The following is a 72,089-nucleotide window of genomic DNA, read 5'->3' as shown; positions in this document are numbered from 1 at the left end:
TTGAACGCTTGGGACATTCCTCTTTTGATGAAATAGAAAGAATCACTCTCTCAAATATTGCAACTTTATTTATCGCTTTTGTCACAACCCAAACCGATGGGCCGCGACGGGCACCCGGTACCTTACTCAACCGAGTACCAACATAACGTATCTTTCGTATCATTCCATCATAGGTAAATGAAGCGGAGTAAAGCATGAGTTAATAAACTTATACATATGACATACTGGCCTATAAGACCAAAACGATCACTCGTACACTCAACATAGGCCGACAAAGCCATACAATCTTTCATATACATGACATCTATCTACAAGCCTCTAAGAATACATAATCTTCATAAGGGTCGAGATAGAGTCCCGCCATACCAAACAACACACGTCTAAATTATACTAACCAAATAAGCAACTTCAGAGCAAATGGAGTGCACCAACATCTTCTGCTGAGGTGATCGCCTACTTGGAGGACTCTCCACCTGTCTATCGAGACCTGCGGGCATGAAATGCAGCGTCCCCAAGAAAAAGGGACGTCAGTACAAATAATGTACCGAATATGTAAGGAATAAAAGTCATTAAATAATAGACATGAGAGAAACATGGAGTAAAAGACTCGACATGTACATTTGCAACGATCTGTGAATCATTTTATTTTTATAATGTCATGCATATGCGTATAAATGTCATACCATGCATAGGTATATGCGTTCATAACATCATCAAGCCTCTGAGGGCATCCCATCATATTATTTTGGCCACTGTGGGCAAATCATCAACGTATACCAGCTGATCAGGTGGTGGTGCGTATATAACGCCATAACCTTTTCCCATATCCCATATGCATATCATATACGTGTATATAACGCCATCTGGTCATGGGTCAATGTACATGTATAAATGCATGAAATGCATAAGAAATACATTAATAAAATTTTCTCGAAATGTCATAAAATACATTAATCTTGGCCGAAACTTTTCCTTAAAGCACTTATCAATACGCTGCTATGTAAAGAGATTTTGGAAAATGATCTTTGTTGAACTCTTTCCTTAAGAGAACAGAAATAACATTTTGAAAGAATAAGGAATCTTGGCTGAACTCTTTAACGTTACTATGTCCCTTTTCTTAAGAGATTAGAAGAGAATTAGGAATGTTATTCTTGATTATTAGGTGGGCCCCACATCTCTAGCTTAGTGGCACCTAATTCCTTCAAGTGTGGCACATTTATATCTCTTGCAAGAGTCATCAAATGACAAAGGAGGGGTGCTGCCACGTTAGGTTCAAGAGTTTATCCAAACTCTTAATTAATCACTAATTCATTATTTAACTAATTAATCTCTCATTAATCAATAATTAACCAATTATCCACATAAATAAAAATTATCTCTAATTACTTAAAATACTACTCACTTTTAACACACCTTATGCACCTTACTATCATGGCCATGTGGTACCTTGTATGGCATTAGTCCATAAACTCCGGGTATTATAGCTCAGACCATATTTTATCCCAAATTGTCAAATTTTGACGAAACTCTTTTTCTTTGATTCGTTTACCCTTTCACTTTCACGAATTTACTTATCATTTGTTTGAAATTGCATAATACTTATAATCTCCAAATAATCTTGTCCTTGAACTGATGTCAATTATCTTACGACAAATTCAACGTACAATACTACATGGTGTAACATCGTCGTAATAAATTACTGCGGAGCGTAACATTATCGAAATAAATTACTGCGGAGCGTAACATCGACGTAATAATGCGAGGCTTAATATCTTTATTTATACTTAACTTTCTTTTCAGTAATCAAACTGCTAAAAACTCGCGTTCTGTGATTATGACATGTAACAAAACAGTTGAACGTAACGACCCGGATTATGAGGAGTATGACGAGAGCATGATGCCTGATAATCTCCCACGGAAAATTGAGCAGTTGGAGAGTTAGAAAAAGCCCAACCTCGAAGAAACGGAAGTGGTCAATCTTGGAAGTGAAGAATATGTAAAAGAAACCAGAATCAACATTCATCTAGAAGCCGAGCAGAAGGAAAAACTGATTGAGTTCCTCCAACACTACATCGATGTGTTCGCATGGTCCTATGATGACATGCCAAGATTAAGTACTGACATTGTCTCGCATCCACTACCCACCGATCCTACCAGATCGCCGGTCAAGTAGAAACCCAAAAAATTCAAACCTGATTTAAGTCTAAGGATAAAGGAAGAAGTAACCAAATAGATAGAAGCGAATGTAGTAAGGGTCACCAACTATCCAAGCTGGTTGGCAAACATCGTCAGAGTATGCAAGAAAGATGGAAAGATCAGAATATGTGTGAACTACCGAGATCTCAACAAAGCTAGTCCAAAGGATGATTTCCCACTGCCAAATATCCACATCCTCATCGACAATTATGTGAAGCATGCATTGCAGCCATTTGTGGATTGTTTCATTGGGTATCACCAAATCTTGATACACGAGGAAGATGCAGAGAAGACGGCCTTTACTACAACTTGGGGAGTTTATTGCTATAGAGTCATGCCGTTCGGTCTCAGGAACACCGACGCCACCTACACGAGGGCCATGACGACCCTATTTCACTACACCTTGAAGTGTATGTGGATGACATCATCATAAAGTCTCAGAAGAGTTTGGAGCACTTGGACGATTTGAGAAAAATTTCGAACGCTTGCGAAGGTACAATTTGAAATTGAACCCAGCAAAGTGCGCATTCGGAGTCCCCGCTGGAAAACTGTTGGGCTTCATTATAAGAAGGAATGGGATAGAATTGGACCCATCAAAAATCAAGGCCATTCAGGAATTACCGCCACTAAAGAGCAAGAAAAATGTCATGAGTTTCTTGGGTAGATTGAATTACATTAGTCGCTTCATAGCCCAGTCCATGGTAATCCGTGAACCCATTTTCAAGTTGCAGAAAAGGATGCTGCCACAAAATGGACGGAAGAGTGCCAGAAAGCCTTAGACAGAATCAAAGAGTTCTTGTCAAATCCGCCAGTACTAGTTCCCTCCAAACCCAGGAAGCCATTATTGCTCTACTTGTCAGTCCTAGATAACGCCTTCGACTGTGTATTAGGACAGCATGACGAAACTGGGAGAAAGAAGCAAGCCATATACTACTGAAGCAAGAAGTTCACGACATGCGATGCCAAGTAAACTCTAATAGAATGCATTTGTTGTGCTCTCACTTGGATTACCCAGAAACTAAGCCATTACATGTCAGCATACAATACACATCCGATATCTCGGCTTGACTGCTCAAGTACATCTTCTAAAAGTCGATGCTACCGAAAATCTAGCAAAACGGCAAATTCTCCTCAGCGAATTTGACATTGTGTATATAACTCAAAAGGCTATCAAGGGGCAAGCCTTGGCCGACCACCTCTCAGAGAATCCGGTGGATGGGGATTACGATCCACTTACCACGAAGTTTCCCAATGAAGAAGTGTTATTTGCTGGAGAAGATATTGCAGAATCGTACCCTGGGTGGAGAATGTTTTTTGATGAAGCAACAAACTTCAAAGGAGTCGGAATTGTTTCAGAATCTGGACAACATTATCCATCATCGGCAAAGATAAGATTCCCTTGTACCAATAATATGGCCAAATACGAAGCATGCATCATTGGGATTAGAATTACAGTCGATAATAACGTCAAAGAACTTTTGGTCATAGGAGTTTTGATCTTTTGATACACCAAGTCCAAGGGGAATATTACCAAGAATGTCAAGATACTTCCATACCTGCACTGCATAAAGGAGCTGTGCAAGAAGTTCACAAAGATTGAGTTCAAGCACATCCCTAGGATTCAAAACAAGTTCGCTGATGCACTTTCTACCCTATCATCTATGATTCAGCATCCAGACAAGAACTACATCCACCCTATCGAGGTGGAGATCAGGGATCAAGATGCCTATAGTTTCTATGTAGATGAAGAACCAGATGGTAAACCATGGTATCACGACATCAAGAAATTCCTTGCAACTAGAGAATACCCAGAGAATGTTACTAATGGTCAAAAGCCAGCAGTCAGGAGGCTGGTTAACCACCTTTTTCCTCAATGGGGAAGTCCTGTACAGGAGGACCCCAAACTTAGGTTTGTTGAGATGTGTAGACACTGCTGAGGCAACCAGATTATTGGAGGAAATACATGCATGAACATGCAAACCCTACATGAATGGGTTCACATTAGCCAAGAAAATCTTAAGAGCTGGATACTTTTGGATGACTATGAAATGTGACAATATCTGCTACGTGCAAAAGTGTCACCAGTGCTAGATTCATGGGGATTTCATCCGGGTTCCAAAAAATGAGTTAAATGTAATAGGTTCACCCTGGTCGTTTGCCGCTTGGGGCATGTACGTGATTGGACCCATAGATCCCGCAACATCAAATGGACATCATTTCATCTTGGTAGAGATCAAATAATTCACCAAATGGGTCGAGGCATTTACTTACAAGGCCGTCAGGAAGAAGGTAGTGGCAGATTTTGTCCGAAACAACATCATCTGCAGATTTAGGATACCGGAGTCTATCATCACTGATAATGCCGCTAACCACAACAGTGACCTTATGAGAGAAATCTGCGAGGAGTTTAGAATCATCCATCACAATTCCATACCCTACAAACCACAAATTAATGAGGCAGCCAATAGGAATCTCAAGAGAATTCTATGGAAGATAGTGGACAATCACAAACAATGGCACGAGAAACTACCTTTCATTTTACTGGGTTATCAAACTACCATGAGAATATCCACTGGGCAACGCCGTACAGGTTGGTATATGACACTGAAGCTGTGATATCCACATAGGTGAAAATATCTTCTTTAAGAGTCATTCAAGAGGCAAAATTTGAAGACGCAGAGTGGATACGGGTTAGACAGGAGCAACTCATGCTCATTGATGAGAAAAGAATGCAGTATGTCATGGTCAGCTATATCAGAACATGATGGCCAGTGCATTTAACAAGAGAGTGAAGCCTTGCCAATTCACACCAGGGTAGTTGGTTTTGAAGAAAATCTTTCCCCATCAAGAAGAAGCCAAAGAAAAGTTCGCACCAAATTGGCAAGGTTCTTAGGTGGTTCACTAAGCACTATCAAGTGGAGCTTTAATCTTGGCAGAAATGGATGGAAGAGTAAACACAAAACCCATAACCTCAGACGCAATCAAGAGATACTATGTTTGAAGACAAATAGAGTTAGGTTTTTTATATAATAGAACTACGTTCAATCTAACTTTTAACGGAGGGATACGTAGGCAAACCACGTAGGGTTCGGTTTCTCTCCCTCATTTCTCTTGTAATAGAAAAACCAAATATCACTTTTTGTATGTTGCTCAGGAACTACGCCGACTTGATTTCCTCATAAAGGAATACATAGGCAATCCTCATCGAATTCAATTGTCTTTTGTAATTAAACTACGTTTTGTCCTGATTCCATTTGGATACGTAGGCTGTCTAAGTCAGACTGGGCCATTTTTACTCTTAATCTCATCACTTTGCATATGTTGTAATCAAACTACGCTTTGACCTGATTCCATTTGGATACGGAGGCTCCCTGAGTCATGCTCGGTCATCTTCATCCCATTTTATCATAATCCACGACCGTTCTGACCTGATTCTTTTTTGGATACGTAGGCAACCTGAAAGAGTTCAGTCATAACCTTAGGAAAAGCCTTGTAATGCATTAGTTCAAATTTGGACGCAGTCGTGACAGAAAGAAGACGCGTTGTTAGAAGCATCACGGAAGATCGACATCAAAGGGACAAAGTTTTCAAGAGGATATGCTCACGTGTGGAGAATCCTTCGTAACATGTCATAATACGGAACAATGACATTTGCCTTAAAAACAAATTATTTTCAAAATGTTTTCTAAAAAATGTATATACAGTAATTTGTTCCATCTACCGAATTTCGCGGCGCAATCATGTCAAAGGTCAGGGCAAACCAACATTGTGGTCAACACAAACTAAATTCCTACCCCCACTAAGAATTTTTCTTTGAGTGCAGGGTCAACAAGGAGTAAGGAAGCACTAGGACCACACTGGGGCAAATGACGGACCCGCCACATTCCTAAGATTATTTCTCTTCCTTCTTCTCTTAGATTTTTCTAGTACAACTAAAGCTAACCTTTGAATCCTTTGCAGGTACCTCGGAATCAGACAGCTGATACAGAAAAACCTGTACATAGCAAATCTCCTGCTCAACCAATCGGAGCACCCTGTACAAAATAAGCCATTGACTTCACCAATTGAAGTCCTGTATATAGCAAAAAGTCAGCTCAATCAATCGGAGCGCCCTGTACAAATTGAACGTAAGCTTCGCCAACCGAAGCCTTGTACATATCAAACTGCAAACTTCGCCAACAAAGTAACTCACATCGCTACTCCATCGCAATGTATGGCAGAATAGATAGTCGCAAACCTCGTCACCGATGTTCTGCCAATCGATGGCTGCAACTTAGCTTCACAGTCAAAAGTATCTATTGGGCATGCTTTTACTTCATTTTCTATTACTTTGAATGTTTTAACATTTTCCTCATGCAGCTTCAGGTATGATTACGAGTCAATCGATCCCAAGCAGAGATTATTTTACATTTCAGTGCAAAGCTCTCCCAACAAGTGGATATGCATTTTACAAATCAAGCTCTCCCAACAAGCATAGACATTTCTCAGTGCAAAAGTCCCCCAACAAGCGGAGACGCACTCTACCAATCAAGCTCTCCCAACAAGCGGAGTCAATTTTCAAATGCTACGACAACTATGGAATGGTACACATTCTAACTAACAAATCGAGTCAACATAAGGTATCCAATCATCTCGATCACAAATAATGGCTCACCAGCATCCAGGCATCATCATTCTTACATCATGTATATTGGATCTTAATATATTCTTCATTACAATATATTGGTATGCATGTATTTCATTTGTTTTGCAGGAACAAACACCCAAGCATGGAACTTTTCTTAGCCGCAAACCAATCAAGATGACCATTGAGACTCAAAATTTTCAAATCCTTTAATTCAAGCCACAAACTCAAGCTATCATTAGTGCCCAATCCTTCGTCTATGTAACGACTCGACAAGTTATTTTGCTTTTTAGAACCCCGTTCCCCTAAATAAGAATCTCCGTACATGATTTTACTCTTTTATGACTTGCGGGATGGTTAATTCGCGATTTGGAAGGGTTCGAGCTGAAATCGGAAAACTTGATTCCTTAAGTTGGCCTTAAAAGGCTAAGTTTGACTTCGATCAATGATTTGAGTAAACGATCTCAGAATCATGATTTTATAGTTCCAATAGGTTCATATGATGATTTTATACTTGGGCGTATGCTTGGGTTGGGTTTTGGATGACCCGGGAGCGTTTCGGCGCCTAATAGTGAAAGTTGGTTCTTTGAAGATTGTTGAAGTTTTTTAAATTTGGTTTGGAGTAGGTTTGGCTGTTATCGAGGTTCAAATGGAATTATGAGACCGGTAATAGTTCTGTAATGTCATTTAAGAGTTGCACACAAAATTTGGCGTCATTCCAAGTTGATTTGATAGGAATCGGACGCACGGAAGTATTTTTAGAAATGTTTGAGTTCACGAGTTAATCCAAGTATTTTAGCATCCGATTCATGTTTTTTGATGTTATTTCAGTGTTTCGATCACTCAAGCGAGTATGTATGATATTTTTAGACTTGTGTGGGTGTTTGGTGTGGAGCCCCGAGGGCTCGGGTGAGTTTCAAACGTTCGGGAGGATGAGAAAATCTTCAGTTTTCTAGTGTTTCTTGGCAGCTATTGTAGGTCTCGCAAATGCGAGAATTTGTTCGCATTTGCGAGGAAGGCTTCGCAATTACGAAGAAGCCTGAGCTGGGTAGTATTCGCAATTGCGACACTTTGGTCGCATTTGCGACCTTAGCAATGGGAGCCCAGGTTCGCATTAGCAATGAGTTTTTCGTATTTGCGACCTTCGCATTTGCGAACCAGGTGTCGCAAATGCGACATCTACGACCTGTACACAACCTTATTAAATGCGGGAGTTAGGCCATTTAGCTCATTTTCATTCATCTCTTAGGCGATTTTTGGAGCTCTTGGAAGGGGGTTTTGACCTAGCACTTTGAGGTAAGTAATTTCTACACAACATGAGTTAAATACATAGCTTATGGGTAGATTATAACATGTAAATTAGTGGAAATCATGGGTTTAGGTGAAAATCTAGGTTTTTGATAAAAATTAGATTTGACCACGAAATTTGTTATGGAATTTAGTAAAAATTATATATTTGAGTTCGTGAGGTTATGGGTAACAATTTTCTTTGAAAATTTCCGGAATCCGGGCACGTGGGCCCGGGGGAGAATTTTAGGAATCTTGTATTCAGGGTTGGGTAATCCCTTTAATAATTGGAATATGAACTTTTGAATAGGTATTGATTTATTTTTAAACCATTTGATTAGTATTGGATTGTTCGTCACCGAATTGAGGGTTTGAGCACAATCTTGGACCGGAAAGTAGGCTTTGAGACGAGGTAAGTCTCTTTTCTAATCTTGTAAGAGGGAATTAACCCCATAGGCGAATTTAATTAATATGTGCTTATAATTGTGGGGGCTACGTACGTACGAGGTGACGAGAGTCCGTATGTAGCTACTAATTCTGCTTATGTCCGGGTAAGTTTTAGGGTTACACCATGCTTTGTTGACATAGTTATTTGATTATGCTTACTGATCGCCTTGGATAGAGTTGAGATTAAGGAACTCAACGGCTTTTAAAGTTTCTAGCTGAATTTTCTTATTTTGGAAAGAATTGAGGGATAACTTGAGAAATCTATGTTCAACCGCATCACAATTATATTCCGCGAGCGGGGTAAATTTTCACTACTCTCATGGGAGCGGGTCATTTGCCTTGACAGGTTAATAAATGCATCTATAGTTCATGCCGTTCGATCCTCGGCAATGCATATAATATATTTATATACATTTTGGATCAGGTCGTACGTCCTCGACATAATTCATGCGAAATGATACTGGAAATTTCAATATGATTGATATTGCTTCATTGGTTTGAAAGGTTAAAAAGATAAAAAGGGAGAAATTGATTTGGTAAATGCTATTGGTGAAAGGATTATCTATTTAAATTTTTGCTTCTGAGTTATATTGTCATTTATATATCCCATGTTTAATTATCAATTATATACATATATTCTCTATTGTTGGCCCATAGTAAGTGTCAAAGTCGACCCCTCGTCACTACTTCTTCGAGGTTAGACTAGATACTTACTGGGTACATGTTGTTTATGTACTTACGCTACACTTCTGCACTTAATGTGAAGGTTATGAGGTAGGTGCTTCTGGATATCAGTATGGCGCGCACACTTGATTACTATTGCGAGACTTTGCAGTGAGCTAGCTTCCGAGCCCGTTCTGAAGCAGTCGAAGTCTTCCTTTTGCTTTATTTTCTATCTATTTTGTTTCTGACAGCAGTGTTGTACTCTTTGTATATTCTACTTGTAGCCCATACACTTGTGACACCAGGTCTTGAAAATTTATGTTAGTAGGCACTTGATGGTTTTGGGTTATTTATCTTATCTCACTCCTTTTAAAAATTTCGATCTCTCATTATTATAAAATTTCATTTCTTATTTTTTTGCATAAATTGAAAATCAACTATTTTAAATCGTTAAAAGAAAGATTACGGAGTTAGCTTATGGTTGGCTTGACTAGCGGTAAATGTTGGTCGCCATCATGGCCTATAGGAGAAATTGGATCGTGATAACATGTAATCATAGCACTAACTTCACGTAGGTCTCACAAGTTATGAGAAGGCCTAATAGAGTCTTGCGGATCGGTGCGGAGACGTCTGTACTTATCTTCAAGGGGCTATAGGGTGTTAGGAAACTACTCTTTCTTCTTCTCCTATCGTGCAATTGATGTTATACTAAGTGTCTTTCTCTTATTCTCTCACAGATGGTGAGAATGCGCAAGGCGAATGTTTCAGACCTGGGAGGGGCTGCTCCTCCTATTGCTAGAGGCCGAGGTAGACGCCGGGGGAGAGCACCAGCCCGAGGTAGGGGACGAGGACGTCCTAGAGTAGCCCCAGCTATACCACTAGCGGATCCGGTGGAGGATCCCCTTATTGAGGAACATGGCAAGGTGCCTTCAGCGGAGCCAGCCCCTATAGATTTCATGTCAGCATCGGGCTTTTAGAAGGTCATGGGCCACAAGCTACGGTTCGTGGGTACTATGACCCAGGTTGGTTTATTTCCAGCAGACCCAGCCAGATCTCAGGCGGGAAAGGGGAGAACAGACCCCTACTGCCCAGGCTCTGGTACATACAACTGTCGTATATCAGACCCCGGGTGCACTACCCGTAGGCGGAGCCCAGCCAGTTGCAGCAGCTGCAACTAAGCCAAGACTAGTTGCGGTTGGCGAGCCACAAAGGCTATTGGAGGTTCGTTGCAGGGTTTCACTCTGGTATTCGATCCACTATGGACCAAGAGGTTGAGATGGGAACCTCTTACCAGCTAGTTGTGGAGATATCTCGGAGGATTGAGGGTTATCGCCAGCGGGATGGAGAGCAGAGGCCAGGGACAAGCGGTTTCGTCATTCGAGAGGATTCAGTGGTGCTCCATCTAGGGGAAGAGGTCAGTTTGGGAGAGGCCAGCCGAGCAGACCCACATATCCAGCACCACTGCCTCCTCGGAGTGCTCCAGTTTGACCTTATTTCAGCGCTATACCAGAGAGTTCTTACCGCCCACCAGGTATTCAGGGTCCTTCTAGTGGGTATTTAGGCCATCAGGGTCAGACCTCAGGGCAGCAGTCCACCACTCCGAGGGGTTGTTATTAGTGTGGAGATCCTGGTCACATAAAGAGATTTTGTCCCAGACTTTGGGGCAAGGCAGTGTAGCAAAGGCAGCCGCCCATGATTACAACACCAGTAGCCGCACCAGCCATTCGGCTGCCTAGAGGCGGAGGGCAGGTAGGTAGGGGTCATCCTAGAGGTAAAGGCTAGGCAGGTGGCACTCCAGCCAGATTCTATGCTTTACCGGCTAGACAAGATGTAAAGGCCTCGGATGCCGTGATTACAAGTATTATTTCTATCTGCAGTAAGGATACTTCGGTATTATTTGATATAGGGTCCACCTATTCATACGTGTCATCCCTTTTTGCTCATTTTCTGGATATTCCTTGTGAGCCTTTGGCCACTCCTGTTTATGTGTCCACTCCTGTGGGCGATTCTGTTGTTGTGGATCGGATCTATCGGTCTTGTGTGGTCACATTCTGTGGTTTTGAGACTAGAGCGGACCTCCTATTACTCAATATGACCTACTTTGAGGTTATCCTGGGCATGGACCGGTTATCTCCATATCACGCTATCCTTGATTGCCATGCCAAGACTGTTACCTTGGCGATGCCCGATTTGCCTAGATTGGAGTGGAAGGGTTCGTCTGTCAGCACACCTAGCCGAATCATTTCTTTTATAAAGGCTCGACACATGGTCATGAAGGGTTATTTGGCTTATCTAGCTTATGTTCGGGATACTACTGTAGAGTCTCCGGTGATTGATTCAGTGCTAGTAGTCCGGGGGTTCTCGGATATGTATCATTATGATCTTTCTGGCATGCCACCAGATCCTGATATCGACTTCTGTATTGACTTGGCTCCAGGTACCCAGCCTATATCTATCCCACCGTACCGTATGTCTCCGAAAGAGTTGAAGTAGTTGAAGGAGCAGCTTGAGGAGTTGCTAGCAAAGGGGTTCGTCAGAACAAGTGTATCACCTTGGGTGCACCAATATTATTTGTGAAGAAGAAAGATGGGACTATGCGGATGTGCATTGATTACCGCCATTTGAACAGAGTTACCATTAAGAACAAGTACCCGTTGTCGCGTATTGATGATTTATTTGACCAGTTGCAGGGTGCTAGGGTGTTCTCTAAGATCGACTTGAGATTGGGGTACCATCAGTTGAAGATTCGGGACTCGGATGTTTCGAAGACTGCATTTCGTACTAGATATGGCCATTATGAGTTTCTAGTGATGTCCTTCGACTTGACTAACACCCCAGCGGCGTTTATGGATTTGATGAACAGGGTGTCAAGCCCCAAATTCCATTAGAGGTCGTGATGGCGCATAACACCGCTGTCAGGCCAGCCAACAATAATTGATTAACTTAATTACTCATTTCAGTATTTTTGAAATCATAATTTCCTTCAATTAAATAGTAAGAGATAGACTTTACAAAGTAAATGATAGTATTTTCACAACATACAATACGGAACAACTCATAAGAATCCCCCAAAACCCGGTGTCACAAATGCATGAGCATCAACTAGGAAGTAAAATAAAATACAGCATTTGTCTGTAATACAAATTAGATAGGAAAAATATATAAGTAACTCCGAATGAGACTCTCCTGGTTGCGGATCATAACAGGGGATGCATCTCACCTAATTCCCCGCAATAACCACGTCTCTGCGCTCACAAGGCCACTAGACATATATGTACCTGCAAAGAAATGTGCAGCAAGTGTAGTATGAGTACGTAAATCAACGCGTACCCTTTAAGTATCTTGTCTAACCTAGAAGAAGTAGTGACGAGGGGTCGACACTGACACTTACTATGGGCTAACAATAAAATACCGATATTATACTTAAGCATGGATTGTATGAAACAACTGTAAACGCATTAACAAGAAGTGAGTGGACAATTCTTTTATTAATAGAAAATTTTCCAAATTTATTCTCGACATTTAACATTTTGTATCTCAGTCCAATGAAGCAATATCAATTATTATTAATTCCAAAGATTTATCATGCGCAAATCATGCCAAGGTTGTACGACCCGATCCAACATAAATATTTAAACTGTGCACTGCCGAGGGTCGAACGGCGCGAACCACAGATGCATCTATCTACTACCGAGGCGTTCATCCCGCTCCACAAAAGAGTAAATACATTTACAACAACCAATTCAAGATTTATTAAGGGGCAATTATTCAAGGGAATACCAAATTCTCATTAACGGTCAAGAAAATGAAGTTTAACCTTTTACAATCAAGTTTTAATATGATTTAAGCAATTAAATTAACAAGTAGGGCGCAAACATTGCAAGTATAACATGATTTGCGTCCTAGACTACCCGAACATAAGCATAATTGTACTACGTACGGACTCTCGTCACGTCGTGCGTACGTAGCCCTCACAAATAGAAGCACATATTAAATCAATTTACCTATGGGGTTAATTCCCTCTCACATGGTTAGAAAAGAGACTTACCTCGCTCTGATATTCCATAACCGGCTCCAAAGCCTTTCCACCAACTCAAACCGATGACTATCGCTCCAAAACCAGTCAATAAATGTGCAAATCCATAAATATATACTCTAATACTCCTTATAATTCAATTTACAACAATTTTCAACTCTGCTCGAAAAGTCGATAAAAATCACCCTCATGCCCACGTGCCCGGATTCTGAAACTTTTCGGAGATAGTCGCTACCCATAATAGTACGAACTCAAATATATAATTTATTCTCAATTTCATGTCCAATTTCGTGGTCAAATTCCAAATATACCAAATTCTAGGTTTTCTACCAAAAATCCCATTTCTACAAATTTCCATGCTTAAATCTGTATAAAAACCATGTATTTAACTTACAATAGGTGGGAATAACTTACCTTGACATAGATGATGAAAACCCCCACTTGAAGCTCTCCAAATATCGCCCAACCAAGAGAGAATGGAAGAAAATGGGCCAAATCCCCGTTTTAAAGAAACCTCACTGCCTAGCACGAATTCCTCTTTTGCGGTGCGAAGGTCGCTTTTGCGACAGTCGCTTCTGCAGCTCCATGTCTCGCACCTGCGAGAAACCAAGCCAAGGTCACTAGCCGCTTCTGCCTCCCTCATGCGCATCTGCGGCTCGTCGTGCATAGGTGTGGTCTCGCTTTTGCGGAACTTGACCGCATCTGCGGTCCCATACTTCCCCAGCCAATTTTTCTTCTGCACCCCCTCTTGGCCGCTTCTGCTGCTATGCACCTGCGGCCAAAACCTCGCAGGTGCGGTTACACCAGATACCATCTGCTTCATCATTCCTTTAGTCCAAAAGTTGATCCGTTAACAATCCGGAATCCACCCGAGATCCTCGGGACCTCAACCAAATATACCAACACGTCCCAAAACATGACACGAACTTGCTCGAGGCCTCAAATCACATCAAACAACGCCAAAACCATGAATCACATCCCAATTCAAGCTTAATGAACTTTAGTACTTCAAACTTCTACATTCGATGCTGAAACCTATCAAATTATGTTCGATTGTCCTCAAATTTTGCACACAAGTCATAATTGACATTATGGACCTACTCCAACTTCCGAAATCGATATCTGACCCAGATATCAAAAAGTCCATTCCCGGTCAAACTTTCCCAAAAACCTTTAAATTCCTAACTTTCGCCAAATGACCCCAAAATGGCCTACGTACCTCCAAATCAACTACCGGACGAGCTCCTAAGTCCAGAATCATCATACAGAGCTATTTCCAGACACAGAATCCCAAACAGACATCGATAAAATTGAAATACACTTTGACCCAAATTTATGAAATTCTTCCAAATGCCAACTTTCCACAATAGGTGCCGAACCGCTCCCCGGTCATCCAAAACTCGATCCGGACATACACCCATATCAAAAATCATCATACAAACCTGTTGGAACCTTCAAATACTGATTCCGAGGTCGTTTACTCAAAAATCAACCCTTAGCCAACTCCTCCAACTTAAAGTTTCTGAAATTAGAATTTTCTCTCCAAATCAACTCCAAATTTCCCGAATTTCAATTCCGACCACACGTACAAGTCATAATACCTGAAGTGAAGCTACTCATGGCCTCAAACCACTGAATGACGCTCTAGATCTCGAAATGACTGGTCGGGTCGTTACATTCTCTCCCACTTAAACATACGTTCGTCCTCGAACGTGCTAAGAACTGCTCTAGAGTTGTCTGAAATCACAGTTTAACACCTCATGCTCCTAACCGTGCTACCACAACCCAGTTGGGCACATTAGCTCGAGCCAGTACAAAATTCCTCCCTTTTATTTAGTCAAATAAGCCTTAGAGCCAAATTCCAACATCCAAAATTCTCCACTAGGTATGTTTCCAACATACGAACACCACATCAATCACTACACGATGCACCAATACATGATTGCATACCTTTGCTGAATTCACACCATGCACCGTATAATTCACATGACTATATAACATCCTCCGATATTAATAGCCGAAATTCCACGAATCTGATGCCCACAACACACCTCATGACACATATAACTCCTGTTCCAACTCTTGCAATGTTGCCACGAAGGAAAAGAGGTGTAGAAATTCATAACCAACTGTCGAGTCAACAAATCATTGAGTTTCTCCTCTTGACAAGAACCATTACCTCATTCTAAACCAAATAACGATATTTGCTCTTTAATATGCTTCATATAAATCTGATCACACTGATCCTAGGTCCAATAATCTTGTCTTACCCAATATAAGCTGCTCAGGTAATAAGCCACCTCAGACACTGCCAAAAGTCTCATATGATGCCACAATGTGCTAACAAGCTACAAACTCGAATGTGATACATAAGAAAAAATGATCTCTGGAAATAACTACTCAACCCACGTAACTATTTAAACAATTGAAAAGATGTCATGAACCTTCCTCAGAAAATGAGGGACAAAACACACTAGAATAGATATAGGGAACTGTACTCCACATCCCACTGTTGCGGCGTGCAACCCAATCCGCACATGACATAGTTGCGGCGTGCAACGCGATCCAACCATGATATCCATGGTGGCGTGCCACCCGATCCAACCATGATACCCGTGGCGGCGTGCCACCCGATCCAAACAACATACCCGTGGAGGCGTGCCACCCGATCCACACATAATAATCTAAAGAAACCACATATCGATCCGTAATGCTTATACTCATGAAATGCCCGAATATAACCCTTAAGCACGCCAAGTGCATAATACAAATCCTGGGGAGAGGGTAGCGTCATACGCTAAAAACGCAAGCACAACTAAGGTGTGATATATGATCTGTATCTCGAGAGCCATCCGGCTCACATAACACCATCGCTACGCGGGACCTCAACACATTGTACAAACAACCAAGTCGTCTCACAACCCACATGGCACAACAAAGTATTACATGAAATAGTTGGCGACGAAATTAACACCCCACGCCCGAATACTCTTCCATAAGGAATGTTATGCTGGATGAACATACCCAGGCTGGTGTAGAGTACACATCCACATTTGGACCCATCAACGAACCTCAAACCGATTCTGATCATACCATGCTTGGGCAAATAACCTCTCAAGGATCCATAATGACCCTTTTCCCCATGACATGCAAGAACAACCGTCGAATCCGGAACAAACTTCCACAATTCACAACCAACTAAATAGAGCGCCTTTTCAGGACTAAACTCTCACATTAGCGATAGTACCAAAATCTAAATACTTGATTTCAATCTTTAATCAATCAAGTGACTACATGTCACACTTACACAATCTCCCCGTGGGATACGCTTCCACGACCTTCCACACCAGGTAACAAATCTGCACATCCATACCGCCGGCCACACTAATGCTGTAAAGAAAATCAAGAATTCACAAATCAGTACACAAAGCCTCTTACATAGGACACCGATCTCAGGTGACACTAAAGACAATACCTACTGATTCTAACCATCTGAATACTTTCCTGCTCGTCCGAGCTCATGACATTCTTGTCAACACCGAACCGCAACCTTGATCCTCAACTTCCGATTGCCATGCCGCTCACTGCACCTAACATGCCAATACGTGGGAGTACAGGAATTCCATAATAACCCCTGACCCACTAATAGAGTAAACACTCCATCATATAGCAACCTTTCACTTAATTTATTTCAGGAGAACCATTGCAACACACAACCAAATTTTCATAACCGCAGAAAATACAACCCCAAGTAGTGGTCTAAACCACCATGACTCTTCTGGGATCCATCTACACATAACTGGCCATAATAACTCGAATGCCTCCAAGTAAAATCAATTATGGTGGCCGTCAAGCCTCACATATACCGCCACAACCACCTGTAAAACTTAACATGTTGAAGGAACTGATCATTGCCACCATCATGCCGATTCAACCATTGCTAACCGATCCGACTTCTTCTAATTTACTACGGACTTGCCTTAGGAATAATAATAGCTCCATTCAAAACATGACGAACCCAATTCGCACTTATCCAGAAGGACCCTATTTCACGAGACCACATTGTCTCAAAACCCACAAACCATCTCATACCATCCTTGTGCACACATTGGCATCTTCAACTGGTACACCCATTATGATATTTCCTTTATGAATTTGAAGTTATTTTCTCCCATTCCTCTAAGGCTACACCGTAGATCGATGATAGCATAGAACACTCTAAGTCTCTTTCATAATCCACTACATATGCTCGATACTTGACCATACCACGGACTCGAAGTCCTTAGCCACCGCACTTTAAATTTTTGAATCCACTAGGATCGTTGTTGAGAGTTACCCACTCTGACTTGTTCCCAAATACATCACATCTACACGAAGCATAAATCCTGAGTCCTCCCAAATCCTGAACATGAATCGATTAGGCCAATTATAGCACACATTCCTCAAATCCTTTGCTCAAATCACCACGGATGTTCTCTTTCCTTAGTCGTAATAACCCACCAATATGCAGATAACCAGAAACCTCACATGTAGACGACCATGCAATCCAATCGTAGGAGGTGGGGCTCTCCCACTTAGCTTGAAGCTACAATTACATAACCCTGGAACCTACAAAGATTCCTTCTTCCTCACTAACATGACCTCGCGCAATCGACCCGCTAAATTCCTTAAAATCTTCCTGTTAACCATTTCATGAATGCTCCGAATCACTAGCCACTTTCACATGTTCGACCTCTTATCGGGTAGCCATTAGAATTCTTCACAGAAGCTTCATCAACACCATGCAATCGTTAACCTACTCACTTGAGATAACCCACCTGTGGAAATTCCATGCCGACATCTTCCACCAATGTTGCACCGAGTACAATTACCACAAAACCAATAAATTGTCCTGAGCCCGTGCTCATTCACCAGCTGTACAAGTCCGTTCACTCCTCATGGACATCAGCTAAAGGTGCAACGATACATTCCAATCAAAAGTCATGTTGCCTCCCTCTTTATATTAAGCAACTCTCTCCTATCGTATCTAATCTTCCTCAGTGTAGTAGCCAATATTCCAAATTAGTCCGTAAACCTAGTCACTGTCCACCATGAGTCTCAAATCACTCTAAACTTTCCTCAAGGCGGGTAGCTCTCCTACCACAAAACCCATATGATACTCTGCCACTCTCCCACTTTGGTCAAACCCTCTCCTTTAAGCAACTACTTGACTTTTCTTTCCTTACACTTGGCCTTCTAGGAGTTTAACCACCGCAAGACACCTCTCACCTGCCCTTCCTCATCCTTCGCTGCCCAGTTGTTGCCTTAAATCAAAATTTATCTCTGTAGCACCTGAACCCAACTGATCGCCGCCAACTCTAAACCTCCCCGAAGTTCATCTTCCTTGATCCATCAATATTTGGATCACCGATTCGAATCTGAACCACAGCACACTGCGACCTCTGACAGCCACTTCCCCGGTGAGCTTAACACATTCAATTAAGGACGACGACACCACATCACAGATAAAGATTCCACCACGCTCGAAAATACCAAGTCTCATTACTCCATCAACCCAAACATGAACATTCTTAATCCGATTGCCTTTCCTCCGCTGGAAATAAAACACTGAACCTCTGAATCATGCATTGAGAAAAACCTCCTTTCGAATCATTCACTGCCCTTACACGTAGACAAGTATCCTACCATTATATCAATAATGTGCTACAACAACTCATAGATATCGTAGTAACCCGTGCACAGTCTCGAAACCATAGAAAATACAAATACTAAGCTGGAACAAAAAAACATCCTTCCGCAAGGCGACGACATTAGCCAGTCAAATATGCAGGGAGAAATATCATGCACTACATTTGTAGTGCCATTAAAATTCCTCCATTCCCAATTTATAAAAAGCGCTTCACATCGTATAAGATTGAATATGAAAGAAACGCCTCAAACAAATGAAATCGCACGATGAGGAATCAAGAAAGGGAAGTGCTCCTAACAACCCTATAGCCTCTCGAAGATAAGTACAGACGTCTCCGTACCGATCCGCAAGACTCTACTAGAGTTGTTCATGACTCGTGAGACCTATATGAACCTAACGCTCTGATACCAAGTTATCACGACCTAAATTCTATTAGAGATCGTGATGGCGCTTAACACCGCTGTCAGGCCAACCAACAATAATTGATTAACTTAATTACTCATTTTAGTATTTTTGAAATCATAATTACCTTCAATTAAATAGTAAGAAATAGACTTTACAAAGTAAATGATAGTATTTTCACAACTTATAATACTGAACAACCCATAAGTACACCCCCAAAACCCGATGTCACAAGTGCATGAGCATCAACTAGGAAGTAAAATAAAATATAGCATCTATCCGGAATACAAATTAGACATGAAAAATATATAAGTAACTCTGAAGGAGACTCTGCTGGTTGCGGATCGTAATAGGCGATGCAGCTCACCTAAGTCCCCCCAATAACCGCGCCTCTGCCCTCACAAGGCCACTAGATATATATGTACCTGCACAAAAATGTGCAGCAAGTGTAGTATGAGTATGTAAATTAACGCGTACCTAGTAATTATCCTGTCTAACCTCGAAGAAGTAGTGACGAGGGGTTGACTCCGACACTTACTATAGGCTAACAATAAAATACAGATATTATACTTAAGCACGGATTGCAAGAAATAGTTGTAAACACAATAACAAGAAGTGAGTGAACAATTCTTTTATTAATAGAAAATTTTCCAAATTTATTCTCGTCATCTAACATTTTGTATCTCAGGCCAATGAAGCAATATCAATTATTATTAATTCCAAAGATTTATCATGCGCAAATCATGCCGAGTTCATACGACTCGATCTAACATAAATATTTAAAATGTGCACTGCCGAGGGTCGAACGACGCAAACCATAGATGCATCTATTTGCTACCGAGGTGTTCGGCCCGCTCCACAAAAGAGTAAATATATTTACAACAACCAATTCCAGATTTATTAAGGGGCAATTAGTTAAGGGAATACCAAATTCTCATTAACGGTCAAGAAAATGAAGTTTAGCCTTTTACAATTCCTTTATCAAGTTTCAATATGATTTAAGCAATTAAATTAACAAGTAGGGCGCAAATATCATAAGTATAACATGATTTGGATCCTAAACTACCCGAACATAAGCATAATAGTAGCTACGCACGGACTCTCGTCACCCCGTGCGTACGTAGCCTCCACAAATAGAACCACATATTAAATAAACTTACCTATGGGGTTAATTCCCTCTTACAAGTTTCGAAAAGAGACTTACCTCGCTCCGAAATTCCATAACCGGCTCCAAAGCCTTTCCAACAACTCAAACCGATGCACATCGCTCCAAAACTAGTCAATAAATGTGCAAATCCATAAATATATACTCTAATACTCCTTAAAATCTATTTTACAACAATTTCTAACTCCGCTCGAAAAGTCGATAAAAATCACCCTCGGGCCCATGTGCCCGGATTCCGAATTTTTTTAGCGATAGTCGTTACCCATAACAATACGAACTCAAATATATACTGTATTCTCAATTTCATGTTCAATTTCGTGGTCAAATTCCAAAATTACCAAATTCTAGGTTTTCTATCAAAAATCCCACTTCTACAAATTTTCATGCTTAAATCCGTATAAAAACCATGTATTTAACTTAAAATAGGTAGGAATAACTTAACTTGACATAGATGATGAAACCCCCCAATTGAAGCTCTCCAAAAATTGCCTAACCAAGAGAGAATTGAAGAAAATGGGCCAAATCCCCGTTTTAAAGAAACCTCACTGCCCAGCACAAATTCCATTTTTGCGATGCGAAAGTCGCTTCTGCGACAGCCGCTTGTGCGGCTCCAAGTCTCGCACCTGCAAGAAACCAAGCCAAGATTGTTGGTCGCTTCTACGGCCCTCATGCGCATCTGCGCCCACGCTTCTGCGGCTCTTCGTGCGCAGGTGCGGTCCTGCTTCTGCGAAACTTGACCGCATCTGCGGTCCCAACCTTCCCCGGTCAATTTCGCTTCTGCGCCCCTTCTTGCCCTCTTCTGCGGCTCCGCACCTGCGGCCAAAACCTCACAGGTGCAGTTACACCAAATACCAGCTGCCTCATCATTCCTTTAGTCCAAAAGTTGATCCATTAACCATCCGAAATCCACCGGAGGCCCTCGGGACCTCAACCAAATATACCAACACATCCCAAAACATGACACAAACTTGCTCGAGGCCTCAAATCACATCAAACAATGCCAAAACCATGAATCTCATCTCAATTCAAGCTTAATGAACTTTAGAACTTCAAAATTCTACATTCGATGCCGATACCTATCAAATCATGTTCGATTGTCCTGAAATTTAGCATACAAGTCATAATTGACATTATAGAGCTACTCCAACTTCCAGAATTAGAATTCCACCCTGATATAAAAAATTCCACTCCTGGTCAAACTTTCCCAAAAACCTTTAAATTCACAACTTTCACCAAATGACTCCAAAATGACCTACGGACCTCCAAATCCACTTCCGAACGTGCTCCTAAGGCCAGAATCATCATACGGAGCTATTCCCAGACTCTTAATCCAAAACGGACATCGATAACATTGAAATGCACTTCGACCCAAATTTTTGAAATTCTTCCAAATGTCAACTTTCCACAATAGGCGCCGAAATGCTATCGGGTCATCCAAAACCTGATCCGGATATATGCCCCAATACAAAATCATCATACAAACTTGTTGGGACCTTGAAATCCCGATTTTGAGATCATTTACTCCAAAATATACCCTTAGCCAACTCTTCCAACTTAAAGCTTCTGAAATTAGAATTTTCTCTCCAAATCAACTCCGAATTTCCCGAATTTTAATTTTGACCATACGCACAAGTCATAATACCTAAAGTGAAGCTACGCATGGCCTCAAACTGCTAAATGATGTGCTAGAGCTCAAAACGACCGATTGGGTTGTTACATATGGTGTTCAGGCCAAATATTGACTCGTTTGTCATTATCTTCATTTATGACATTTTGATCTACTCACGTAGCACGAAGGAGTATGAGCAACATTTGTGAGTGGTGCTTCAGACCTTGCGGGAACATAAGCTATATGCTAAGTTCTCCAAGTGTGAGTTTTGGCTCGATTCTGTAGCATTCTTGGGGCATGTTGTATCAGGCGAGGGTATTAAGGTGGATCCCAAGAAGATTGAGGCAGTTCACAGTTTGTCTCATCCTACTATGGCAACTGAGATTAGGAGCTTCTTGGGGTTAGCAGGTTATTATCGCCGATTTGTGGAGGGTTTCTCATCTATTGCAGCACCTTTGACTAGATTGATCCAGAAGGGTGATCCGTTCCATTGGTCTGATGATTGTGAGACGCGCTTCCAGAAGCTCAAGACAGCTTTGACTACAACACTAGTTCTAGTGTAACCTTCCGGCTCGGGGATGTATACTGTGTATTGTGATTCTTCATATGTTAGTTTGTGTTATGTATTGATGAAGGAAGGGTGAGTTATTGCATATGCTTCACGCCAGCTGAAGCCCCATGAGAAGAATTATTGTGTGCATGATTTGGAGTTGGCCGCGATTATTCGTGCTCTTAAGATCTGGAGGCATTATCTTTATGGGGTGTCCTATGAGATTTACATTGATCATCACAGCTTGCAACATTTGTTCAAACAAAGGGATCTCAATTTGAGGCAGTGCAGATGGCTTGAGTTACTGAATGATTATGACATCAACATTCTTTATCATCCGGGCAAGGCGAATGTAGTCGTGGATGCCTTGAGCAGAAAGGCAGAGAGTATTGGTAGCTTGGCCTTCATTTCAGCAGAGGCGTGGCCACTAGCTTTGGACATTCAGTCCTTGGATAACAGACTTGTGAGGTTGGATATTTTAGAGCCCAACCAAGTTCTTGCATGCGTCGTTTCCTAATCTTCACTATTGAAGTAGATCAAGGCTCGATAGGTTGATGATCCGCACTTGTTGGTCCTCAGAGAGATGGTACAATATGGTGGTTGCAAAGAGGTTACTATCGGCGAGGATGGTGTTCTGCGACCCCAGGGTCGTCTATGTGTTCCTAATGTTGATGGCTTGAGGGAGAGGATTTTAGAGGAAGCACATAGTTCTCGATATTCCATTCACCCAGGTGCTATGAAGATGTATCGCACCCTGAGGCAACATTATTGGTGGCGGCAGATGAAGAAAGACATAATTGCGTATGTAGCTAGGTGCCTAAATTACTAGCAGGTTAAGTATGAGCACCAGAGGCCAGGTGGCCTACTCCAGCAGATGACTATACATGAGTGGAGGTGGGAGCGCATTACTATGGATTTCGTAGTTGGGTTGTTGCGGACCTTACGGAAGTTCGATATAGGTTGGGTCATTATTGACAGATTGACCAATTCGGCACACTTCATTCCGGTTGTGACTACGTATACTTAAGAGAGGTTGGCCCAGATTTATATTCAGGAGATAGTTCGGTTGCACGGTGTGCCAATTTTCATCAAATCAGATAGAGGCCCTCAGTTTACTTCACATTTTTGGAGAGCAGTACAAAGTGAATTGGGGAACCGTGTAGAGCTCAGCACAGCCTTTCATCCACAAACCGACGGGCAGTCGGAGCGGACAGTTCAGATTTTGGAGGATATGCTCTTGGCATGTGTGATTGACTTTGGAGGTCAGTGGGATCATTTATTGCCTTTGGTCGAGTTTGCTTATAACAACAGTTATCAGTCCAACATTGAGATGGCTCCATTTGAGGCTTTGTATGTTCTGCGATGTTGTTCGCCCATCGGATGGTTTGCGCCCGGTGAGGCTAAGTTATATGGTACTAATTTGGTGAAGGATGCCTTAGAAAAGGTAAAGTTGATTAAGGAGCGACTTCGTAAAGCACAGTCCAGATAGAAGAGTTACGCAGATCCGAAATCGCGTGATTTATCATTTATGGTGGGTGAGAAAGTTCTCTTGAAGGTTTCACCGATGAAGGGAATCATGAGATTCGGGAAGAAGGGCAAGTTGAGCCCAAGGTTTATAGCCCCATTTGAGGTGTTGAGACGAGTTGGGGAGGTTGCTTACAAGCTTGCCTAGCCTCCCAGTCTATCGGGAGTTCATCTAGTTTTCCACGTGTCTATGCTCCAAAGGTATCATGCTGACTTGTCACATGTTTTAGACTTCAGCACAGTTCAGCTAGATAAGAGCTTGAATTATGAAGAGGAACCAGTTGCCATTGCTGATAGACAGGTTCGCCAGTTGAGGTCCAAAAAGATTTCTACGGTAAAAGTCCAGTAGAGGGGCCGACCAGTCGGAGAAGCGACTTGTGAGGCCGAGGAATACATGCGGAGCAGATATCCACACTTATTCAGCACTCCAGGTATGATTCTAGACCCGTTCGAGGATGAACGTTTATTTAAGAGGTGGAGAATGTAACAACCCGACAGGTTGTTTTGCTTTTTAGAACCCCGTTCCCCTAAATAAGACTCCCCAAATGTGCTTTTAGTCTTTTATGACTTGCGGGGATGGTTTGTTTGAGCTTTGGAAGGGTTAGGGATGAAATCAGAACACTTGGTTTCTTAAGTTGGCCTTAAAAGGCTAAGTTTGACTTCGGTCAACGTTTTGAGTAAATGACCTCGGAATTGGAATTTGACTGTTTCAATAGGTTTGTATGATATTTTCGGACTTGGGCGTATGCTCGAGTCGGGTTTTGGATGACCCGGGAGCATTTCGGCGCCTAATAGTGAAAGTTGGTTCTTTGAAGGTTGTTGAAGTTCTTTAAATTTGGTTTGGAGTAGGTTTTGGGGATATTGAGGTCCAAATGGAATTCCGAGACTGGGAATAGTTCCGTAATGTCATTTAAGACATGCACGCAAAATTTGGCGTCATTCCGAGTTGATTTGATAGGAATTGGACGCACAGAAGTATATTTAGAAGTTCTTGAGTTCATGAGTTAATCCATGTATTTTGGCATCCGATTCATGGTTTTGGATGTTATTTCAGTGTTTTGATCACTCGGGCGAGTTTGTATGATATTTTTAGACTTGTGTGGGTGTTTGGTGTGGAGCCCCGAGGGCTCGGGTGAGTTTCAGATGTTCGGGAGGATGAGAAAAATTTTAGTTTTCTGGTGTTTCTTGGCAGCTGTTGCAGGTCTCGCAAACGCGAGAATTTGTTTGCATTTGCGAACCTCGCATTTGCGAGGAAGGATTCGCAATTGCGAAGATGCCTGAGCTGGGCAGTGTTCGCATTTGTGACACTTTGGTCGCATTTGTGACCTTGCAGTGGGAACCCAGGTTCGCATTAGCGATGTGTTTGTCACATTTACGACCTTCGCATTTGCGAACCAGGTGTCACAAATGTGACATCTGCGACCTATACACAGCCTTATTAAATGTGAGACATAGGCCATTTAGCTCATTTTCTTTCATCTCTTGGCCGATTTTTGGAAGGGGGTTTTCACCAAGCACTTTGAGGTAAGTAATTTCTATACAACATGAGTTAAATACATAGCTTATGGGTAGATTATAACATGTAAATTAGTGAAAATCACGGGTTTATGTGAAAACCTAGGTTTTTGATAAAAATTAGATTTTACTATGAAATTTAGTAAAAATAAAATATTTGAGTTCGTGAGGTTATGGATAATAATTTTCTTCGAAACTTTTCGAAATCCGGGGACGTGGGCCCGGGGGTGAATTTTAGGAATCCTGTATTCGGCGTTGGGTAATCCCTTTAATAGTTGGAATATGAACTTTTGAACAGGTATTGATTTATTTTTAAACCATTTGACTAGTTTTGGATTGTTCAGCACCGAATTAAGGGTTTGAGCACAATCTTGGACCGAAAAGTAGGCTTTGAGACGAGGTAAGTCTCTTTTCTAACCTTGTAATAGGGAATTAACCCCATAGGTGAATTTAATTAATATGTCCTTATAATTGTGGGGTTACATACGCACGAGGTGACGAGAGTCCATACGTAGCTACTAATTCTGCTTATGTCCGGGTAAGTTTTAGGGTTACACCATGCTTTGTTGACATCGCTATTTGATTATGCTTACTAATTGCCTTGGATAGAGCTGAGATTGAGGATCTCAATGGCTTTTAATGTTTCTAGCATAATTTTCTTGTTTTGGAAAGAATTGAGGGATAACTTGAGAAATATATGTTCAACCGCATCGCAATTATATTTCGCGAGCGGGGTAAATTTCCACTACACTCATGGGAGCGGGCCGTTCGCCTCGGCAGGTTAATAGATGTATCTATGGTTCATGCCGATCGACCCTCGGCAGTGCATATAGTATATTTTTATGCATTTTGGATCGAGCCGTACGTCCTCGGCATAATTCATGCGAAATGATACTGGAAATTTCAATATGATTGATATTGCTTCATTAGTTTGAAAGATTAAAAATATAAAAGGGGAGAAATTGATTTGGTAAATGCTATCGGTGAAAGGATTATCTATTTTTGATTCTTGCTTCTGAGTTCTAATGTCATTTATATATCCCATGTTTAATTATCAGTTATATACATATATTCTCTATTGTTGACCCATAGTAAGTGTCAAAGTCAACCCCTCGTCACTACTTCATCGAGGTTAGACTAGATACTAACTGGATACATGTTGTTTATGTACTCACGCTACACTTCTGCACTTAATGTGCAGGTTCTGAGGTAGGTGCTTTTGAATATCAGTCTGGCGCGCACACTTGATTACTATTATGAGACTTTGCGGTGAGCTGTCTTTTGAGCCCGTTCTGTAGTAGCCGAAGTCTTCCTTTTTATTTATTTTCTGTCTATTTTGTTTAAAACAGCAGTGTAGTACTCTTTGTATATTCTACTAGTAGTTCATACATTTGTGATACCAGGTCTTGAAAATTTATGTTAGTAGGCACTTGATGGTTTTGGGTTATTTATCTTATCTCACTCGTTTTAAAAATTTTGATCTCTTATTTTTATAAAATTTTCTTTTCTTATTTTGTGCATAAATTGAAAATCAACTACTTTAAATCGTTAAAAGAAAGATCTCGGAGTAAGCTTAAGGCTGGCTTTCCTAGCGGTAAATGTTGGGCGCCATCATGGCCTATAGGAGAAATTGGATCGTGACAGTCTCGATGTATCGTCATAATGTGATACTGGGGCAATTCCTGCGATTGCCGCTTCGTCAAAATCTTCATTCTAGAACTACATGTGGCCTGATCCTCATTAAGCCCGAGTTATGTAAGCAATTCAAAGCCAGAATTCGTCCCCAATATTCCCAAAATCTTCCGAGATTCTTCCTTAACTCAATCCTGCAATTCACAATCCTCATTACTGCAATACATGCCTGAAGTCAGGATAAAATTGGCTTTGGTTCAATTTCTTTATCCGAAAACTCTTTCATCGTCTCCGGTCAAAGAGGGGCAGCTATTGACTGCCAATTTTGACCCTCCCTTTTTAAATTAATTTATTTATACTTACTTATTTACAATAAATATTTTTAAAGTGTTTTCTAGTAAAAAATACATATTTTTACGAATTAATTAAGTATTAATTTTAAAACTAATCGCGTAGTATTAACATAATGTAATTACAAATATATTCAATATTTTAAGATTAAAATAACCCTTATATATACATTACATAAGTCTTATAATTAATTTAATGAATTACTCTTTAATATCTAGTTAATTAGATATGTGAAATTCAAAATTAGTGTTGCAATTTAGAAAACAAAGTATTTTTATAAATAAATTATTAAATAATTAGTAGTATATTTATTAATTATAATTTTACCATATTTTATTGAAAAGTGTTAAGTTTATTTAAATTAAATTCAAAAAGAGATTAAAATACAAAAGGGCTACAATTGCAATTCTTAATCAAATATAAAATGGCTATTCTTCAAATTATTTTCAGCCCAATTGCTAAGGCCCAAACGGAAGAAGTCAGTCCAAACACCCCATCTCCATTCCAATGTGGCAATCTAGGCCACTCTCTTTGCACCAATCAACTCGTGCCACCTCACCTCCCTGTAGCACTCACATAAGAAACACAATGCATCTGAGTCGTTGGTCCATCTAATCAACGACTCACGTTTATTCTCCAATTCTTCTTTTGATGTTAATACCCGCCCCCAAAGATCTCATCCCCATCAGGGCCGTTGATCATCATATCCAACGGCCCAAGCTCTATCTCTCGTCATTTAACCTAGAGACAAACCTCCCAAAACCCTAATAATTTCTCTTTAACACAACCGCCCTCATTTCCTTTTCCTCTCTCTTTTCTCTCATCCCTTCCAACCCACCAGTCATGAAAACCCTGCACAAATCAGTGCAAGGTCACTAGACCTTCAACAAATCGTCCTTCCCTATTTCTCCATCCCCAAATCCAGCTAATTTTCCCTTTTTTCTTTTCAAATCTGAGAGATTAGACGCGGCCAGTAAGGTTGAAACCACATTCTTTTCGATCTTTCAAATCGGACTTATAGATTCGTCTTCTTTGTCCCTAGGTGATGAAGCTAGTGAGTCTAGTTTCCATTTTCGTTGATTAAATTCAAAACCCCCAATTTGAAACCCTAGACCTAAATGATGAAAGTTCATTTCATCTATTTTCTCCACTCGTTCTTCCTAATCGGAGCATGCATGTGCACATTTCAGAGCTTTATCATGAATATTTTGTACCCAAAGGTCAAATGTAGTGACCTGTGGGTTTTGGGGCTTTGTCCAATGGGTTTTCCTTCAATGGTCAATTGCTTTCCACTCAGGTAAAAGTTTCATTCATTTTCCCTCTGTTTCTTTCTGATTTCACTCAATCTTACTGTCATCATCGTTATTTCGTCAATTCCCACTATTATTTTGAATTTGTGAAACCCTAAGAGCCTTAATAGTACTATAAAAGGGGCCTTTAATGTTCTCATCTACCCCGACCTAACACTGGAAAAAAACAACCTAACAACATCTAAGAGCAATTCCGAGATCCCAAACCTAGGATTTCTTACTGATTTCTTTTTTCGTTTCTAAGTACTTTCGTTGCTCCGAGCTTGAAGCCTTGGGGTCTTAAGAAACTAAGAGATATTTCTGTTTGTTCTACTGCCCTCAAAAAGGTCAGTACATTCCTAACTTCTCTCCTTTGATCATCTTATTAGAATGCTATGAACATGCTCATTGTCTTCTATTAATTGTAGTTATTTGTGATGTTATTATTGATATACAAAATGTTATATCTATGTTCATGATAAGGTGCTATTGATTGTAACAACTCTTATATTTGAATCCTAATAGTCTACATGATTAATTTTCCTTAATGTGCTTTAAATGACTTCTCATGTTTTTCTAAACTTCATAGTTTTTCAGTGATGATTCTGTTGTGATCTCTACCTCTAGATATTGTTTCCTGCCTTTTGTTTGTCTTGTGGTTAAGTTTATTATTTGATAGTCCTAACTGAGATCACCTGAAAAGTTCATAAATTCATATCACCCACCATTTAACAGAAGCATGAAAAAATCTAAGTGTTTAGATGTTTTCCTTCTAGACCTATATCTGCCAACTTTGAGGGCAACTTCTAGACTGTCACTATGGCATTCTCATGATTATACCTAACTGTTGATTGCCTCTGTATGAAGCAGTCTTGTTTGAGTTGAACTTTCTTCTTTTCATGAATACCAATAGTTTTATTATATATATATATATATATATATATATATATATATATATATATATATATATATATATATATATTCTATTAAGATTAAGTTATCCTCTTCTTCATGAAATAAGTCATAATCATGTTTGTTATAGTTAACTAGGTAATTGTTGTTAAGCTGAACGTAGTTGTCTCATATTAGTTAAAACCTTCAGTTACATGTTTAACTCAAAACCTATTTGGTGTAGTGCTTTTTCTGTCTTTAATTTCTTTGATGCTACTACTACTTTATAAAGCTTATATTTAGTTGTCAATAAGGTATCTTCCATAAGGTAGGACCTAGTTATTCTTGTTATAATCAAGTGTTGATTGTTAAACTAAGTGTGATTTCTTTATATCTAGATATTAATTTAAGCTATACACATAGGTTAAACTTGTTTTGGCATAATACTTCCCTTATCTGCCACCCCTCTCCCTTCATAACATGTTTAACTTGATTCTGTAACATGTAAAGTTCCCCTATCTGTATAAGATTACAACCTCGCTTGAAGTATCTATGTATAATTGACTGAATGTTGTAGGTTCCCTTGTTTGGCTTCCAGATCCCATGCTTGTTTTGAACTGCACTCAGTTCTCTCTTCTACTATTCTGAAATTGAATCTGATTTTTAATCTTGTTAGAAGTTTTCCACTGCTACTATCTGAGCATAATGGCTTATTTGAGATTAATACTATTATTAATATAATCATGTTGACCCCTATAGGGATTCCATGACCAAATCTATGAACTTGTAGTCGTATTGAGAGTTTTGATCATGTTTCTGATATATTTTGGTAACTTCTATAAAAGTTTCTAGTTGTGACTATTTGCCTAAACCTTTATTAATACCTCTTAAAATTCCAAGTAGTGTTACTAATCCATGCATGTGCTAGTAGCAAACTAATCAGTTCATAGTTTGTTTGCCAAGGCAGGAGCATTTGTATTTCTTGTGTTGCTACATATATGAACTATGTATAGCTTACCTTCCCCTTGAATGTGTTTTTTCCCTAATGCTTAGACCTTTAACAATATGTTATGATGTTTCTGCTTCTCTCCTATATGTGCTCGAAGTATGACTTTTAGGTTTTCCTGATATGTGTATTGTTCATTTGGTATCAAATATAGTCTTTGTGCCTTTATGTTATTCTGTTAGAAGGGAGAGTGTACTTTTGTGGTAAGTGATACTATAGAATTTTGTTTACATTGAAAGGGCCTCATTGGAATTTAAACCCATAAGGAAAAATATATTGTTAGTGGTTAGGGGTATTTGGGAGTGGATTTTAACTCTAAGTGGAGCTGCTTTCCCCGGCACAAACATTGCCATGGGCCTCGAGTCCCTTGGGAACTTTGAAGCATCTGAGGATTCAAAGGGGGCATCGACCTTGAGTAGAGCTCCCTCCTTAGCCTTTAATTCATTGACACTTTTGGTTCTTTAAGGGTTTAGTGTTTAATGACAATGAAAGGTTTTCAATGTAAATTATTTTTCATGTATGACCACCATATTAGTATAATTTCTCATAGCGTTAGACTATTGATAATTTTAATATATTTGGTTCCAGACGTCTGTTTATATATAGTTCATAGACGGTTGAATATGCTGAAAATATGGAGCATGTATCTAATGATTTTCTCTTTTCTTTTGGACATGTACATTATTTGGGCCTACTAAGTTCCTATGAAACTCATGCCCAATCCCAGCCTTGTTGCACTTTTCTAGAGAGTCCAAAATCAGCTGTAGCCGCATCTCATTACTGCTGGGCCTGCCTTCTTGAGGCTCAATTACTAGAGTCTAGTCCTCTTTCCCTCAATTACTTTGTTACTATATATTGCTTCCTTAATCTAGTTTACTGCTTCATTACCTTTTATCTACTTTCTTGTTGCTTTGTCGAATCTTTGTTGTCATGTATACAATACTCACATATTAGATTATATACTTTATTTTCATGCTTTAACATCATATGAAACATAGGCAAGCTTTAAATAATATAGGATTTAAAAGGAATTAGTTAGTAATTAATCCTCACTTCGCTAATTATAATTCACTCATATCATTACTATGTTCTCGCTCACTTTTTCTTTTCTTAAAAGATTTTGAAGCGCAAAACTTAGTAAAAATAGCTGCCCATTTTCAAAAGAAAATTAGAATTGAATCGCAAGCTTTACTATCATAAGGCAAATCGGAATTTTCATAAAAGGTGAAGTACTGTCACCCCAAAAGGATTTTCAAAAGACCGCTTTTCCTTAACGTTTTAAAAGCCAAACTATATCTTAGGCTCACTTTTCAAACACCTTTTAGAATTACATGAACACCTATTCCCTAAATCAAATGTTTTCATAACTTAACTTCTTTTCACAAGCTTTATAAAATATAGAACATTTACATACATATTTCAAAACTTTTTTAACTATATATACCAACATAGACTCCTTTATAAATTCACAACCTTTTAAGGATCTCATGTTCCTTTTATTAATATCATGCTTTCCCTTATATATATAGTAGGACGTGCTCTTTAATAGTAATTAAGCATAGTACAAATAATTGATCCCTTAAAATTAGTCTAAGTCCCATGGAGCTACCTCAGACAGATTTTAAGGGGTGCCTAATACCTTCCCCTTAGAAGAACAAGAACCCTTACCCATAATCTCACCGGTTAGCAGACCAATAATAAATGTGACTTATTAATTAAATAAGTACCCTAGTATACCTTTAAATATTAGGTGACAACTCTCTTTTATCAACAACAAAGAAACTACAAGTTGAATATTATTTTGTGTAGTGCAAAATAGGGTGCAACATCGGGGACATTGTGGTTAATTTCCATCTAAAGGTGAAAGGGTTAGTAAGTGTTTTCTCCAGATCTTTAGCGTATTATCTGGATTGGTTCGTCGTTCCACAAAAGACATGTCGTTGGGTGCATGACCTGTTGACATTACATTGGATATCCTAATTGTGAGTCAATACCAAGGACTGACGCACCTAAAGTTTATGCAGTATGACCTATGTTTTCTAAGAGTAGAGTGTTACCTAATGTTGGATTTGGACTGAATAACTGCGAGATATTATGTCAGTTGGCCTGACAAAGTCGTTCTATAAAGCTAGAGTGTTTTGAAAGAAGGTTCGGAGGGGTGTAAAAGATAACCCTAGCATGTCATTCGTGTGTGATTGTGTACGGCCATTACTCGAGAAGAAAGATGTGATGACAATGTATAAAGCGGTAATAAATAATTGTGGCAAAGTACCAATAAACAAGTAAGCATGTTAAAAAGCATAAGCAAGTGGAATAAAGCGGGTAAGCATGTATTTTCAAGTTAAGCATAATTAAAGTAGAATATAACAAACATCCCCAAATTTCAAGTCTAGCCTAAATCTGCTAAGTTCAGAACCTAAGTGTAAGAATCCCCAACTGAGTCGCCATGTTGTTGCACCCTATTTTTCACTCATCAATACAAAATATAACTAATGATTCTTCTGAAGTTGATAAAGAGAGTCGTCACCTAATATTTTAAGGTATACTAGGGAACCTATGGGTTTATAAAATCATTATCCTAATGGTCTACTAACCGGTGAGATTTGGGTAAGGGTTCTAGTTATTCTAAAAGGTGTTTGGCACTCCTCAAAATCTACCTGAGGTAGCTCCTTAGGATTAGGCTAGGTTTGAGGAAAGAAGTGTCCATATTCGTCTTAATCAGATGCTTAAATTCTATAAAAATGTATGCTTATATGTTGAAAACTAGATATGCTTTTAAAAAATCTTGTAAAGAACTCTTTGTTTGAAAGAAAGTTGAGGGTGCGTTTTACAAAGATAATTATCTATTTAAAACTTAGTAGAGTGAGGGACTATTTGAAAATATACCTTGAGTTAGAATAGGGACTCCTTACTTGAAAATCAATTGTATTGAGAAAGTCTTGTGTTTTTGAAACTCATTGACATACACCAGTTTATACATGTCGGCTATGTTTGTTTTTTTATTTTGTGATGCAACTTTACAATTATTCTTTTTGCAATTCTGATTTTCAAAGAGATTTCGGGTTGCTTTTGAAATATGTCAAAGTCCAAACTTATTGAAAATTGTTAATGATAACAAGATAAAGCCTTTCATTGTCAAAGATACTTTGGAAATTAATTAGTGATTCAACATTATCAGACCTAAAGTGAGCAGAATTTCTAACTTGATTTTACCTATAAGCCTTGGTTTGCCTACTTCCCTAAAGAAGATCAAATTATCAAAGATATCCAATAATGTAGTTAGTCATTCTGGGACAGATATATATATAAGATAACAAACAACACGAACAGAGTTAAAAATAAATGAGGGACAGAGGTCAGACTCTTGCCGGTTTGGGCTTGGTTAAACTTAACCAGGCCCAGCAGCACTTGGGCTAAGCGACAGACTCCTATGCGTGACAGGGGAGCGGGCTGGACTGGACTAGACTTTGGGCCTGAGTTTCCAATGGAACTCAGTAGGCCCAAGTCAAAACATGCACCAAAAAAAGGATCATTAGTGTATATCAAATGAAATAAGATAGAGATGAAGTCAAATAATAAAAAAGGACTAAAGAATGCAATGGGACATATTTCATTTATTTTAATCCTATGAGTATTAATAGGAATTAATGATTAAAGGCTTCGTATAAATCCTTATTTATGGATATTATTCCCCTTTGAGCCCTTGGCACTTTAGAGTTCACGAGGGTCTCACGGACCCTGAGTAGTGCTTGTGTCAAGGAGAGGGATCATAACCACAACAAGTTTTCACATCCAAATACCATTAATCACCTACTTCTAATCTTACTCAAAGGCTTAAACACAAATGAATGAAATAAAAGAGTAACTCATACTACTAATATACAAATCGTAGGTACAAGAGTCCTGATGAGCATTTTACAAATTCAAACACACACAAAATTCGACAACTGTGGAAAAATAAGGCACTGCAGTTCATCATCAAAGCACAATAGCAGCTAAAGGCACAGTATTGACTGAACGGGGATTCAAATCAAAGTATAGGATAAAGTGTAGGCATGAGATCACTGTTGTGACACAATATCACAAAGTACAGGTAGTAGGCATGCTTCACTACTCATGTTTCTTAGGATTAGAAATGTTAATAGGCAAGTACTAAACAGAGAGGAGTTCAGGTACATGTTCTGTTGGTTTCACTTTAGGGTTGATGCTCAAAGTTCTCTTAGGCAAGTTCAGATTATAAGAATAGGTGTCAAATACTTCTAAGTCTAAGAGCAGGCATACATCTCACTAAGACCTAATCACCATAATAGTTAAACTGGAAAATCATAATATATTAACACACAGATGTGCAAACAGATTCACTTAGTACATGAGTTAATGTACAGGTCATAATAATAGCATGGCATAGCTTAATAGTTAAAAATATTTAAACAAGGACAGATCATTAGGGTCAGTCTCTTATAGGATCACTTACTCAAACCATTTCCTTACCACAGAAAGATTTGGACTACTATAGGTGAACACAGAGATGTAAGGATAGGCTTCTTCAAGCTGTTGTCATGAAATACCCTATGGGCACAACAGTACTAATACAACAGATGTGAACTCAGGTGTAGAAACTAAGGAGAGTCATGACAGCAAAGAGTTTCATATAGCAGGGTTCAAGTAATCAGGAAATGGTATTCATTCAAGAGATTGATCACATTCAAATCTTCTAACACATTGATAGAGTTCCTTATATGATCTCTTTTGTTTCCAATTATCATAAGAAGCATACAGAAATCATTCCATTAATATATTATGAACAGAGTACTAACTAAGTCAAGACAAGTCATCACTAGCACAATCATATTCCTAGAACTAAGGCAAAAATAGCACAACACAAACATTAAGGTGGCTTGGTGTTAACAAGTTAACAGTGTTCCCAAGAGAAGCTTAACGGTCTGATTTTAGAACTAGTTGCTTAACTAACATATTATATACAATATTGTTAACATAGTATTTAACAAAGACTTAACAGAGTCTAAGAATAACAGCTATACACAGATTACTGGGTATGTAGAATAAGCAGTTTATCACTCTCACACTTATCAACAAAGACTTAATAAAGTAGACAGGTTGAATACACGACATGAAGTACAGAGAATATATCTATAAGATTAACATAATGTCACAAGTTGGAGGGTCGAATAACCTAGAGGTACAGAAGCACAAAGAGAGGTTCAAGAGCATGATTCAACTAGCCTAGCAAACATGATTGTACTCAGGCTATTCTTTTGATTCACATAATATCATTAACATAAGGTTTTAGCATGAGAGAATATTAACACAAAACACTTCCAACTAACTAAGTCATGATAGATAGAGTTTATTAGCAACATCAAAACAACATAGCTTAACTAGAAAGTCTGCAACTTAATAGTGAGGAAAAAATACAAGATAAGGCATAACAAGTATAATATATGTCACAAACAACAGATTACTAACAAAGAAAACATCACGAACACAAGCCTACATAATTGAAGTGAGATAAAGGGGATCAGTGTGCACTAACCTTATGCGGGGCCGCAAACCAAGAAAAAGTGATTCAATAGCTGTTTAAGAGACCCCAATTCAAAACCAGTGCCACATTGAACTCGAACTGGAGAAGATAAAATAAAATAGAAAGTTTAGTGAGTACTTAGTGAGAAACTTTGAACATTAACATTTTTATTTCTTTCTTTTTGTGTTTCGGAGAGAGTTAGATGTGTTGTTAGGTGAAGACATTGAATGCCCCTTTTATAGTGGCATTCAAGCCACTTAGGGTCATCCGGAAGATTCAAAATCGATGGTGGAAAGTGACGATTGCATGGATGATGATAGAAATAGAGGTGAAATCAGTGAAGAATAGAGGTGAAAACATCATAGAAATTACCTGGGCATGAGGGTCGACCGTTGAAGCCTTTGGACTACCGGTCAAACCATAATATCCAGAGGTCACTGCATTTGACCTATGGATAAAGAATAACAATGAAGAAATTGGAGATAAACAACCATGCATGCCATTGATTTGAAAGATCGAAGGAAGAACAAACGATTTTCAGTAGCATCTTTTAGGTCTGGGGTTCAATTTGGGGAACTTGAAATTTATTGATGAAAATGGAAGTATCGGTAGGATTCGCGGATGTATGGGACATATTGAGTGATTTGGAGTTTGAATTTGTGACCTTGCACAAATTTGTACAATAATTTATGACTGACGAGGTCAGATGGGATAAGAGAAAAGAAAGAGAATTGAGAAAGAGAGGCGGTTGGGTATGGTTGAGAATGAATGAGGGTTTAGGGGGTCTCTAAGGATTAAAAATGAAAGACTGAATCTGAGCCGTTGGATCTCTTCATCAACGGTTTCAATTTTTTAGAAGATGAGAATTGATAAAATGATTATTAGGGAAAAAAGGGGGAGCCTTGGATCTGTGTGATCCAACGGTTGAGACATCGCCTGGAAAAAGATTTAAAGAACATTAAAAACGGGTATTAATGTGAATCATTGATGATTTGGATCAACGGTCCAGATCTGTTGTATTTGTTTTGTGAGTGTGAAAGATAGGCGGCGTGGCATGATGCCATTGGCTGAAATGTAATGGCATGGATTGCCAGCATAGGATAGAAGAGGTGGTTCTCAGGGGTTTGGGCTCGTGTGTTTTGGGCCAAAATGGCCCATCTAGACTTAAACACATAACCATATTGAGTTTAATTGATTAATTTCAATTGTAGCCTTTTGATTTTTTAACCCCAATAAAATTAACTTAATTAAACTTAATTAATTTTAATTAAATGTAAAATATAATTATCAAATATATTGTAAATTACTATAACTAAATATTTATTAAAACACTTCATTTATTGAATTGTGAACTAATTTAGTTAATGTAAAGTAAATACGGTAATTTAAAGACTAGTTCATTAAATTACTTGTAAAACTTGTTTATTAAAATATAAAGATTATTTTAATAGTGCAGAATAGTAAAAGTAATTTATTTAATAATATTTAATATAAAATTGCTATTAATTCAACAATATTAGTTATTATTATCAATTATATTTTATAACAAATAGGTGTTATTGATTAGAAAATATTTTACCACAACTATTGCTTGTTAATAAGCATAACTAATTTAGTTTTAAAAGGGAGGATCATTGGTCGTCAACAACGTTCGCAATGGGTAAATTCAGTTGGCAGAATCCTTTTCTTCTGCCACGACCCAAAATCCCACCATAGGAATCGTGATGGCACCTAGTCTCTAAAACTAGGTAAACCTAACAAATGAAGAGATCTAACATATATAACCAACTTACTATATAAATCTTAAACTGATAAATGAAATAACATAACTAAAACTGAACAAACGTTATAAAATCCCCATAACCCGGTAGTACAGAGTAATAAGGTCTACTGACATACACTATAATTTCTATATAAAATACTGTTCGCAGGCCTTAGAGTCACATTTAGACTCCGAGGACTGCGAACGTCAAGCATGTATACCTTAAAGTCTCCAGCCGCGCAGACACAACTCTCAAAACCAACACGATCATAATTACCTGGATCTGCATAAAACTGTGCATAAACGTAGCATGAGTACACAACAGCGATACCCAGTAAGTATCAACACTAACCTCGGTGGAGTAGTGACGAGGTAAGTTGAGACACTCACTACACATAAAAACCGTGCAACATATTAACATAAAACTAGCAATGGAAAGAATATCAATGTAAGGCTAACAACATAAATATTATTAATATAAAACCAACAAGGGATTAATAGAAACAGAAATGGCAGCAAAATGTAAACGGGTAATAAAGCAGCAAAGTAATCAAAACATAGTAAAAATGTGGATGAGTTCAATTTGGGGGAAAAACTGCCCCGTTCAAGTAATCAAGTCCTTCCAACATATGATGCACAACAAGAATTATCCTGGGGCACCACATCTCATAACCACAAATCATTAGCCACAATTCCGAATCTTACACGCATGGCACCTCGTGCCCACATTACCAAATCACTTTTGCACGGCAAAGTCCATGTGCTACCATGTACATTGTATCCCTGTCAAATGCTAATTAAAATGTTTGATAGATTTATTTAAATACAATAAGGCATAATAACAATCTTGAGTAAAGAAGGCGTCAAATGAGAAAATGAGTTTATTTTAGAAACCAAATAAAGTGAAATAATGTACAATTTATTAAAAAAGGATATCAAATGAGTTTAGTTTAGAAATAATTAGGGTAAAGAAAATAATATTCTTAAATAAAATAAAGAATCAAATAAGTGAACGAGTTAAATTTAGAATTAGTTAAAGTAAAGTGTGATAATAATTTTTAAGTAAGGTAAAACATTAGGTAAGGTGTAACGACCCGACTGGTCGTTTTGAGCTATAGCGCGTCATTTAGATATTTGGGGCCATGAGTAGCTTCGCTTCATGCATTATGACTTGTACGTGTGGTCGGAATTGAATTTCGGGAAGTTCAGAGTGGTTTCAGAAGGAAAATTCTCAATTCAGAAGCTTTAAGTTGGAAGAGTGGACCAAGGTTTGACTTTTGAGTAAATAACCTCGGAATCAATATTTGAATATTCCAATAGGTTCGTTTGATGATTTCAGACTTGGGCGTGTGTTCGGGTTAAGTATCAGGTGGTTCGGGGGAATTTCGATGCTTGTTGTGGAAAGTTAACATTTTGAATATTTTAGAATTTTCTAAGTTTGATTTGAAGTGGTCTTTGATGTTATCAATGTCCATTTGGGGTTCCGAGGGTTGGAATAGGTTCATATCATAATTTGTGACTTGTGCGTAAAGTTTGGCGTTATTCCAGAATATTTAAGTATGAATCAGATGCGTTAGTCGAAGTTTGAATATTTAAAGAAAGGTTTTGATCGTCGATTCATAGTTTTGATATAGTTTGGTGTGATTTGAAGCTTCGACTAAGTTTGTATCATGTTTTAGGATGCGTTGGTACGGGTGCGAATCATATTGGAATCGGGTCGAGTTTTAGACTTAAAGAATTGCTGAAGCTTAAGGCTTCTGGTATGATCGCACCTGCGAGGTTTTTGGCCGCAGGTGCGAGACCACAAAAGCGGCCAAGGGGTCGCAGAAGCGGTTCTGGGTGGCATGGGCAGTTGTCACAGGTGCGAGCAGGATTTCCACAGATGCGGGTTGGGAAGGCGTGGCTGGCTTCGCAGAAGCAGATGGGATCATGCAGGCGCGAAAGCATAGAAGCGAGGGAAGGTCCGCAGAAGCGACCTCGCAGGTGCGTGCTTTGGGCCACAGGTGTGGCTGGTCAGGTGTGGGCAAGGATGCGGTTTTGAGGCCCTCATTTGTTGAGGAAGAGTAAGAGGCCTCTGTCCCAAAGCCGGTAAAAGATAATAAGATGAAAATAGCCCTTGTCCTCGAAGATCAAAAACCAAAGAAGAGGACGGTCGTAAGCCGAACAAGAATATTATTCCTTTGACCGTAGAATCAGTTCTGCGTCTAAGGGATGAAGAAGAGGAAGAAGAAGAGAACGATGGGTCTGCTCTGGCGGCCCGAACAAAGAAGACCACTGATGCTCCACAGGCAGTTGGATCGATGGTGGTTCATAAGGCTCCGCCTCGAACTGAGGATATATCGGAGAGAGATTCGGGCAGAGTCCCCTAGTTGCTGGAGATCAAAGGTGTTTCCTATCGAAGCCGACGGATGGGGGATATGTCTGAAGGGGCTCTTCCCGAATCTTTTTGAACCGAATAGAATGCCCCAGATAACTCATTTGGGGCAGTAGCAATCGAAGGCTCGCCCACCTTCCCTGCTTTTTTTGCAAGGGTGATTCAGGAAGCCCAAGATTTTGGGGCTCTCGAATTAGATAGGCCTCATGATGAAGAGGATCCTTTTCGTGACCTGTTCATCAGTGTCGAAGACACTGCCGGTACAAGTGACGCATCGGATCTTTTTCACGGAGTGCAGCAGGCTTTGAATCAAGTAGGCCTTAAATAATATGGTGTTACCTTTAAGTTTGCTTTTCCTTTCTGACTTCGTTTCTTCTTTCTTTACAGGCCACGGTAGTTCATCGAGAATCATGTTCTCGGTCCCGAACTAAACTGCATCGATACGAGGTCGAGCTTCAACGGGTTACGGAGGAGAGGAACTCCTTAAAGATCCTTTTGGGCCAAAGGGGAGAGGAAATAAAAGACCTCCAAGCTAAGTTGGCCAGGGCTCACCAAGATCAGATCGATCTATCCGAGCAGGTAATAATGCTTTTAAAAGCCTATGGGCTTAATACCGGAATGATGGCGAATCTTTTGGTCTCACAGTTGCAGCAGAAAATCGAGATGATCGGAAAACTCCGTGAAGAAGTTGATGTGATAAGAGCGGAGTCTTTGAAGTGGAAAGAAGGAATGGACCGCTTTGCTGCAGAGAAAGAAACTGCTCGAGCCCAATTGTCATCGGCCGAAAACCAACTTCAAAAAATGAAGGAGAAAAGCTCGGTCCAAGCAAGAGGAGCTCGAGGCTCGGTTGACCTCTATACTTGACAAGGCTGAATCTGACACCGAAAAGGCAAAGGCCGATGCGGATGCACTCATGGCCATCTATCGGGCCAATGCTGAAGCTGCCCAGGTCCAAGCAAGAGAGGTAGTCGAGACCGCCGATACTCGAGTACATTGGGTCGCTGAACTTGCTAAGTGCTGATCTCGGAGGGAGACCCTCGAGGAGATCCATGCTCGAGGTTTCGACCTCGCTGAAGAGATAAAAAGGGCCAAAGAACTCAAAGCCGATGCTGAAGCCTTGGTTTTCGATGACGATGACGATGACAATGATGATGACGATGGGAGTAAGAGCGGATCCAAGAACGGGTGGGAGCCCGATAGAGAAGAGACCACTCCTAGGGATGACCAGGAAGCTTAGTCCTTAGTTTTTGCGTTGTAATCAATCATGTAAACAATTTTGTATATAAAAATATCCCCTTTTTTGCCGACTTGCTTCTATTTTGTTTCCTGTCTTGTGAAGACTTTATTCATGCCTTATGAATATTTTCACAAGGATTTAAACAACTTAATCAAATTTGGACTTTGTAGCCTCCATAATCGACCGAGTGCTTACTCAAACATGAAGCGATGTAGCCCTTAGGCTTATTAGTTGAGTCAGTGATTCGAGCTCGAAGAAATATAGCCCGTAGGCATAATGGTCGAGTGAGTGCTTGCTCGAACTCGAAATAAAAGTAACTTGTAGGCTTAGTAGTCGAGTGAATGATTCAAACTCAAAATAATGTAGCCCGTAGGCGTAATGATCGAGTGAGTGCTTACTCGAACTTGAAATAAAAGTAGCCCGTAGGCTTAGTATTTGAGTGAATGATTCGAACTCGAAATAATGTAGCCCGTAGGCGTAATGGTCGAGTGGGTGCTTGCTCGAACTCGAAATAAAAGTAGCTCGTAGGCTTAGTAGTCGAGTGAATGATTCGAACTCGAAATAATATAGCCCGTAGGCGTAATGGTCGAGTGAGTGCTTACTCGAACTCAAAATAGAAGTAGCCCGTAGGCTTAGTAGTCGAGTGAATTATTCGAACTCAAAATAATGTAGCCCGTAGGCGTAATGGTCGAGTGAGTGCTTGCTCGAACTCGAAATAAAAGTAGCCCGTAGGCTTAGTAGTCGAGTGAATGATTCGAACTCGAAATAATGTATCCCGTAGGCGTAATGGTCGAGTGAGTGCTTGCTCGAACTCGAAATAAAAGTAGCACGTAGGCTTAGTAGTCGAGTGAATGATTCAAACTCGAAATAATGTAGCCCGTAGGCGTAATGTTCGAGTGAGTGCTTGCTCGAACTTGAAATATAAGTAGCCCGTAGGCTTAGTAGTCGAGTGAGTGCTTGCTCGAACTCGAGTCGGTGTAGCCCTTGGGCTTCGTTGATTATTGGTTGGCAGTCCCCGATTTAAGGGGTAGTGGTCGGCCCTTAAGCCTATTTGCATAATAAATCTCGAAATAGAGGAAATGTTTCTTGGATATAAGATGTGGGTAAAGAAGAAAGTTTTCTTTGCAAGTCATTATACATGTGTTCATGTTTTGTGTCAGGGCTCGGGCCAACTACATGAGCATGGTTCGTTTTGACCATTTGGCTCTTACAATATTTCCTATCGGAACCCTGTTGTTATGAAGTAACTTTCTTGCATCGAGCTTGATATATTTGAGGTGTAATGCCCCCCAATATTCGAGGTCGATTGTAAAAAGCCCTCGGATACTGTTGAATTGTTCTAAGTTAGCACGATCAATGATTGCCTCACTAAAAACCTTGTCGAAAAACTCATTTGGGATAAAACCGGTCTAAGGAAAAAAGAGTACAACGCGTGCTTTCAGACCTAAGCCTTCGTATTGAAGGATCCATCTTAGCTCCTGATCGGACTTCTGCAGGGGTTAGTTTTGAAATGTAAACGAATATTGGAGGATCGTACCTCAGCAGTAGTATCGTTTTAGATGTGACACATTCCAATTCCTTGATAGTTATTTGCCGTTTATAATCCTGAGCTTGTATGATCCTTTTCCGACATTTTCGAGAACCTGATATGGTCCTTCCCAGTTCGGTCCTAGTTTTCCTTCGTTTGGATTTCGGGTATTGAGGATGACTTTCCTTAGCACTAAGTCCCCGGGCTTAAAATGGCGGAGCTTGGTTCTTCAATTATAGTATCTTTCGATTCATTACTTTTGGGCGGCCAATTGGACGAGAGCAGCTTCTCATTTTTTGTCCGATAATTTGAGGCTAGTGTTCATAGCCTCGTTATTTGATTCTTCTGTTGCATATCGAAATTGGCACTGGGTTCGCCGACTTCGACTGGCATCAAGTCTTCGAATCCATATACTAAGGAGAACGGGGTTGCCCCCGTACTAGTTTTTGATGTTGTTTGATATGCCCAAAGGACTTCGGGTAGGATTTCTCTCCATTTTCCTTTAGCGTCGTTCAGCCTCTTCTTTAGGTTTTGAATGATAGTTTTGTTTGTTGATTCATCCTGTCCGTTCCCACTAGGGTGATACGGTGTTGATAATATCCTTTAGGTCTAATTATATATATATATACTTATAGAACATATTTTATTTCTATTTGTAAATATAAAAATGAATCTTTATAAAAAATATATGATCTATTCTAATTATAATTATAATAAATAAGTTAGCTTTAGTATTTTTCTTAGTATAATTTAAACTACAATGTAAATATTTCGTTTTCTTATGTATATAATATTTAAGTCTAAAAGTAAGTTGGTTAATATATATATATAGCTATGTATTTTACCTTCTTTTTTGTTTAATGAAAAAAAAAAGGTTAGTAAAAAGTTAAAAAAGAAAGAAGAAAAAAGCTACAAACAAAAACGTATAAAATCTTGAAAGATACAAAAATAAAATGTTATCTTTACTAATTACCCAGCTCACCCCAATCCCTTAACTTCCCATATTTGTTTGCTAAACTCCCCTCTCCCTCACGTCTCCTCTCCCCACAATTCTAACTCCCTCACGTCCCTTTCCCCACTTCTCACACTCTTCTCACCACTTACTCACATCAGTTCTACAACCCACACATCTATATATTTTGGACTTCACAAATGAAGGGAGGTGGGGGATTGTTTTTTGAAGAAAAAAAAACGTGAAAACAAGAACAAGGAAAAGCTTTGGAAAAAGCTTGAACCAACACCATCTCCTTTAATTTCCTCCATTGAAGACTCCTAACATCCGGCCACTCCTCTCTAGACCCCTATCTGTCACTCTCTTGTTCAAGAAGTGAACTTCTTTCAACCTTTAGCCGTTAAGCCATCGAAACCAGCCACCACCCACCCTAAAACCAGTTAGAGTTTTCCCTGTTGATGTTCGAGGTCGAAGAGGTCCATTCAAGGTGAGGTTTTCTGGTCAGTTGGGCGATATCTTGTTCGAGGTTCACGGTTACGATCTCGTGATCTTGGTATTGATGTGTTCTAAACAGACGTGGCTAGTAGCTAGTAGTTTTTGTACATGAAGTTTCATTATAAATTGAAGAAGGTGTCATATTGAGGAGATGGGCTAATGCTCGAGGTTTACCTGTGCAAGAGGGTCACAAATTTCTTACTCCAAATCTCAAAAATATTTGCAACATTTCTTCCAAACTGGGAATACAAGTTATCACTGCTTTTGCTTTCTCTACTGAGATCTAGACCCGTTCCCAGGTACTCATCCCACGTTGCAACTCCAACTTTAACCTCGTTCCTATTTTAATTTGTTGGCTTACTTTTGAACTTTGAAATGGACCTACGTATTCATATGTGTTCGATATTAATTATTTGAATTATATATTTTCTCTTATCATAATGGCAAGCATGTTCGTTCTGAATAAATATATATAAATCTTCTTTCTAATTCAATTAGTTTGCCAATAGATATTAGCAGTAACGAAAGCCTCATGCATTCGTGCAAACGAAGTGATGATGATATTTTTTTTTCTTTTCTTAAATATATATATTTGTCCATGAGAAGTTTCTTTACTGACTTTTCCATTATAGAAGTTTATTGGTTTAAATCTACTAGTAATATGTCATAAGTGTAATTTGTTAAGTCTGCTATTTTAATGACGTAGTTGGAATGTGTAATGATCCTATGATTTTATTTCATTATTTTACATCATTGTTTAATAGTTCAGATGATTACTAATTTATAGATTATGGCCTAACTTGTTTAAAAATTAATACTTCATAATTATCAAATGCTTCCAACAACTTAGAAATATCAGTGATCTTGCTAATGCTCCTTAATTAAAATTTTACACATCATCCATAATTGACTTCCATAACTCATAGCCTCACAATAATCTCAAAGTTTAGGAAGAATAATGAACACCGTTAGAATGCTTTAGGCGTGACTTAATCTATCATCGTGATTATGAACACGTTCGCGTGCCATAATTACGATTTTCAAAATAAATCAAGGTACGCGTTCGCGCGACTTTGGCCAAGCTTTCTTAAATAATTAAGTGTTGTGAATTGTGTACACGTACGCGTGACATGATTCTTAACGCGCCAAACAAAAAGAGTACACGTACGTGTGACTCGTTTCAAGATAATTTCATAGTTACAAATAATCAAGCAATTAAAAGCGGTTTAAGATGAAAGTGCACAAAGTTCCCTAGAACATAAAATATCCAAAATTGGTTATGCCAGGTATAATTATTAAAAGCGACCGTGCTAAAATTACGGAATCCGGGAGTGCCTTACACCTTCTTCCGGGTTAACAGAATTCCTTATCCGATCTTCTGTGTTCGCGGACCATAATTCAGAGTCTAAACTTCCTCGATTTGGGATTTCAAATAAACCGGTGACTTGGGACATCATAATAATTATCCCAAGTGGCGACTCTGATTAAATAAATAATCTCATTTCGAATAATATCACTTAAATTGGAAAAACTCCTTTCTTTCCTATTCTCCCGGGAAAAAGGAGGTGTGACAGCTCTGGCGACTCTGCTGGGGACCAAGAACCCTAAACTTTTAGTTCAGAGTTCAGAATTCGAGCTTATAAGATGATTTATACTTGGCTTTATTGATTTGATGTTATTAATGTATTTTTGGTTCTAATGTGCTAATTGTCGTTTATTTACCGCTTTGATATTATTTGAACTGTATTAAATTGTCTTCTTACGCCTCCCTTATGAGTCTTCTGAATTTATGGTGCACATGTGCGCGTGGCCCACTTTTCTGTTAGAAGTCATACCAATTAGAACGAGGCTGGGTCAGTAACTAGGCCGGGTAGACTTTTGTGCTCCCGGTACATTACCCCCACCTCGGCTCGAGCTGTCCGCTTGGGTAAGCCAGGTCTAAAACACTCCCCTTAGGATTTAAACCTAGAATAACATAGCCTCATGCCGGCTCCCTAGTAGGAACGTTTGTTTTCATCATGTGCATTTGACTTTGGGGACTCAACACAAGGGTTTGGTCCGTCTAGGACAGGTGTACCCGAAATTACAAGACCATCCTGATGCATCTTATGTGCTACTTATGCATTATGTTTGATTTGGTTTGTGCATGTTGACCGGTTTCTAAAATAAAAATATAAAAATATTGAGGGAAAACCAGAAAGAAGAAAATATGAGGGAGAAAATTTACCCGATTTTCAAAAATCTTAGTATTTACCCAAAAAAAAATGTCATCATTTTCCTGAAATATTTACGAACTATGCGGGTTTGATTCTCACCGGATGTGAGATACGTAGGCAACCTTCATAGGGTTCGGCCCCATTTTTTATAAAATAACTAAAAACAAAAGAAGAAATGTGTCTAGTGTTTTTTTTAATCAAAAAACAAATAAGCAGATCCAGCTTCGGTTAATCCCAAATCGTTCTTGTCGGAATATCCTTAGAACATTTTCAAAATTGTTGAAGGGTTGTTCTCGCAAGAACGGGCGTGTCTGTCAATTGGGAATCACTTTTACCATAATGCCCTTCCCCCGGCCCTAAAGCTATCCTTGAAAGTAAGAAGGGACCATAGTTGCAAAAATAGCCACCCTTTCTTCGGTCACAATTGCAAAAATAGCCCCCCTTTTCGTTGATTTTTCTTAAAATTGAGTTATTTACAAAAGATTGTTTGCAAAAGGAGTGCATTGGTTTTGTCTCTTGAGACTAGTGTCAACCCTAACCTTAACCACCCACAGGTACAAAATGAGCATTGTCCAGATCATTCTATCAGACATTTATCGAGCGTTGACTGTGTGCAAGTCCGGGGCAAAATTCTTCGAAGGGTGCAATATTTTGTTATAAATGTGGTTGATTGAGCATCTCCGACATCACCCCAAGTTCATGAGCTATGGTCCGAACAAGGACAATTTCATTGAGAGTTACGAAGAAAGAGTAAAAGATTACAACTCTCCAGAAGGGGTGGAAGCCTGGATATCCCACCTAAGATCTTTAAATGCAAGTCAAATTGAGTGGACTTTGGGATGGCTCCCGCTAAGAGAGGTGATACACATGTTGGCCCTAAAAAGTTATTTGTTGTTATTGGGTTTGAGAAGTGTCCAGCCGTATGCGCCACACAGAGTTCTAAGACAGCTAGGAAGGTACCAAGTAGTACCTAAGGATGAAGATTTGAGTGTGCAAGTTATTGAGCTACACCCCGAAGCCCCACTCCCCGAAGCTTTAATCCAGCAAATTTGGAATGGTTGTCGCTACTTGAAATATGATACTCATGTGCCAGATCCTGCGAGAAGTGAGGTAGATCCGGGTTATGCTATATAGTTTGGGAAGAGGTCTCACGTGGATGATGTGCCAGAGCCCAAAAGGCCCACAAAAAGGCCACTTGTTCAAGCCTTTGATGATAAAATCCAAGAACGGTTGGCTTGGGGTGAACGGGAAAAGGGATACAAAACAACTATTCATGCCTTAGAAGAAAGGCTGAGAAACCTCAATTTTGAGAAAGACTTGCAAGAACAAGAAGCCGAAGGGGAAAAGAAGAGTCTGATCTACAAAAATGAAGCCCTTCGTGCTCAACTTCAACAGATGAAGAAAGCCTCTGAAGTGCCAGTGAGAAGTTGGAAAGACCAGAGAACCATTGCCAATCTGATGGAAAAAGTGCAAGATTATGATTCCCGCTTGGCAAAGACTGAAAAGTAGTTGGACAAAGCCAATGAAAAGATCGTACAGCTAAATGAGAAGGCCGAATCAAGAAAGGATCGCCAAGTAACACAATTTGAAGAAAAGAGGGCTCAATTTGAGAGAGAGAAGGCCCATTGGGTAAGTTCAGAAGCTCAGCTCCATGCACAATTGGAAGAAATGAGAAGGTACAATAGAGAATACCAGCATGCAGATTTTGATAGGGATATGGCTCAGGCGAGACTCGAGCAGGCTAGACTTCGGGCTCAGTTGGAGTCAGCCTTATATCGTGAGGGCCACATAAGGGAGATAGCCACCACTCGCCAGCAGCAGTTACAAGTTCGAGACCAGAATTTCCAGTACTTCAAAGAGCAAGTTCATAATTTGGCTGTTTATACCGCTCAAAGTTATGTGAACTGCCAAGGGATGGATTATGAGAAGTTTTTGGAGCATGCACCTACTTTTGCCCGTCATCTTGCAGCAGAGTTAGAAAGGATGTACCGTACATTAGGGGGTCAACCAGGGCAAGCCCCACCATGAGCAGATGTTCCAGTGTTTGAAAGCTAGAAGATTGTGGAGTTGAATTATAGTCGTAGTTGTTAGAACTTTTTATGTAGTAGTTATGTTTTAGTTTGAGTCATTGTTGAATCTTTAAAATCGTTGTCTTTTAGTCTTGTCAGAGTTTGGTAAGTCATTTTCAATGTAATGTCCTTTCTGTTATTGTATTATTTCGTTTTGTTTAAAAATAAAAAAATAAAAAATAAATAAAAAACTACTATTATTATTTTCCCCTGAACTACGTAATGGTCTGATTCATGCGGCGTCATGATACGTATGAAATCCTCATCGGATGCGATCATAACCATAATTAATCTATAAAAAAAATGAAAGAAAGAAAAAAAAAACCCCGCTAAATTCAAGATGAAAATAAACCAATAAATCAATAAGCCGGGATGAAACATAAAGCCTTCCAAGATCATTTTAGAAATGAAAATGGCATTAGGTGCATAACATATAATGTGTGATTAATATCTGCAAAATGCCTAACTCTAACACGTTTGTTGTTTGTCATTTTAAAAGATAAAGTAAAACAGAGGTGGTTGGTTTGTGGTTTAAACTGGCGACTCACCCTTACAACACGAGATCAAAAGGAAAAACTAGAATGGCAAACAACAGTGAGAATGAGTCAGATAATGATGATGTCCATGGACAATTGTTTGAACAAGGTTCAGGACTGGTTGAAGAAGTAAGAGTGTTGAAGCAACAATTGGCAGAGATGTACCAAGCCTGGGTGAATGGACAAGCACCGCCCTCACTACCCATAGGCCTTCAGACAATCTTCATAATGTGTCAGTTGCCACTCAAATGCCTATCTCCATAACAAGTAACCCATTGTACCAACCTGGATTCAGTCCGAGCTTTAACCTTCCCATTATCCCCAGTACCTCCATTCCACGTCCTCCAATCGCACCCCTCAGAAATGACCCACCTACTATACCCATTGTCCATACTTTCACTGTCCCTCAACCGGCTCTTGCTCAAAATTCCAATAATGATCCACAGCTGGATGCTCATGATGCCTAACATTACTCTCCAGAATTGACTTTAAAGGTTCCAGATTCATACAAGCACACTCCTCATAACGTGTTCCCAATTGAGATCGAAAAGCCCGAAAAGAATATGGAACAAGAGGAAATGACCAGAAAAATGAAGAGCTTGGAACAAACCATGAGAAACATACAGGGTTTGGGGGGCCACAAGAGTGTTTCGTTTAACGATCTATGCATGTTTCCCCATGTTCATTTGCCACCCGGCTTCAAGACCCCCAAGTTTGACAAGTATGATGGGCATGGTGATCCCGTTGCCCATTTGAAGAGGTATTGTAACCAACTAAGGGGAGCGGGAGGCAAAGAAGAATTGCTCATGGCTTATTTTGGGGAAAGTTTGACAGGAATTGCTTCAGAGTGGTTCATAGATCAAGACATCTCTCACTGGCACGTTTGGAATGACATGGCTCAAGATTTTGTCCAACAGTTTCAGTACAATATTGATATAGTGCCAGACCGCTCCTCTCTCGTCAACATAAAGAAGAAACCAACAGAAAGCTTCAGAGAATATGCAATCAAGTGGAGAGAGCAGACTGCTAGGGTCAAACCACCAATGAAAGAGGCAGAAATGATTGACTATTTTCTCCAAGCTCAGGATCCAGATTACCTCCATTACATGTTGGCCGCCATCGGTAAACCTTTTGCTGAGGCGATTAATATTGGTGAAATAGTTGAGAATGGCATGAAGTCAGGCAAAATTGTGAGTCAGGCAGCCCTTAAGGCAACCACACAAGCAATTCAAAACGGGTCAGGCAATTTCGGAAATCGAAAAAGAAGGAGGAAGGATCCATGATGGCATCTGGGTTCGGGGGAGTTCAAAGAGGAATAGCTCCTTCTTACGTGCAATTTCAACAAGGACTATCCAATTCTCTTCAACATTATTATCCGCCTCAAGGTCCCCGATACTCAGTTCCCCTGCAACAATACACAGTGTTTAATGCTCAGGCTTATGCTAGGCCTCCTAATCACCAACAATGGCGGGCACCGATTCCACAAGGCTCCCGTCAACTCCGGCCGAATTTTCAGGCACCATATAATCCTCGTCCCCGACAAGAATATGTGAGAGAACATGAGCCAAAGAAAGAGTTCACCCCAATTGGAGAATCGTATACAAGCCTATTTCGAAAGTTGATGCAGTTGAAGTTGATTGAACCTATTATGCCGCGTTATGTGAACCCAAATTCAAAAGGTTTTGACTCAAATGCAAGATGTGAGTATCACTCTAATACCCAAGGGCATAGTACTGAAAACTGCTGGACATTAAAGAAATCCATTGAAAATTTGATTGAAGCAAAGGCAATTGTGGTAACAAACAATGAGGATACTCCTAATATCACAAACAATCCGCTCCCAACTCATGATAATACACATTTTATTGGGATGATTTATGATGATCAGGATTATAAGAAGCCTGGCAAGACAGAGATGGTTGTTAAAACCATAGGGCCAGAACCAAAAGTGATAGTGGTCCCGCCGCAATTGGCACCGTTGATTGTGAAAGCTGCGATTTCTAGTTTGAATTTGGCAGGTTCTGAAAAAACGATTCTCTATGTTCCTAGAAGCACAAAAAATGTTGAGGTCCAATTGGGTGGGACAAAACTTTACATCCCCGGGGTCATTCAAAAGATCATTCTGAATAATGGTTTGAGGAATATAACAGAGCAAGTCATGATCCGACCTGTTGCCCAACTCCTAGTGACAAACACAAAAGCTATTCCCTGGAATTATAACAAGACTATCATGACATACAAAGGAAAAGAGATAGTTGAAGAAACAGGTGAAATGGGGGGCTTGACCCGCTCTAGAAGGTGTTATTCACCAGAGGAATTGAGAAAAGCTAAGCAAGCCAGGGAAAGTCACTTGCCAGTGAAAGAACCCGTTGCAGAAAAAGAAGCGGAGGAATTCTTTAAGAAGATAAAATTGCAAGACTACTCAATCATTGACCAACTAAGGAAAACTCCTGCTCAGATATCTTTGTTATCTCTGCTTTTGCATTCAGAAGAGCATCGTCGTGTGTTGATCAAAACTTTGAACGAGGCATATGTCTCAGAAAAGACAACGGTGAATCAGCTAGAAAAAATGGCTGAAAGATTCTTTGAAGTAAATAGAATTACTTTCAGCGATGATGATTTGCCTGAGGAAGGGGCTGGCCACAATAGAGCTTTGCATCTTATGGTCAAATGTGAAGGGCACTACGTAAAAGGAGTCATGATTGACGGAGGCTCAAGTGTAGATGTGTGTCCTCTTTCTACTCTACAACAGCTGAACATCGACAATAACAGAATTCGAACCAGTAATGTCAGCATCAGAGCTTTTGATGGTTTTAAAAGAGACACTATTGGGGAAATCGAACTCACCATGACAATCGGCCAGGTTGATTTTAACATTGTCTTTCAAGTGTTAGATATGGAAACTTCCTATAATTTTCTTTTGGGAAGGCCGTGGATCCATATGGCCAGAGTTGTACCATCCACCCTACATCAAATGGTCAAATTTGAGTGTGACAGGCAAGAAATTATTGTTCATGGGGAGGACGACTCATCCGTCTATAAAGGCCCATCCATTACATATATCGAGGCCAAGGAAGGATGTGAATCCATCATATATCAAGCATTTGAGGTGATAGAGGTGGACCAAGTGGAAGAAGGAAAACCAATTCTGCATCCCCGTCTTTCAGCCACATCTATGATGGTAGCTTCGCTGATGTTGAGGAACGGCTATGAACCAGGAAAAGGATTGGGATCCTCTCTGCAAGGAATTGTGAACCCCATTGCTCTATTTTCGAAGAAAAATACCTTTGGCTTGGGCTTTAAACCAACATCAGCTGACATAGAAAGAGCCAAGGCCCGCAAAAAGAATGGTTGGAATCTGTCCAAACCAATCCCTTACATTGCCTACTCTTTTGTCAAGCCACAATTTGAAGATGTCCAAAATCCTTCTACTGAGGATGACATTGACGGAGTTTGCCAGGGTCTCAAGGAGATGTTCTATGAGATTAATATGGTTCAAGTTGGGGAGGGCCCTAGCCGTGCAAGTGTTCAACTGATTGGTCCAGATACCTCGCTCAGCAACTGGGAAGCAACTCCTCTTCCCATCAGGAAGGAGTCTTGGTAGCCTGTTTTGTTGTTTTTTCTCTATTTGGATTATTTTAAGGGTTGTAATCCATATATTTTAGTTTAATTGCTTTGCTGTGATGTTAACCCTTCTATCCTTTCAAATTCAATGAAATGAAGTTCCATTTTCGTAGTAAAATTCTATCTTTTTATTTCCCTAATTTTTGTTAATTTTTTATTATTTTCAGTTTCGATAATGTTGGCTTTAAAAATATGACATACATGCGGAATTCATGCCCAGATCTTAAAAAGCTGTCTAATCTCGAAATAATGAATCAAGAAGTTGAGTATGATGAAGATGAGGCTTTTAGAGAAATGAAAAGGCAATTGGATCAATTTGAGAATAAGCCTAAGCCTAATTTATTTGAAACTGAGGCAATTAACCTGGGAAGTCCTGAAGAAACCAGAGAAACAAAAATAAGCATTCATACTGAACAAAAGACGAGAGATGCCATAATTTAAGTTTTGTTCGAGTACAGAGATATATTTGCTTGGTCGTATGATGACATGTCGGGTTTGAGTGCCGATCTAGTGGTCCATAAGCTTCCCACAAATCCTAATTTTCCACCAATCCAGCAAAAACAAAGGAAGTTTAAGACAGACATGAGTGATAAGATTAAAGAAGAAATCACAAAGCAACTAAGTGCAAATGTGATCAGGGTCGTCCGATACACTATATGGTTAGCAAATGTTGTGCCAGTGCCAAAGAAGGATGGGAAAATCAGAGTTTGTGTTGACTATAGGGATTTAAACAAAGCAAGTCCAAAGGACAACTTTCCCTTACCCAACATTCATATCCTTGTTGATAATTGTGCTAAACATGAAATCCAATCTTTTGTGGATTGTTATGCCGGATATCACCAAATTCTGATGGATAAAGAAGATGCAGAAAAGACCGCCTTCACAACTCCATGGGAACTTATTGTTATAGGGTCATGCCATTTGGTTTGAAGAATGCAGGGGCAACTTACATGAGAGCCATGACTACCATATTCCATGACATGATGCATAAAGAGCTTGAAGTGTATGTTGATGATGTGATCATTAAGTCGAGAACACAAGCTGACCATATGCAAGACTTGAAAAAGTTCTTTGAAAGGCTACGAAGGTACAATCTCAAACTCAATCCAGCCAAATGTGCATTTGGAGTTCCTTCTGGGAAGCTTTTGGGTTTTATAGTTAGTCGAAGAGGAATTGAGTTAGATCCCTCCAAGGTAAAGACCATTCGAGAGTTGCCTCCCTCGAAGAACAAAACAGAAGTCATGAGTTTACTCAGGAGGTTGAATTACATCAGCAGGTTCATCGCGCAGCTTACAACCACATGTGAGCCTATTTTTAAGTTGTTGAAAAAGAACGCCGCTATCAAGTGGACAGATGAGTGCCAAGAAGCTTTTGATAAGATCAAGGAATATTTGTCAAATCCCCCTGTTTTGGTCCCGCCGGAACCTGATAGGCCTCTGTTTTTATATCTGTCAGTAATGGATAGTTCCTTTGGTTGTGTTCTGGGTCAACATGATGCCACAGGCAAAAAGGAACAAGCAATATATTATTTGAGCAAAAAGTTCACCACTTATGAGGCCAAGTACACTCTTTTGGAAAGAACATCTTGCGCCTTAACCTGGGTCGCCCAGAAGCTTAGGCATTATCTTTTGGCCTATACAACTTACCTCATATCCCGAATGGATCCCCTGAAGTACATCTTTCAGAAGCCGATGCCAACAGGCAAATTGGCAAAGTGGCAAATCTTGCTCACAGAGTTTGATATTGTTTATGTCACTCGCACTGCCATGAAGGCACAAGCTTTGGCTGATCATCTGGCAGAAAACCCGGTTGATGATGAGTATGAATCTTTGAACACATATTTCCCAGAAGAAGAGGTTAATTTAGTTGAGGAAAAAGTCCAAGATGACAGTCAAATTTGGAAACTATACTTTGATGGGGCTGTCAACATCAAAGGCATAGGGATTGGGACAATTCTGGTATCACCTACTGGGCAACATTACCCTGCTACGGCGCGACTTCGTTTTTTCTGTACAAACAACACAGCAGAATATGAAGCTTGCATTATGGGTCTGAACATGGCAATAAATCTAAATGTGCATGAATTGTTGGTGATGGGAGATTCAGATTTGCTTATTCGGCAGGCTCAAGGTGATTGGGAGACTCGAGACATCAAGCTCATTCCATATAGACAATGTGTGGAGGATCTTAGAAAAAGGTTCAAGTCCATCGAATTCAGGTACATTCCCAGGTTTCACAATGAATTAGCCGATGCCTTGGCCACCCTAGCCTCAATGATTCCATATCCGGGTAATACTCACATTGAAGCATCAGAAATTCAAATTCGGTATCAACATGGTTATTGCAATACAATTGAAGCAGAACCAGATGCTGAACCATGGTATCGTGATATTAAATAGTTTCTGAAAACAAGATAATATCCGGAACATGCTAATAGGGATCAAAAGAGAACTATTAGGCGACTCTCTAATGGTTTCTTTTTGAGTGGGGAAATCCTATACAAAAGAACTCTGGGTTTGAATTTGTTGAGATGTGTGGATGCCAAAGAAGCTGAAATAATTATGAATGAGGTGCATTTGGGAGTTTGTGGTCCGCACATGAATGGATATATTCTAGCAAAGAAAATCCTTCGGGCAGGATATTATTGGCTTACTATGGAACGAGATTGCTTTCATTTTGTTCGCAAGTGCCACCAGTGTCAGATTCACAGTGATTTGATTCACTCACCTCCTTCAGAGTTGTATCCTATGTCGGCTCCTTGGCCTTTTGTTTCTTGGGGAATGGACGTCATTGGCCCAATCGAGCCAAAAGCTTCAAATGGGCACAGATTCATCTTGGTTGCAATTGATTACTTCACCAAATGGGTGGAAGCTATTACATTGAAAGCAGTTACCAAGAAAGCAGTAGTAGACTTTGTTCACTCCAACATTATCTGTCGTTTCGGTATTCCAAAAACCATTATTACAGATAATGCTGCTAATTTGAATAGTCATCTGATGAAGGAGGTATGTGAACAATTTAAAATTGAGCATCGCAATTCTACTCCTTACCGTCCTAAAGCTAATCGAGCTGTTGAAGCTACGAATAAGAACATCAAGAAGATTCTTAGGAAGATGATCCAAGGGTCTAGACAATGGCACAAGAAACTACCTTTTGCTCTTTTGGGATACCGGACAACTGTCTGTACATCAGTTGGCGCAACACCCTACTTATTGGTTTATGGAACTGAAGCGGTCATACCTGCTGAAATTGAGATTTCCTCTCTCCGAATCATTGTTGAAGCAGGGATTGAGGACACTGAATGGGTGAAGTCCCGATTGGAACAGTTGAATTTGATTGATGAAAAGCGTTTGGCGGCAGTTTGTTTTGGTCAGTTATACCAACAAAGAATGGCACGCGCTTACAATAAGAAAGTGCGCCCAAGACAATTCGAGTAGGACAACTTGTTTTGAAACGTATCTTTCCGCACCAGGTAGAAGCAAAAGGAAAGTTCGCCCCAAATTGGCAAGGTCCTTACCTCGTCAAGAAAGTATTGTCAAAAGGAGCTCTACACTTGGTAGATATAGAAGGAAAGGTGACTGATATATCCGTCAATGCAGATGCGGTCAAGAGATACTATGTATGACATGGCTATGTTGGGGCATTCTTATATTTAGCATTCTCAGGTTGGGATGACGAAAGGCTATCATTCTCGCTACCCAAACACTGGTCAACCCTAGTTATCCCTTTGAAGCCTTGTTTATATTTCTTTTTTTTCCCCTCTTTTGGAACCAATGTACTTTTAAAAAAAAGTTCATGTTAATTGAACTACGTTCGACCTGATTCCGAAAGGATACGTAGGCAGCCTCACTCTGGGGTTCGGTCACACTAAAACAAAAATCCAAATGTCCCCAGTATTCAAATAAACTAGGGCATGGTTTTATTTTATTTTCGATAGTTGTTCCATCAAAATGGGTCCAAAAGTTGTAATTCAGTTGAATATTTCTTTTTACCTTTCCCTGCTAAGACCTTCTGATCAACTTTCGAGAATGCTAAGTCAGTATACTACGGGTGATGCCTCAGTCATTGTAAAGAGAGAAAAATAAATGAGAGAGTCTTATTGGTGAAAACCCTCACGGGCACTATAAGGAAATGGTGAGTTGAGAGAAAGATAGATGAGAGAGGTCAATTGGTGAAAACCCACAAAGGGCATCATTGATCGATTTAAGGCTTCGTACATCCCGACACAAGCATGGTCAAGACAAAGAACTCAGTTTCAAAGTTAAGTTTACAACAGATTTCGAGAATTAGACGGTTCAAACGGATCGGGCATCCAGTCCAAAGTGCATGTCATGTTCATTGAAGTCAGCATATTTCCTCTAGATAAGTCCTTTCTTATTCTTTCCTCTGAAAGGGACACTTCTTGATTAAGTTGAAATACCTATTAGTTCACCTTCTTATTTTCTTTCGCAATACTTTTTTGAGTCTCTTTCAATCTAATTTTGTCAAAGCAAAGCAAAGAAAAGGCCGCAAAACTGGTTACAGTTTCCCCGTTATATAAAGCAAAGATTGTTCGGCATAAACCGTATGGGCAAAGGCATAAAGCCATCTATTATTTTCCTTGACGAGCAAAGGGATGGAAGGGCTGAACAATGTTCCAAGGGTCAACAAAAGTTACTCAGTTAAAAGATTTTTGGGAGCAAGGTTGTTTGCACCACAAATACAAATGGTGCTAGGCACAAAATAGTCAGGTTTCGATGCTGAGAAAGAAGATCTCCAGAAAGTAAGGATAGAATCTCCCGGCAATTTGTACGATCATTGACTGAGTTAGCTTTTCTAACAAGTGTAATGGACGCAAGGTCAAGTCACCCAAGAAATCAAGGCCACGAACTGACCACCATTTTAAAACTAACAAATCTTTCTTTGTTCAGAACAGGAACAAAACAGTTGTAGGAAATAGTTCGTGAAAAGACGAACACCACCAAGTGAAGTTCTCAAATCCTTGATTTTCTTCCAATATACATGTAATCATTTTATTTTTAGTTTCAGTTTAGGGAACCAATACCCTAACTTCAACACAGGGTACTACATCCCCTGGTTGCAGTACTTTCTGCTAACATAGGGTACGACATTCCCTAGTAGTATCTTAGAGTGCCACGAGCCTCATTTTATTGCTAACATTGGGTACGACATTCCCTAGTAGCATCCCAGAGTGCCAAGAGCCTCACCTTATTGCCAACACAGGGTACTACATCCCCTGTTTGCATTTCTTGTTGCAAACATAGGGTACGACATTCCCTAGTAGCATCTCAGAGAGCCACGAGCCTCATCCTATTGCCAAACACAGGGTACTACATCCCCTGGTTACATTTTAGTGCCAACATAGGGTACAACATTCCCTAGTAGCATCTTAGAGTGCCACGAGCATCATTTCATTGCTAACATAGGGTACGACATTTCCTAGTAGCATCTCAGAGTGCCACGAGCCTCATCTTAATGCCAAACACAGGGTACTACATCCCCTGGTTACATTTTAGTGCCAAACACAGGGTACTACATCCCTTGGTTACATTTTAGTGCCAACATAGGGTACGACATTCCCTAGTAGCATCTTAGAGTGCCACGAGCCTCATCTTATTGCCAACACAGGGTACTACACCCCCTGGCTACATTACGTTTTGCCAATATAGGGTACGGCATTCCCTAGTAGAATCTCAGAGAGACACGAACCTCATCTTATATCCAAACACAAGGTACTACATCCCCTGGTTACATTTTAGTGCCAACATAGGATACGACATTCCCTAGTAGCATCTGAGAGTGCCACCAACCTCATCTTATTGCCAGCATACTACATCCCTTGGTTGCCATCCATCTTATTAACATAGGGTATGACATCCCCTATTATCAAAAAAAAAAAAAAAAAAAGGTATTTTACAATTCTTTATTTTGCAATAGCAAAGATAGTTTAATGTATTTTCAATAACTCACAAAAGTTTCCTAGTGCAAACTGGGGCAGGAAATTTTTGTTCGTTTTGTTTGTTTGTGATGGCTTGTAGGTTTTTCTGCAAAGTACGGATTAGATGTTCAAGAAAAGACTCCAATTCTCGCAAAAGAAAGTGGAACCTTTGATCTCAACACCAGCCGCAACCAACTTCGACATAATGCATGCGAAGACATAGGGTCTCAAGATCCATCTTCTCATCATCATATCAAGAAACAAGCTTGTGAGAATATTTCATAGTCTGTTGCATCGAAAGCATCAAGTTTTAGTCTAAAGTTAATGGGAGAAGCAACTCATGAATCAAGACTAGACTCCAGATGACTTTTAGATAGGAATTTTGTAACTCTTAGATTTCACGAGTATGTAATTTTCTATTCATTTTGCTGTAATAGTAGGAACCGCGGACCGGAACCTCGACGGAACTTCGCTCGATTCTCCATCTAAGCATACTCCATCACTCTTCTTTCACTTGAACTTCACGTGACAAGATTCCCTTATAACCCGGGATATGTAGGCTACTTAAAATCAAGGCTCAGTCGCATTTTTTTCGTTTATCTTCTTTTCCTTTTTAAATAATAGTGAGGTCAAAAATCAGTAACCTTGTTCATTTTCTTTGCCTGAAAACTCTTCATGTTTTCAAGTAAAGAGGGGCATGCTGTGAACAACTAATTTTTGACCATACCCAAATTCTATACTATTTTGGTATAAATATTTTCTTTAGGTCTAATTATATATATATATATATATATATATATATATACTTATAGAACATATTTTATTTCTATTTGTAAATATAAAAATGAAAATTTATAAAAAAAAATATATGATCTATTCTAATTATAATTATAATAAATAAGTTAGCTTTAGTATTTTTCTTAGTATAATTTAAACTACAATGTAAATATTTCGTTTTCTTATGTATATAATATTTAAGTCTAAAAGTAAGTTGGTTAATATATATATAGCTATGTATTTTACCTTCTTTTTTGTTTAATGAAAAAAAAAAGGTTAGTAAAAAGTTAAAAAAGAAAGAAGAAAAAAGCTACAAACAAAAATGTATAAAATCTTGAAAGATACAAAAATAAAATGTTATCTTTACTAATTACCCAGCTCACCCCAATCCCTTAACTTCCCATATTTGTTTGCTAAACTCCCCTCTCCCTCACGTCTCCTCTCCCCACAATTCTAACTCCCTCATGTCCCTTTTTCCACTTCTCACACTCTTCTCACCACTTACTCACATCAGTTCTACAACCCACACATCTATATATTTTGGACTTCACAAATGAAGGGGGGTGGGGGATATTTTTTTGAAAAAAAAAAAACGTGAAAACAAGAACAAGGAAAAGCTTTGGAAAAAGCTTGAACCAACACCATCTCCTTTAATTTCCTCCATTGAAGACTCCTAACATCCGGCCACTCCTCTCTAGACCCCTATCTGTCACTCTCTTGTTCAAGAAGTGAACTTCTTTCAACCTTTAGCCGTTAAGCCACTGAAACCAGCCACCACCCACCCTAAAACCAGTTAGAGTTTTCCCTGTTGATGTTCGAGGTCGAAGAGGTCCATTCAAGGTGAGGTTTTCTGGTCAGTTGGGTGATGTCTTGTTCGAGGTTCATGGTTACGATCTCGTGATCTTGGTATTGATGTGTTCTAAACAGACGTGGCTAGTAGCTAGTAGTTTTTGTACATGAAGTTTCATTATAAATTGAAGAAGGTGTCATATTGAGGAGATGGGCTAATGCTCGAGGTTTACCTGTGCAAGAGGGTCACAAATTTCTTACTCCAAATCTCAAAAATATTTGCAACATTTCTTCCAAACTGGGAATACAAGTTATCACTGCTTTTGCTTTCTCTACTGAGATCTAGACCCGTTCCCAGGTACTCATCCCACGTTGCAACTCCAACTTTAACCTCGTTCCTATTTTAATTTGTTGGCTTACTTTTGAACTTTGAAATGGACCTATGTATTCATATGTGTTCGATATTAATTATTTGAATTATATATTTTCTCTTATCATAATGGCAAGCATGTTCGTTCTGAATAAATATATATAAATCTTCTTTCTAATTCAATTAGTTTGCCAATAGATATTAGCAGTAACGAAAGCCTCATGCATTCGTGCAAACGAAGTGATGATGATGTTTTTTTTTCTTAAATATATATATATTTGTCCATGAGAAATTTCTTTACTGACTTTTCCATTATAGAAGTTTCTTGGTTTAAATCTACTAGTAATATGTCATAAGTGTAATTTGTTAAGTCTGCTATTTTAATGACGTAGTTGGAATGTGTAATGATCCTTTGGTTTTATTTCATTATTTTACATCATTGTCTAATAGTTCAGATGATTACTAATTTATAGATTATGGCCTAACTTGTTTAAAAATTAATACTTCATAATTATCAAATGCTTCCAACAACTTAGAAATATCAGTGATCTTGCTAATGCTCCTTAATTAAAATTTTACACATCATCCATAATTGACTTCCATAACTCATAGCCTCACAATAATCTCAAAGTTTAGGAAGAATAATGAACACCGTTAGAATGCTTTAGGCGTGACTTAATCTATCATCGTGATTATGAACACGTTCGCGTGCCATAATTACGATTTTCAAAATAAATCAAGGTACGCGTTCGCGCGACTTTGGCCAAGCTTTCTTAAATAATTAAGTGTTGTGAATTGTGTACACGTACGTGTGACATGATTCTTAACGCGCCAAACAAAAAGAGTACACGTACGCGTGACTCATTTCAAGATAATTCCATAGTTACAAATAATCAAGCAATTAAAAGCGGTTTAATATGAAAGTGCACAAAGTTCCCTAGAACATAAAATATCCAGAATTGGTTATGCCAGGTATAATTATTAAAAGCGACCGTGCTAAAATCACGGAATCCGGGAGTGCCTTACACCTTCTTCCGGGTTAGCAGAATTCCTTATCCGATCTTCTGTGTTCGCGGACCATAATTCAGAGTCAAAACTTTCTCGATTTGGGATTTCAAATAAACCGGTGACTTGGGACACCATAATAATTATCCCAAGTGGTGACTCTGATTAAATAAATAATCCCATTTCGAATAATGTCACTTAAATTGGAAAAACTCCTTTCTTTCCTATTCTCCCGGAAAAAAGGAGGTGCTTATGTTGTGGTCTTTAAAGAATTTAGTCACTTTGCTGCCGACAAATTATTTTCCATTGTCACACACTATTTCGGCGGGTATCCCGAATCGACATACGATATGATCCCAGATAAAGTCTATAACCTCTTTCTCTCTTACTTTCTCGAACGCATGTGCTTCAACCCATTTAGAGAAATAGTCAGTCATAAATAAAATAAATTTAGCTTTACCTGGGGTCGATGGCAGAGGACCGACGATATCCATTCCCCATTTCATGAATGGCCATGGGGATAGGACTGAGTGAAGTTGCTCTCCGAGTCGATGGATTATTGGTGCAAACTTTTGACATTTGTCACATTTTTGAACAAATTCCTTTGCATCTTTGCCCATATCAATCCAATAATACCCTGCCCTGATTATTTTTCGGATTAATGAATCGGCACCGGAGTGATTCCCACAAGTGCCCTCGTACACCTCACGTAGGATGTAATCGGTATCTCCTGGACCTAAGCATACTGTCAATGGTCCTTCGAATGTCCTTCGGTATAGCGTTCCATCTGAAGCTAACGTGAATCGAGCAACTTTGGTTCGTAGGGCCCTTGAATCTTTAGGGTCTGATGGGACCTTTCCGTTCTTTAAGTATTCAATATACTTATTCCTCCAATCCCAGGTTAAGCTTGTAGAATTTATCTCGGCATGACCTTCTTCGATCACGGATCTCGAGAGTTGAACGATAGTCCCCGATCTTATCTCGCCTTCCTTGACCAATGACCCCAAATTTGCAAGTGCATCGGCCTCATTGTTTTGCTCTCGTGGAACATGCTGTAAAGTCCACTCTTTGAAATGGTGCAAAGTGACCTGCTGTTTGTCCAAATACCTTTGCATTCTATCTTCTCGAACTTCGAAGGTTTTGTTTACTTGATTTACCACCAGCAAATAGCCACACTTGGCTTCAATGACTTCTGCCCCCAAGCTTTTAGCTAGATCGAGACCTGCAATCATGGCCTCATACTCGGCCTCGTTGTTAGTCAACCTGGTAGTTTTGATAGATTGCCTAATAGTGTTACCCGTGGGTGGTTTTAAAATTATGCCTAGCCCGGACCCCTTCACGTTCGAAGCCCCATCCGTAAAAAGGGTCCATACCTCTGATGACGTACCCGATTTCAACAAGAGTTCTTTTTTGACTTCGGGTACGAGGGTTGGCGTGAAATCGACCATGAAGTCTGCTAAAATTTGAGACTTGATGGACGTACGGGGTTGATATTCGATATCGTACCCACTAAGTTCGACGGCCCATTTGGCCAATCGTCCTGATAGTTCAGGCTTGTGTAAAATATTACGGAGCGGGTAAGTGGTTAGTATGCATATGGGGTGACATTGAAAGTACGGTCTTAACTTTCTAGAGGCGCTTATCAATGCAAGTGACAATTTTTCTAGGTGCGGATATCTAGTTTCTACTTCCCCTAAGGTCCGACTTATATAATAAACGGAAAATTGCGTACCTTGCTCTTCTCGAACTAGGACACCGCTTACTACGATTTTTGATACTGCCAAGTACAAGCAAAGTTTTTCATTTGTTTTTGGAGTATGAAGTAGTGGTGGGCTCGATAGATATCGTTTTAGTTCCTCTAATGTCTGTTGGCATTCCGGGGTCCAAGCAAAATCGTTCTTCTTTTTTAGTAGAGAGAAAAATTTATGACTTCGATCTGATGATCTCGAAATGAATCAGCCTAAGGCTGCAATCCATCCCGTTAGCCTCTGTACAGATTTCACACTGTCCACGATGGTGATGTCTTTGATGGCCTTGATTTTATCGGGGTTAATCTCGATTCCTTGATTTGACACCATGAAACCGAGGAACTTGCCCGAACTGACCCCGAAAGCATATTTTTCGGGGTTGAGCTTCATGTTGTATTTCCTCAAAATCTCAAAGGTTTCTTGCAAATGGGTCAAATGGTCCTTTGCGCACAAGGACTTAACTAGCATGTCATCAATATAAACTTCCATTGATTTACCTATTTGTTCTTCGAACATTTTATTTACTAGGCGTTGGTAAGTAGCTCCTGTATTATTTAGCCTTAAGGGCATCACATTATAACAATATGTTCCATATTTGGTGACAAATGAAGTCTTTTCCTGGTCCTCCGGGTTTATCTGGATTTGATTATACCCGGAATACGCATTGAGAAAAGTGAGGATCTCGTGGCCGGCTGTGGCATCGATCATGCGATCGATGTTGGGCAGCGGAAAGGAATCTTTGGGGCATGCTTTGTTCAAATCCTTATAATCCACACACATTCTAAGTTTGTTCCCTTTTTAGGCACTACAACTACATTGGCTAACCATTCGGGATATTTCACCTCCCGAATGGACCCTATCTTGAGAAGTTTGGTTACCTCGTCCTTTATGAATGCGTGCTTTACCTCGGACTGGGGTCTTCTCATTTGCTTTACCGGTCTGAACCTAGGGTCCAAGCTTAGCCGATGCGTCGTTATGTTCGGTGGGATCCCTGTTATATCCAAATGGGACCATGAAAAGCAATCAATGTTATCGATAAGAAATTGAATAAGTTTCTTCCTGAGTTTGGGGCTCAACCCCGTTCCTAGGTATACCTTCCGTTCGGGCCAGTGCTCGATTAGTGTGACTTGCTCCAGTTCCTCGATCGTTGATTTGGTAGCGTCGGAATCATCGGGAATCATGAAGGATTGAGGGATCCTCTAATAATCATCTTCTTCGATCTTCTGGTTATCTGGTTGGGTCAAAGCCGATGTCTGTGATTGCTATTTGGTATCGCGTTCCCCTTCTGAGCCCGATCCCTTTACTGGCGAAGGCGAGGATATTGGTTTCGCTTCCTCGACGGCGAACATTTCTCTTGCGGCTGGTTGTTCTCCGTACACTATTTTGACTCCTCTCGATTTTGGGAATTTAAGGACCTGGTGTAGGGTCGAAGGTATAGCTCTCATGTTGTGGATCCATGGCCTTCCGAAAAGGGCGTTGTATCTCATGTCGCCTTCGATCACGTGGAACTTCATTTCCTGGATGGTTCCGGCCACGTTTATTGGTAGAATTATCTCGCCTTTAGTGGTTTCACATACCATATTGAATCCGTTTAGAACCAGGGTTGCGTCTACGATCTGGTCCCGCGGGCCGAGCTATTCTACGACCTTCAATCTGATGATGTTGGCCGAGCTACCTGTATCAATCAACACGCGCTTAACTTTAGTTTTATTTATGAGAACGGATATTGCCAGTGCATCGTTATGAGATTGTATGACACATTCTGCATCTTCATTATTGAAGGACAAAATTCCCATGGGTATGTAATCTTGAGTTCGAGATCACTTTTCTCTCACAATCGATATCTTAGTGCGTTTAAGCACCGGTCCTTGAGGGGTATCGGCGTCGCCGATGATCGTGTGAATGACGTGTTGTGGTTCTTCTTGTTCGTTTTCCTTGCCGAAATCCCTATTTTTTAAAATGGTTATTCGCCCTATCGCTTAAAAATTCTTGAGGGTGCCCTTTGTTGAATAACCGGGCTACTTCCTCTCTTAGCTTCCTGCAATCTTCCATTCTGTGGCCATGGGTGCCATGATATTCGCACATTTGATTGGGATTCCTCTGGGCAGGATCGGTCTGCATGGGTCGAGGCCATTTAGTGTCTTTGATGCGTGCGATAGCCGACACGATGGCGGATGCATCAATGCTAAAGTTATATTCCGATAACTGAGGCGCTTCCTTAGATACGGCAGGCCTATCGAACCTACTTATGTTCATCATCCCCCGGGACCCTTGACCTCGATCACTTCTTTTGTTATTTTGCCCAGGGTTATGTCTCGATTCACTGACTCTGCGGTTTCCATTGTACGGTCGGTATCGATCCCCGATCAGACCTTGTTCTCGATTAATATCCCTTCGAACAACGGGTTCAGCCCCAATTGATCATCTTCGACCTTAATTTTTAATTGGTACCGATTATGCACGTCGGCCCACGTGATGGATGGGTATTCGATCAAGTTATGCTTTAACTGTCGTGAAGCCGTCGAACTTCGTTCGTTCAAACCTTGAGTGAAAGCCTGAACAGCCCAAACTGGAGGCAGATTCATTCGTTCCATTTGAAAACGAGATACGAACTCCCTCAGCATCTCGTTATTCTTTTATCTTACCTTGAAGAGGTCCGATTTCCTTGTTGCGACTTTTATGGAGCCGGTATGTGCTTTCACAAAAGAATCTGCAAACATGGCGAATGAGTCGATGGAATTTGTTGGTATGATGTGATACCAAATCATTGCTCCCTTCGAGAGGGTCTCTCCGAATTTTTTTAACAACATTGATTCGATTTCATCGTCTTCTAAATCATTGCCCTTGATGGCACATGTGTAAGAAGTGGCGTGCTCGTTGGGAGCGATCGTTCTATTATATTTGGGAATTTCGGGCACACGGAATTTTTTGGGGATTGGTTTTGGGATTGCGCTCGAGGGGAAAGGTTTTTGCACGAATTATTTTGAATCTAACCCTTTTATCATTGGTGGAGCTCCCGGGATCTGATCGACCCTGGAGTTATATGTTTTTACTTTTTTATCGTTGGCTTCGACTCGCTTTGTGAGTTCTTCGAGTAATTTAGCAATTTCGGGAGTAGTCCCCGATTCTTGCTCATTTGATTTCACTATGGCTGGCTCCGTTCTGTGGGTGATTTCTCGAGGTGGATTGGGCTCCGGCCTGCTTTGTAGCTGGGTTTGGCTCTGCAACTGAGCTATTGCTGCTTGTTGAGCTTGCAACATTTCGAACAGATCGAGTGCCACCATGAATGCTATTTTCGGGTTCAGAATGTAGGTTCGCCTCAATGGCTACATGCAAATTGATATCTATCGGCGCTTTGATTCGAGCTCCAACGGTGTTGACAAGTGGTCTTTCGGTACTAAATGTCAAGTTATTATTCTCATCTTGAAGACCGGCTTCGTTGTCGATTGGTATGGCCATTTGACTGGTAGTTAGTCATTGCTAATCCGAAATCCAAGATATTTTTGGAAACAAGCGCAAAATACAACGGTGTATTTTTGCATATTCGTATCAAACAACCATTGTTATCCTTGTCCCCACGGTGGGCGCCAAACTGTTTACCCAAAAAATGGATAGAGTTGAATTTGTACGTAGTTCTAAGGATATGTGGTGTAGCTTAATACAAATCGTAAGGATAAATAGAAATATCAAGTATAGATTGCAAAGGATGCAAAATAGACAAGGTTGTAAAAAAGATGAATTTTAGGACTAAGCAAGTGGAATCAAATTAAGAGGCTTGAAAGAACAACTCTTCACTATAAGAGAATATGGTGCTTGAATTACAATGTTAACAAAAACTTGCTTCTACAGAAATGATAACCATGCCCTTTATAGCAGAGGGATCTAATTTTAGATATAAAAAAATACGTAGTGGGAGACCCATGATAAATCAGCATTCCCACAATTCCTGACAAGATTCTCTCCTCTAGTGGGATTGCAACGGCTCTTGTCTATGAGCTAGATATTGACTCGAGTTTTTCGATCTTGACTCAAGCTCTCGATCATGGCTTGAGCTCGATTCTGACTCGGACCCTTGAATTGATTCGAGGTCAATGTTGGTCGGTCTCTGGATCATAAGCTCGACAACTTTACTTTGCATCATAGTTCGATTTGAATTCGAGCTTGATAATAAAATCGAGCTCGACATTGATCGGCTCCGCGGACTCGAAGCTTGTTTGTACCATCTTCGGAACCTATCTCGAAGTCTTACTTCGATCGATTATGTTTCGAACTCGATCAATCATACGAAGGCTAAAATTTATTTTGACCGTATATAATTTCATTCTCACCAAAATCATTCAACCGATGAGTAAATCCACTGCATCCGTCATTCACCATTCTTTCCTCATCTACTTCAAAAATTGGTGGTGGTGGATGTGGTAGTGGTGGAGGTGATGGTGGTGCAACTGCAACATTTGAACTTTGATGAGACCTTTCAAAAGGAACTCTAGTAGCTTCTTCAATCGTATTTTTAGCCACAAAAAAAATTCAAACAAGGCCTTATACCATAGTTATTAACATCAAAAAGGTACGAACACAAATCATTGTCATTCCTAATGAAGGAAGGAGGAATCTTGTCCCTTGCTGGCGCAGAGCTAAGCATGTAAGTAGTATTCAGGTGCCTCAGTGAACATGTTAGTTTGCACGTTTAATCATGACATCAATAAAATCGTTATATGTACCATTGGTATGTATACGAATAGGTATTTTTGCCTTTGTATCACAATCCCGAGTCCAACTAGTTGGCTCCTCAACCCAATCATCAGAATAAAGACCGCATACTAATATATAATCTCCCATCAATCTATTGAGAACCAATGATCTATTTAATTATGGTCTATTATGCATTAGTAGTCGAGTGACTGAGCAAAATTGCAAAAACCCAAATGTGTAATGGCAAAGAAGATGAGATATAAACACTTACCAGACGAACAGATAACACAATATATCCCTTAAACGTAATGCCCAATCCAATATACCATCAATTCCATATTCAAATCGACAAATCAAAAACTTCGAGCTTCCTCTCCAAATCTCCAAATTTGATGATGTGGCTTTGAGATGAATGGGGAAGAAGGGAGCAGGTCCAACTGATCTCTATGCGAGGAATGAAAGAAAAAGTGACCTTCAATGACGGATTTTCGCAGTAAATTTGGAACGAAATAGATATTGAGGAACGCGGGAAGGGTCTTTTTGTTTTTTTTTTAATTCAATAATGGCAATAATAATTTTATATAGGTTGGGCCAATATGTAATAAGTAAAACTTTGGGGCTGCAAGTTAAACTTCCCCCTTCACCTTTTCATTAACTCGAATCTCACAGTAACACTAATTAAACAAGGTCTTTTGAATAATAATTAAAAACTTGCAGGTCTTTTAACAATTCAAATTTAAAGAGGTCATATGGCCAACTTGCCCAAGTTTCTCTTGTGAACTAAAATTTGGAACAGAGATTTTGAGAGGAATTTTAATAGCAATTGTACTTGCAAGCAATTTATGGGAAATGTAAAGCAGAATTTTATTCCAATGGATAAATAGTTCTTTAAAACAAGACTTTTTTGTAAATAATTATTGTTATAAAGAATTGAAACTAATAATAGTTATTGTTTTTAAATGTTGTTATTATTAAAAATTAAATTATTGATGTTCAAATTTTATATAGAAAACTATACTTCTATAGTACGTTTGATAGGAAAAAAGTACTTTCTTTTTATAATAGTTTAAGAAGCTCCAATCAGTCACCACCACGAAGAATGAACATAGAAAGCATGCGACTACAACTCTACAATTTGGTCAAACCAAAACCGTAAACAATAGCGTTATTGCTATCCTGAGTTATGTTCTCAATTGCATGGTCAATTTTGCATGTAACAACGCAACATTTTTTTTTTGGTTCAAGGGATAACTATTATATTAAGTTAAAGCAGAGTGGTACAAGGAGCATTTGAAAACATAGAAACTAACCTAAAGGGGCGACCCAGTGAGGGGTCGTTACAAAAGGGGGATCAGGGGTAATTACTACTACTATTAATATCCATATATCTTGAAATACAAAAAGGTTGTCTAAGAGTATTTTCTGAACAGGTTGCGTGCTGAAGAACTATTGGTGCAACCCTTCTGACAAAAAGTGTGCATGAGCGATCATCCTCCAAAGCTGTTTTTACAAAGGACGGGGGTTGTGCAAAAACTGTGACGCCTGCATTGTTATCCATATGGAAGACATACTTTGCTAGCAAATCAGCTACTTGGTTTTGCTCCATGTATGTGTAAAGTATGACAGGATCATCTAGCTGCTTGAGCAAAAACCTGCAATCATGTATAAGATTAGCATATAGAGGGTGTGAGGTCTGTAATATATTAATTACTATTTGAGCGTCTAGGTTCACTTTGAGAGGTTTGTATCCATGATTATAAGCCAATTGCAATCCATGATATAACGCACGTAGTTCAGTTTCAACACTCCCATGAGAGATGTGGTGTCCTGAAAAGCCGATGTGCCAGTTACCCGTGGAGTCACGTATGACACTGCCAATCCCGTCCTGGCCGGTATCTAAGTGGGTTGAACCATCAGTGTTAAGTTGGAAAGGAGTAGTGCTCGGGGGTGCCATTGGAGTTGTATGGGTATACGTTTATGTGAGGACGATGGTAAAACAGCAATATGGTAAAATTCGGCCTCCATGTTGAGGATATGAGAGGAAGAAAGCGTTTTTGTAGGTGAGCAAAAAATTATGGCATTTCTAGCTAATCAAATATGCCATAGACAGAATGGTATAAGAATGGAATATGGGATATTTAGGGAATTAGGAACATCTGCGTGTAAGATAAGTTGATGTAGCCATTGAATAGGGGAGTCGTCAAGCCCCTGGAGTCCCGCAAGTTTCGGGAGCATTTGTAAGTCAAACCAAATTTGAGTGTTTGCTGGACATTTTAAGAGGATGTGTCTAATAGTTTCTGGACTGGTGAGGCATCGAGCACAAACATCGGTGTTTAGTATTCCAAGGCGATTATAATGTGCAGTAGTGGGTAGGCGATGATGTCCACAGAGCCAAAGGAAATTTTTGGTTTTGGGAGGTAGCTGAAGTTTCCAGATCCACGTGAAAGAGTATCTAGAGGGGGACAGAAGTAAATGGTGGTAGAGCGATCTGGTGGTGAAGAGCCCATGCTTCGTGAGGACCCAAGCATAGGACTCGGGGGGGAATTGTATATGGAAGGGATATGTATACTAAGAACATTCTGGAGTAGGGGAGTTGGTAATTCAAAGGGGAGGGATGTAAAATCTCACTGACCATGGGATAGATAGGTAGAGACCGTATTGGTATATGCATTACGGGGAAGGGGCCCAACTAAGGAGTTGCGAATAGGTGTATTGGAGGGTATATAAGAGGGCGTATCCAAGAGTCTGTCCAAAAGTTAATAAGAGTGCCATTACCTAGGATCCATTGTATTCCTTGTTGACACACGTACCATCCAGTCATAAGGTTTGCCCAAATGAAAAATCCACTGGTGGTTGTATCACGTCTGTGGTAGAAATATTAATGTAGCAGTGTGGCATCCCATAATGAAGTTGGTTGTTTGAGTAATCACCAAGCTTGACTGGCGAGTAAGGTCTGGTTTTTTAGTTGGATTTGTTGTATTCCCAGGCCCCCATGTTGCTTCTGGGTAGTGATTATGCTCCATTTTAGGAGGGGGAAAAATTTCTTATTGGGAGTTGTCCCCCACAAAAAGTTACGTTGGTACCTTTCGAGGTGATGAAAGATATATTGAGGGATTTTGATATATTGCATTACGTGCTTTGGCAAGCTGTTAAGGGTAGAGTTAATAAAAGTAGTGCGACCGGCATATTAAGGAAGTTTATTTTCCAATCGGCAAGCTTTGTTTTAAAGTTGTCAAGAAGAAATTGAAAATCTCGTTTTGAGGGTCGAGATGTGAAGATGGGAAAGCCAAGGTATTTTCCAAAGGAAGTTCCTTCAGAGTTGGGGATAGAGATAAGAATAAAATTCTTATCTTGAGGGGTGCAATTTTTAGAGAAAAAGATTTTTGATTGTTGAAAATTGATCTTTTGGCTTGATGCTAGGTTGAATTCATTAAGTATATCAATGATGGCATGACAACTAGTGGCTAAAGTAGGGGATGTAAGAATAATATCATCCGCGAAAAACAGATGAGAGAGTGATGGTCCATGACGAGATAAACGGATAGGGCGACATAGTTGA

At 39.7% G+C, this 72,089-nt stretch overlaps 1 long non-coding RNA gene and 1 other non-coding gene across 2 annotated transcripts in view; both read right to left on the bottom strand.

The window, feature by feature from the left end:
- Window positions 1-19,504: 19,504 nt before the first annotated feature.
- On the bottom strand, window positions 19,505-37,170 carry LOC138899396 (uncharacterized). The gene is made up of 3 exons (XR_011410895.1): window positions 36,791-37,170; window positions 34,239-36,517; window positions 19,505-19,769 (listed from the first exon to the last, which is right to left on the bottom strand). It is a non-coding gene; the product is annotated as an uncharacterized lncRNA (long non-coding RNA).
- A 32,513-nt stretch (window positions 37,171-69,683) lies between these two features.
- The window catches only part of LOC104084584 (uncharacterized), an 8,013-nt gene continuing 5,607 nt past the window's right edge, over window positions 69,684-72,089 (bottom strand). The window contains exon 2 of the transcript XR_011410894.1: window positions 69,684-70,182. This is a non-coding gene — a transcript (uncharacterized protein). The remainder of the gene's footprint in view (window positions 70,183-72,089) is intronic.

The sequence above is a fragment of the Nicotiana tomentosiformis genome, chromosome 9 (genome assembly GCF_000390325.3).
Source record: "Nicotiana tomentosiformis chromosome 9, ASM39032v3, whole genome shotgun sequence".
Taxonomy (NCBI): Eukaryota; Viridiplantae; Streptophyta; class Magnoliopsida; order Solanales; family Solanaceae; genus Nicotiana; species Nicotiana tomentosiformis.
Note: the sequence above shows the minus strand (reverse complement) of the source record. Positions and strands in the feature narration are given on the sequence as shown.